At 33.5% G+C, this 72,089-nt stretch overlaps 3 protein-coding genes across 13 annotated transcripts; 1 reads left to right on the forward strand and 2 right to left on the reverse strand.

Moving 5' to 3' along the window:
- Positions 1–848: 848 nt before the first annotated feature.
- On the reverse strand, positions 849–22,446 carry LOC137810692 (uncharacterized). Of its 10 annotated transcripts, XM_068612089.1 has the most exons (19): positions 22,039–22,297; positions 21,925–21,967; positions 21,267–21,388; positions 18,542–18,849; positions 18,254–18,393; positions 16,992–17,099; positions 9,476–9,620; positions 9,302–9,393; positions 8,497–8,590; positions 7,452–7,935; positions 7,129–7,271; positions 6,632–6,960; positions 5,317–5,484; positions 4,371–4,661; positions 3,801–4,217; positions 3,655–3,699; positions 3,475–3,560; positions 2,203–2,284; positions 849–2,004 (listed from the first exon to the last, which is right to left on the reverse strand). In XM_068612089.1, the coding sequence occupies exons 6-19, from the start codon at positions 17,070–17,072 to the stop codon at positions 1,927–1,929; spliced, it is 2,535 nt and encodes an 844-aa protein (XP_068468190.1). In that variant the 5' UTR covers positions 17,073–17,099; positions 18,254–18,393; positions 18,542–18,849; positions 21,267–21,388; positions 21,925–21,967; positions 22,039–22,297; the 3' UTR covers positions 849–1,926. The 10 variants fall into 10 exon arrangements, 9 of the variants coding, with proteins under 9 accessions (XP_068468190.1, XP_068468189.1, XP_068468185.1 ...); XM_068612088.1 differs by lacking the exon at positions 18,542–18,849 and having other exon boundaries at positions 2,203–2,293; positions 22,039–22,446; XR_011080945.1 differs by lacking the exons at positions 18,254–18,393; positions 18,542–18,849 and having other exon boundaries at positions 2,203–2,290; positions 3,475–3,581; positions 22,039–22,427.
- Positions 22,447–39,501: 17,055 nt separating this feature from the next.
- Positions 39,502–41,885, forward strand: LOC137810693 (glycosyltransferase family 92 protein RCOM_0530710). The gene has a single exon (XM_068612092.1). The coding sequence runs from the start codon at positions 39,857–39,859 to the stop codon at positions 41,651–41,653; it is 1,797 nt and encodes a 598-aa protein (XP_068468193.1). The 5' UTR covers positions 39,502–39,856; the 3' UTR covers positions 41,654–41,885.
- A 322-nt stretch (positions 41,886–42,207) lies between these two features.
- LOC137810694 (protein COFACTOR ASSEMBLY OF COMPLEX C SUBUNIT B CCB4, chloroplastic) lies at positions 42,208–48,876 on the reverse strand. 2 transcript variants are annotated; one of them, XM_068612094.1, is made up of 7 exons: positions 48,476–48,876; positions 48,249–48,348; positions 48,101–48,174; positions 47,409–47,593; positions 47,215–47,285; positions 42,924–43,007; positions 42,208–42,666 (listed from the first exon to the last, which is right to left on the reverse strand). In XM_068612094.1, the coding sequence occupies exons 1-7, from the start codon at positions 48,790–48,792 to the stop codon at positions 42,583–42,585; spliced, it is 915 nt and encodes a 304-aa protein (XP_068468195.1). In that variant the 5' UTR covers positions 48,793–48,876; the 3' UTR covers positions 42,208–42,582. The 2 variants fall into 2 exon arrangements, with proteins under 2 accessions (XP_068468195.1, XP_068468194.1); XM_068612093.1 differs by having other exon boundaries at positions 42,473–43,007.
- Between the last annotated feature and the right edge of the window lie 23,213 nt (positions 48,877–72,089).

Here is a 72,089-nt window from a genome sequence, read left to right on the forward strand (position 1 = left end):
CCAGTTCCCTTTCTGAACTCTTTCCTATACAATGGTTTGAACTTGTCAAGGGGGTTAGCAAGTTCATACACTTTTGCAAAGGCAAAAACTCAACAAATCGTAAATGGTTGAAACATGAAAACCATCATCTGCACAATCTTCTTGAGATCAACAAAAAAATAACTCTACTCTAACAAATTTAATTTGGCAATAATTAAATCAAATCTTCGTGATAGTTACTTAAAAAAACTTTTTTGTGTCAACTGCATTACGTCTACCAAATGTCACCAAAACGCTTAACCAACAACATAGTATAATCACCCAAAGATATTGAAAATGAAGGAAAAAATTCACAAGAGTTCAAGTGTCATTGTAAAACATGACCCTCTAAACAATGATAAGTTTCACCTTAAAATCGTCAAGTATATTATCGATGAAGAAATAATTATAACATTGATATATTCCAGATTGATATTTTCCCACTAAATCAAAGAAAATCAATCTTAGTTCACTAAGTTCCATGAGCATAAGGGGAAAGACTGTGATGCTCATCTCATGAGTAGAATCGACATTCCAATCATGTTTACCATCCTCTAGTTGCTACCTCGACAATTATTGCATTGTTTCTTGTAAAGAGATGTTATTAACCTCTTATGAAGGGACCCTGCTAGCTCCATAAACCACGAATCCACGCACATCAAAAGATGTCCCTCAAGATCCTTCATTTCTTGAGCATTGAAAGTAGCATCCACCATCACCAAGAATTTAGAATGAATGGTACAAACTGATACCAATTATTATGATAAATTTTAGTTCTAAGAATTAACGTGAAATTCGAAAGCGCTAAGAGAGAGAATATGAAGAAAGGGTTCCGAAATACTTAATTTTATTCAAGAATCACTAAAGTAATTACAAGTTATGAACACTAAATATGCATCAATTAGTTAATTGGCTGCTTATAGCTGCTAACCAACCAACTAGCCGTAACCCACCCCTGGCCATACATTTCATTTCATATCAATCCCACGGTCACATTGTCTTGCTCATGTTGGAAGACATGCCAAGTCTCCGTTCCTACCCTTAGCCATGGTTTGGATATGAATCAAACATTACAGGTCAAACTACATTGCTAGCAATTAATGTGTTGATGACCAAACTTTTCAGACATAAAACGTGAATGATTAAGATAACTTCAATCACTTTGGATAATCCCTACGGAGGCGATTGGAAGTCTTAATTGAAAATTAGTTGTCATAAAAATTCGTAGGTTCACATCCCCCTCTATCCTTGGTACATAACACCGACTCTTGACGAGAAGCTATTAATTGCATGTTGGGGTTAACTTTTGGCATTCTTTAATCCACGTCCACTTTGATGCAATTAAGTGCTGCTTTGTGTCTTGTTACAATTCTGTGGCGTAAATAAGTAGAGGGGCGCATCAGGAATGCTGAAGGAAACAAACATGAAGTAACTGTCTCGCCAGAAATGTCACGTGACTTCAGATTCTTGAAAAGCACTTTGCTTATCCGATCAGAACAGACATTACTCATTTACACAACCTAACACATTTAAACCCTTTTCTACCAGTAAACCCACTTTACTGGGAGAAAATCAGGCAGATTGGTACTAGACATGATTCTATAGCTAGATAATTTTTTCTTCTAGGATGAATTTGATAAAAATAATTTTTTCTTCAAGGATGAATTTGATAAAAATTATCAGAACACCTTTGTCATTTTCGTTATAATTTTCCAACCTAATTCAGTTGACTTAAGGGTGTTATTTCTCAATCAAACTCAACATGTTTAGACACGAAGGTACAGACATAATTGATTGACCTATATACTATGCTGCTGCCTATGTTCCCTTCATTAGCTAACCAAGGTTGAGTTTTTTTCTTTTATCTTTTGTTTTTGAAATCAGGACAAGCCAGATTCTTGTTCCTATTCACTGCGTGCCACTTCGAGTTCGGATTATATCTATAAGCCTTTGCCTTCCTGATAAATCTTCTTCATAACTAACAACCTGCATTATGACAAGTAAATGACATTCACCAAGAACACACAAATAGTCATTAGTCACTAATTCTTGTTCCAGGGAGAGACTGGTAAGTAACAATAAGTGTTAAAACAAAAAAAAAAAAACAAAAAAAGTCACAAAAACAAGACAAAGTACTTTAAAAAAATGAACAGTAAAAGCAGTAGCCAGTGTCCAAAATATAACCTGAGATTCTGTCTGTGTTTCACTAAATCCATCGTATATTCCTGCTCGTCTGTCTTGAGAAACCTCCCCATTATCATCTTTTCTGCCACTTCTAACACAATATATGCTCAGTACTGATTCAGAGAGAGTAGAAAAATGATATGCATTCTGGTATAATTTACATTGTTATCAAAATAGACAAAAGTTTGAACTTTATTATCATGTTTTTTACACAAAAAACATATTATCCAAAAATAATAGTTGTGCAAATGGCACCTTGAAGATTTCATAGTTATGCTCCAACCAAATGCACAAGTTATTGCACATTACCACAGAATCGGTCTTTCTACTTCAATTTTAACCATCAAAGGGCTTATCCAGGTTATTCCAAAAGGCAGAACAAAAAATTCTACGGAGACACGGGGCAAAGTAACAACGGATGAAACGCCAATTCTAAGCAGGCGCCACCCATGGTATATTAAATGAAATAGCCTTATGCAACTAGTTGGGTGTTGTTAAATATTCAGAGAAAATATATTGCGGGACTTTTGTCCTTGGCCAATTCTAGGATCTACATAATTATGGTAATCAAGAAACTAAGATATCTGAATTATTCTTTTATTTATTACCAATACTTTATAATCATCCTTATTTAGCTTAACATCATATCTCCATATGATGGAGTACTATATGATATTTGCACGAAAATATTAAGACAAGAATTGCTAGGAACAAACTGTAATAAACTCTTCCAAACACTCTTTTATTGGTTTGAAGTTATAGGAAATCATAAAATTGTGTGAATCCTATTCTTACTTAATCAGAAGAAACAGAGACCCGTATGCCCACTTATTTATGGTAATTAAAAACTAATTATTATGATAAGATTAATTAAAAAATCTATCTAAAAATTATATAAAACTTATAAAAAATTGTGTACATAAAAATAAAATATGTATAAAATATTTTTTTCATTTTTATTAATTGTTATAATTATATACTTTCAATCTTTATGGGTAGATCATAGATAATGGAAACTAAAAAAATTAGTTAATGAATATAAGGATACAAAGGGTAAAAAAAGTGTATATCAAAAAATAGTTACGAACTTACGAGATTCAATCTCCACTAATAATTCCTATAGATAAACATGGTGTTCAATAAATTATAATCAATAAAGTGATCAAATAGGTCTTTTAAAGGCCGTGGACATAAAACAATCTAATTCTGACAGATTATGTGGCGACATGAGAACAATATGATACTTTTTAAACAGGGAACTACAGAGCTAACCTGTTTGACCAGTGTTTAGATAACCCAAAGACGGTATGAGGATTGGAATTATCTTCACCAAGGACTGAAAGATCAGATGGGTAAATCTATTCTACCATCAAGGATAGCTACTCCCAAAAATAAATTAAGGAAATTAAAAAATAAAATAACATATATGAAATTGATCACACTTAAGGATACACCTCTCTGACACCCTGTCTGTGCTGGGGACCTCTGACCATGCATCTTTGTAAGAAAACGAACAAGTTGAGCAGGAATACTTTGGCCATAAGTGCAGTAAAACAAATTTAATGAAATATTAACATAAAAAAAAGCAGCTGTTGTACCTTACTAGTCTGCTCTAACAAGTCCTCAATTGCAGCAGCAACATCAGGAACAGTAAGGCACACCTCCCCAGCATCAATTATCATATTGTCTTCAGAAAAATTCTTTTCATAGGCATGAATACCTGAATTTGATGCCGAAGTCATCGTATTAGACAGGCAAGGTTCTTCCACAAGTCTTGCCTTTTTGCTATAAACACTTGGTTTCTTGAAATTGGCCTCATGATTATCAACTCCACAACCCACATTTTTATTTCTGATGCCTCTCAAAATTTGTGATTGACTTGACAACTGCGAGGGCATGTCACTTATCATTTGAGCAGCCTGGGTAGGAAATTGACTCCCAGTGCAAATTCCTGCCTCTCGATCTTGAGCTGTTACTTCTTTTGGTAAAAATCGATCAGTGGCAACTACTCCATTCTGGAAAAAATTAGTTGCATGTAGATAAGGACCTTTTTAGTAAATAACACATAACATAGAAAATGTAGACTTTCGTGAAAAACAAAATGCCAATGCTTCAACGTATATTGAAGTTCTCACTGCCCTGTACACGGTCACCATAAATAATATTACCTGTTTGATGCATTCAAATATCCATTCAGATGAAACTGATTGAATCCCCCATTTAAGAGCACCATCATACTTGGGTCCATTGGTGAATTTACACAACAAATGCGTAACCTTCTTAGTCAACTTCTCCCCAAATTTAGCTCCTAGAACAAAACACAAGTTTCTTAGCAGATTCCTGTCTTTCTCCTCATACTGTGAAACACAAAACCGGAATCTTTCAAATCCAGGCAAGGGAACGTGGCAGGGAAGTGGAGAATAAAGGATGTGGGTGTCAACATCCAGCAAGGATCCAGCCTTCAAGAAAAATAATCAAAGTACAAGTATGTAAACCAACATCTATTCTCAATGTATCCAGCTTTCAACAGAAAAAGGAATCATCATACACAATGGTAATAGAGGTATATACACCGCTATGGAGCCTTTACAAATATCTAGTTTCACACTCGAGATATCTTGTCCTAGCATGAGGGAGTGTGTTTGAGATCCCATATTGATTATATGACTAAAGTATAGTGTATAAGTACGTATAAACTTCATCTTACAAACTAATTTTGTAGGGTTGAGTTACCGTTCACTTTTTAAGATTCTTTCATTTGTGATAATAAATTATGCTAGAGATAAGAAAAGGAAAGGTGAAACCACAATTTCAACATTTAAATTCAGAAAAATATAAGGAAAAGAATACATGCATGCATCACATGTGATTGAAGTGTTGAATTTTTGCAGCTATATAAAAATGGATACAACTTTCCATCATTATTTTGATATATAATAACTTGGGACACATGGACCAAGACTAGTTTGGGTTTTCGCCTTCAATCTGTCCTAATTATTCAACATATAAATCACGAATTTTAGCCCAACAAGCACCTGAAAAATGCAGAAGATAAAAAGCATCTTGAGATAGAGCTGAAAAGGGAAATCTACATTTGTGGCTAATAAGGCTTACCTCCAAACAAGATCGTATCCAGTGACTGGAAATGTACAAACTCGTGGAATCATCAGTCAACATGGGTGTTACACCATGACACTCAACTGTGTAGTGGACAATCTGTTTTGTTTTCCCACTCATTACCTCTCCTCCACCTTGACTTATCCATTGAACAATCTCACCTCTCTGAAAAGTGATCAAAACTAAAATTAAACAATATCCATAAACATATATATCTGCATATCTTTGGTGAAACATAACATTTATGATTACTCATAGAAACTTTAATTTTAGAAACCAGAAAAAAGAAAACATATTGTTATAATTATAAAAGTAAGAAGAAGATTCTATATAATCAAGAATATCTCAATTATATAGGTATTATTAGAAACGATTATATTTATTCCTGCATCATTTCTTTATTCTTAGAGGATGTCAAATGTCTTCTACTTATTGTATTATTCTTCTCAACATAAATACAGCATCCGTGTTGTCTTGGAACCCCCCATTTCAGCTCAATGTCTCTCTCCTTTTTTTTACAGTTTAACACATACAAAACAGGGTGTGTTCCTTGTTGCCCCATTTTTCTAAAGCAAAAGGTTAAGGTAGGGTATGTTTGTGCATCCACATTTACAAGACCAAGGGACTCATGTGAGGTAGCATGTTTAATGTAAAAGCAGTCAAGTTCCTTCACCAATCAACTTACTTTTTTGGATAATTGGTTCCTGTCTCTATGCTTCCAAATTAACCATTAACAAATACCGGTACACCATTAAGCTCAATTTGATAACTAACTACTTGACACAACCTTATGTAACCTCAACGAATGCCTGAGGCATGTGGAAAAATAAACTTCCTTTGGAATGATATATATATAACAGAAGGATTTATTTGGTTAATTGAAATGTTGCATTTGTTTTGTAATTGTCATGAACCAACTATCCAAAAGCTTAAGTTGTTAAGTGAAGGAATCTAACATGTCTTTAAAGCATAAACCCAATACACAGGCCCACCTACCTTTTGCTTCAACTTTTATTAGAAGAATAGGGATAGCAAGGATTGAGCTCAACTATTTTGGTCATAAATCCTTTGACAATTGATATCATGTCATGAAATAACTATCCCAAAAGCTTAAATTGTGATGTGAACACGTTTTTATACTAAATCTAATACTGATAAAGTTCCAGGTTCTACTAGAATAATGCTGTGGCCCTTTTTTGTTTACAAAAAAACTTGAATATAGCTTGTCCATGAAGTATGCCCGGGGTGATTTCAAATAACCAAATAGACTATTCAGGAAGAGTTTATGCCTAATAAGATCATAATGACTTACCTTTTCTTCAGGAAACAAATTTGAGAAACAAAATAATTTCCCTCTGAAAACATTTGCAGATTTTTCATATGAAACACTGAAGTCAGGCTGGCTCATCCTTTGTGTGCTCAATTTACTATCAGGAAGTTGATTTTGCAACATAGTTCTACAATTTGCTTTACAGAATGAGTGACCATTTATATCCATATCTTGTATCTCTTCTTTTCTTTTCTCCAAAGATTCTGGCTGCACAATTTTGAAGTCCACCTGATGCGAGCTTTGATGACAACTGGAGCTTTTACTGTGATCCATAGGTGTGCTTCCTGTTACACTTCCTTTTACCAAGCTTGCTGAGTTTAAGAAATTAGAAAACAAATAAAGCATGAATTCAATAAAATCAACTTGATAAATTATTTAAGAAATATCTAATAAAGTAACTAAAAAGTGTTCTCCAGCTTTTACATGGTGAAGAGATAATAGACAGACTACAAAAGCGAATGTGCATCACAATACCAGACCTTTTGGATGAAGTAGATCATATGCAATGTGTCTCCTAAGAACAGGGACTTCTATCTTTTTATGGTCGCAATCTTCAAGCCATGTGGTTTTAACAACATAAATTACACCTAAAGCAGCAAGACTCCTCACATCCTTCTTTTCCCTTGAAAAACACAATGCATGTAAAGGCAGATAGCAAAAGAGAAGGAAAAAAGAAATAATGTTGCCAAACATTTAAGATTGATACTTGTAACAGTCTAAAATATATATTCAAGAAACTATCGAGTAAAATAAACATGAAATGCACCCATACAGATTCTTCATAATATCACAGTTGACTTACATTTCAGTAGGATTCCCAACTACTATGTGTGTCAATTTGTCATTAAAAGACAAATACCGGGAGCCTCCACCTTTATGCACAATATTAATTAGTTTCCGCATTTCTAGAGCTTCAAAACCAACTAGAAATATTCTGCACTCTGATAAGTACAAGTCATTATCATCAGATTCAGAATAATCAGCAACAACACCGTCAAAGTTCAAGTCACCACTGGCCTGCAATGGAAGTTCAGCATCTGCCTCCTTAGCAAATCTACGAGTTTGTGAAACCGAGGACATATATTCTGATGGCATAGCTTCTTGATCTCTTTCCATAAACTCAGCACAAGAAACTTGCACATTTGAATCTGTAGCACCTGAGGATGCCGCAGATTGCAATTTCCCAATATCCTTTTCTTGGCTGTGTTGCATTGGTAAGTCCCTGCTTACTTTATGTGAAGATACAGATCCATGCTGAACAGGGAAGAACTCCTCATTCAGACATGCTATCCATGAAAAGAAATACAAATAAATAAATGATGAAAATCAAATACGATTAGTAGCATTGAAATTTTAGAGATGAGATGGGAGGTAGAAAAGGAAAAAAGATAATTAATATGGCTCTGAATAATTGTATTATACCGACACAAACACTAACTTCAAATTCCTACCGGCTGAGTAAATATTCATTTGGTCCTCCTAAGATATTGATGAAATCACATTGGCCTCCATGTATAAATAGATCAAATTGCTCCTCCAAAAATATGCATTTTTGTACCCCAAATTAGATCACATGTAGAAGTCCAGTATAAACTCAAACTCAAGATGTCTAAACCTTATAGTAAGGAAGTGTTGAAAATCTCACATTGACCAGTGACATGGCCAAAATAGTGTATATATGGGAGAGGGGTAGCCCCCACATACATCATTTTGAAGTTGATTGGCCTAAACAAAAATTCTGAGACTGCTATATTATAATAACATTGTATTTTAACATATGGCCTTCTACTATTCAGTTTCGAACCTGAAAGGTAGTGCAACGTACATCATTAAAGCATAGAAGTTACCTCTTCGAGCAATTGATTGAGCAAACCATTTACTTATCACAATATGAATGTGGCCCCATCGTTTTGCTACCTTATACTTGTCACCTTCAGGAGCGTAAGAACAGTCAAGAACACAAATATCCACCAAGTTTAAACAATTATAACATATCCTTGAGCTCATGTACTCAATTACTCCGGCATAGAGGATCTCACAGAAAAAGACAAAAACAACCTTCCTTACTTTTACACAACTAGCCAGTAAAGTAGAGCATCTAAGCCTAGAATAAGTTAATGCAATAGCAGACATCGAAACAAGCAAAATGCAGAATAGCATGCCAAAAAGTATTTCACATACATGTACTTGTGTTATCACTAATGCAGGTGAAACAAAATTTCACCAAGCCAGCTGTTGTTGAAAACAGAAATCTGACAATTATCACGGATTGTTAGAAAATAAAAATAAATAAATGTCATACATTCAAACAATGTGTGCTCTTCAATAGGTACTCTTTTCCAAGACATTGAACACCAACTTTGATATCAATTAGTAAGAACCCAAGCACTTAGAAAACTCGTCCTTAAAAACTAGCAATAAAGGGGAGAGAACCAAACACTTAAATATTTCACTGAGTATCCCATAATACTGGACGTGGAAATTAAGTACCCCATAATATCCAAGTCCCTATTAGAAACACATACGTTGTTGCCATTTTGGCAGAAGAACTACTGAAAAATAATGTAAGATATGTTCTCGACACAAATAATAAATGAATATTTGCATGACCAAAATATACACAATCTTTTACAACAACCATGAGAAGGATATCTCAGAAATCAAATGTGTGCAATTCTTTGTCAATTCCGCGGAGTATTTTCCACCATTTTGTAAAATAAGCTTCTCCATCTCTTTACGAACATCTGAACAAAATATCAAACTCATTAGCATCCAAGAAAGAAGCATTCTATTATGACCAATACTAGCAGATAGCTAAGTTACAACCTGATGGAATTCCAGTAACACAAATCTTTAACCCAGAGAAAGGAAGGACCTTGTATGACTCTTGAGGAACAACACGATGCTCCTCCGAGCATTGCTTTAACCATTCATACGTGACTATTGGTTTCTTCAATTCATTCAAAGCCCACTGCCAAACATAAAGAAATGTATTAGATAGTAAAGCATGAACAAAATTTCAATATGACAATTAAAACCTCCACAAAGATTGAATAAGACAGTGTAACTGATTTTTTGAATTATCACACACTTAAAATACAAGTTGTATATTCAGAAAAGGCAGGTGGATTTTTAGTATCGGCACATTTGCATAATCAAATGGCCATCTAGATGCATTGTAGGGAAATAGCCAAACCAACTCAAAAGATAGGCCGAGAAACAGAACATATGAGCTCTATTAAGAACCATTGTGCACAAAACAAGTGCCAAACATTAATTTATATTGTACTCCAGACCAAATAGATATATTAAATTTCCTTAAAGACTGAGCCATGACCACGGAAAAGACCACTAGTTGAATTTGTTGAAAACTAGAACAATATATTTTGTATTTATTGCAATAGTAGTGGTTTATAGGAATATCTCTGGTTTAGAGGAAGCAAAATATCCTCAATTTAGGTACAGTTAATGTAATAAGCCTATATAAATTTACATTTTGTGTAATAAACATACAATTTCAGTCTAATTAAGTCTATGTTTTTCTCTCTCTTTTAACAAATCTATTTTGCTTTTATGGGTTGGATTGGACGATCTCTGGGCCTCCATGATCCATGACTCGGTCCAAAAAAAAACTGAAAACCCAAACCCAAATAAAACCAAAAACCCTAATTTGAATACCCATAACCCTAATATGAAAACCCATAACCCTAATATGAAAACCCATAACCCTAATTTCAAAACCTCTGCAACTCGTGACTCCGTTCTCGCCGCCGCTCGTGCCTCTGTTCGCGCCGCCGCACCACAACTCGCACACGCGTTTCTCCACTGCTCATGCACGCATTTTGCCGCCACTCACACCACTACGCACACTGCTCGCACCACCACGCGATTCATGTACTTGGACCATTTTATGAATTATGAATCTATGTTTAATTAAGTTAAGTTATGTATTTGGACCATTTCATGAATTATGAATCTATTTTTAATTATGTTATGTATAGTAGCAACTCGAATAGTAACTCTTCAGAGTCGAGTTACGATCCTCGGGTTACAAATTTTCATACCCTTTCCAATCCACTTCCGAGTTACGAGTTTAACAACATTGGTTATTAGGTCTATAGGACCACCCATTATTGGGTTATCATCGAACTAGTTGCAGATGCCCAATGTTGCAAACTTCATGCTCAAGATGTCTAATAAACATGAGGAGGATGTCAACAATTTCGGATCAATTAGTGATATAGCCAAATTAATGATTACAAGTGGGTGACAACACTCACTTTACAAATTGTGTTCCGTCCGGTTGACTGGGACGTCTTCGTGCGCGACCTCAATCTTCAGCTAGGGACTCCTTCCCACTGGTTACCTGTGGATTCCTGCAAAAAGAGGACAAAAAGGGCGCCCTAGCGGCCGTTTGCACTCCGACGCTCAAGTCAGCCAGCAAGAAACACCAAAAACTGTGCACCTCCGTCTCTGAGCACCGCGTTTGGCACTCTGAAGGTCTTGAAAATGGACTGTGTATTGTGTGTATATTCTCCTTCTGACAAACAATCTTTCCCTAGTCCCTTGTCCGTCACCTCAAGGCTCGAGCAAGCAACTAGAGTGTCTCTGGAAAATTTGCCAAAAGTCTGAACCCCGTTCCCAACATTCAAGGCGCTATTTAAGCTCTTCCCGTATTCAAAGCGCCTTAAAGCGCATTTAATTATAAAACGCTCAGCGCATTTAAGACGTTCGAAACGTGCGAGAGCATTTACAGTACCTTAAACGTTCGAAACGGAAAATGTGTTAAATAACCTTAATTACCTCACACCTGGCAACGTGGCGTTTCCATCCTGACTTGGCTGTTGTACACGTGGAGGGCCTCACAGCACCATTACCCTATCTGAGGGTGTTTCCTCGCGTGAGTCCTCTTACCTGGGAGTGCAACTGCGCAAGGGGTGACTTTTTTGGTGCCAACTCGCGCCCCCAAGCCTCTAGTCACTCACTGTGAGAGCGTATCTACCTTCCTCTCGTGCCCTGTGCCTGGCTGCCCCCGGGCGTGACCCCTCTCCTGGGTCGTATCTATCCCAAGGACGTTTCTGGACGGCAGGGGCACTTCATGAGGCAGGTTGCTCTATACTGGCGCTATTTCTATGGCCTTGAAGCCACATTTCTCTTCTCTTTATTACTGTTCCCTGGTTATCCAGGGTTTGGGGCCTTCCCACGGCGTCACCTTGCCCTTGAGTCATTCCATCTTGGCGACACCCAGTTGGGCGGCGCCCTATCCTGGCGACGTCCTGCTAGGCGACGCCTTCTCTTGGCGAGGCCTGTATTTGGCGTCACCTCCACCTAGGCGACGCCTTACGTTGACTTTGACCTTGACTTTGTCAACGCCTGGGTACGGGACGGTACACAAGCTCCCCAGTCTTAAGCTGATGACTGGTCTTCAGCGAAAAGACTAAGGCTTCGCCCACGCCATCCACGTGGCACCCGGTGACGTGTCATTCTTGATGACGTAGCAACCTTGAAAACATTGACATGACACTCTCCGAACCCTAGGGGTGCTCTTAATGGCTGATTGGACATCCTCTGAAGCGGGGAAATCAACGCTTTTTGGGGCCATGCTTAATCTCGTGCCACGTGGCTCATCACGCGGTCATCCTTGAGAACCTCTTGCGCTCCCCTTGAGCGCCCCATCCTTTGACACGTGGCACCATCGCACGGTCCCCAATTAACGCTCCTTGAGTTGCAAGTGTAACGTTTAAGTTACCCAAACCCCGCGCTTGGAACCACTGTTACATCCACTTTCTCTGCCTTTCCTCACTGTTCATCTTCTTCGAATCCCTTCTCTCGCGACCCCTGCCCTTTCGTGCTTCTGCTCTCCACGCCCTTCAACCCCCAAAGGTACGGTTTTTCCTCTCCTTGATGATTCTCTTTACTGCATGAACTGCCTGGGACTGTCCATGTTACTGCATTTCTTTAGATATCGTTCTTGTGCTTCTTCGTTCCTCTCGTTCCTCTTTTCTCTCGTGTGGGTAGGGTTCTCCTAGGATTCCTCCATTTTTTCTCCTTTTCTTCTCCAAACCCCTTTTTCTCTAAACCCTTTCTTTCCTCTTTTGTTCTTCAGCTCTTGCATCAATGGCGAAAACTAAGACCGCCGCGCCTCTTCCGCTCCCTAAGTCTTACTATAAAGGTGAGTATGACTGGGCCCCCGACGATCTCCTCGACGAATGCTCCACCCTAAACTCTGTTGAGGACGTGGAGGCCCGCAGGGGGGACCCCGCGCTTTACAATTTCAACGCCTTCCATAAAACTCACAACTCCCACGTCCTGGTATGCCGGGTGAGACCTGGGATACCCGTTTGTGTGGACGCAAGGGACACTGGGGGAAGCCCCTTCTTCTTCCTTTACCAAATGGTGTTCAAGAGAGTGGGCCTGCGTGATGGAGGAGGGCCCAAGCTCACCACACGATGAAAGCCAAGCCTCCAAGACTAGACGGTCTAGCCTATAATGAGGAGCGTCTAGACTCAAAAAGGAGCGTCTAGCCCATGAAGAGGAGCGTCTAGGCCATGATGAGGATTCCTTCTAGACCGTCTAGCTTCACATACACATGGGTCAAAGCTACGGTTTTGGGAAGAGAAGACCTTTGTAATTGTTACATAAAGGCCCATTAGGGGTGCTTAGTAATTAGAGTAGTGTAGAAAGCATATTTGTGTGAAACATTCTAGAAAGACCATGGAGGGGGTGAGCATAAAAACTAGACACACCCCTCCCCATGTGCACCCATGTGCCATGTGCACCCATGTGCTTCACATTTACATTTCATTTGGCTAGCATTAGGGTTGCATTATGGTCCTCCTTAGCCTATAAAAGGAGGAGCCTACACCTTGTATTTTCAAGTTTAATGGAGTAAGGTTATGCTGCCATTTTTGTGCACAAGCTTTACTTCTCCTAGAAATCTAGGCTCTAAACTTCAATCCTTTCACCTTCTCCCTTGAGCTGGCCGAACCACTCAAACACCATACTCATCATGCACCTACAAGGCCAACACAACTCCTAGGAGGGTCTTGATCATCTCACCCATTGCTTCCGCACCTTATTTTCTACTTTGATTCAAGAAGAACACATGAAAATGCCATCACTGCGTCTGCCTCTTACTTCCTTCGAGAGGGAACTGCTCACAGAGATAAACACCGCCCCAGCCCAGCTCCACCCCAACAGCTGGGCCTTCGTAAGGGGGTTTCAGATCCTCTGCGGATATCTGGGTGTCCCCTCTTCCGTGGACGTTTTTCTTCATTTTTTCGAGGTAAAGAAACAGGGGAAGAGCCTATGGATGAGCTTTTCTGGCGTCGCCGGGCGCATCATCCTTACGCTCTTCCAAAATTCGTTCAAAGGATGGAAAGGGAAGTTCTTCAAAGTGCGTGCGACCAAGCGCGATCCTACCGCCCTAGAAGGCTTCCCCCTATACTGGACGGATAAGCCCATAACCATGAAGGCTCTGGCTTTGGATCAGCTCGCCTCCGCTGATCGGGACGTGTCCAAAGCCTTGGCGGGGCTTGGGGTAGTCTTCGATACTGCCAAGCTCATCACAAATGAATTCAACGCCCACGGGCTCTCTACCTACTTTGGTATCTGCCCTTGATTAATACTGCATTAGCTGTTGTGGTTATCTGCGCGTGTCTGGCTATAAAATTCCCCTTCTGTTTTATCTGAATTAATCTTTGCTCTGCTATTCTTCGCTGCTGCAGGTTCAGTGATGACTTCCAAGCAGTTCATGCAGTAAAGGGAATCATCAAGGAGAGGAAAAACCGTACCTTTGGGGGTTGAAGGGCGTGGAGAGCAGAAGCACGAAAGGGCAGGGGTCGCGAGAGAAGGGATTCGAAGAAGATGAACAGTGAGGAAAGGCAGAGAAAGTGGATGTAACAGTGGTTCCAAGCGCGGGGTTTGGGTAACTTAAACGTTACACTTGCAACTCAAGGAGCGTTAATTGGGGACCGTGCGATGGTGCCACGTGTCAAAGGATGGGGCGCTCAAGGGGAGCGCAAGAGGTTCTCAAGGATGACCGCGTGATGAGCCACGTGGCACGAGATTAAGCATGGCCCCAAAAAGCGTTGATTTCCCCGCTTCAGAGGATGTCCAATCAGCCATTAAGAGCACCCCTAGGGTTCGGAGAGTGTCATGTCAATGTTTTCAAGGTTGCTACGTCATCAAGAATGACACGTCACCGGGTGCCACGTGGATGGCGTGGGCGAAGCCTTAGTCTTTTCGCTGAAGACCAGTCATCAGCTTAAGACTGGGGGGCTTGTGTACCGTCCCGTACCCAGGCGTTGACAAAGTCAAGGTCAAAGTCAACGTAAGGCGTCGCCTAGGTGGAGGTGACGCCAAATACAGGCCTCGCCAAGAGAAGGCGTCGCCTAGCAGAACGTCGCCAGGATAGGGCGCCGCCCAACTGGGTGTCGCCAAGATGGAATGACTCAAGGGCAAGGTGACGCCGTGGGAAGGCCCCAAACCCTGGATAACCAGGGAACAGTAATAAAGAGAAGAGAAATGTGGCTTCAAGGCCATAGAAATAGTGCCAGTATAGAGCAACCTGCCTCATGAAGTGCCCCTGCCGTCCAGAAACGTCCTTGGGATAGATACGACCCAGGAGAGGGGTCACGCCCGGGGGCAGCCAGGCACAGGGCACGAGAGGAAGGTAGATACGCTCTCACAGTGAGTGACTAGAGGCTTGGGGGCGCGAGTTGGCACCAAAAAAGTCACCCCTTGCGCAGTTGCACTCCCAGGTAAGAGGACTCACGCGAGGAAACACCCTCAGATAGGGTAATGGTGTTGTGAGGCCCTCCACGTGTACAGCAGCCAAGTCAGGATGGAAACGCCACGTTGCCAGGTGTGAGGTAATTAAGGTTATTTAACACATTTTCCGTTTCGAACGTTTAAGGTACTGTAAATGCTCCCGCACGTTTCGAACGTCTTAAATGCGCTGAGCGTTTTATAATTAAATGCGCTTTAAGGCGCTTTGAATACGGGAAGAGCTTAAATAGCGCCTTGAATGTTGGGAACGGGGTTCAGACTTTTGGCAAATTTTCCAGAGACACTCTAGTTGCTTGCTCGAGCCTTGAGGTGACGGACAAGGGACTAGGGAAAGATTGTTTGTCAGAAGGAGAATATACACACAATACACAGTCCATTTTCAAGACCTTCAGAGTGCCAAACGCGGTGCTCAGAGACGGAGGTGCACAGTTTTTGGTGTTTCTTGCTGGCTGACTTGAGCGTCGGAGTGCAAACGGCCGCTAGGGCGCCCTTTTTGTCCTCTTTTTGCAGGAATCCACAGGTAACCAGTGGGAAGGAGTCCCTAGCTGAAGATTGAGGTCGCGCACGAAGACGTCCCAGTCAACCGGACGGAACAAATTGGTTTTGTAGAGTTAAGTTAAACCTGAACCATATTACAAGTTGGTGTAAGATTTTCTATCTGATTTTAATATTACTCTCTCCATTGGCCAAAATGGCTTCAGTACGACTACTAGTGGTCACTTGTCATTGGCCTCTTTTCCAACTTTAAATTAAGAATGTTTTCGAATGTTAAACTTTGGGAATGAAAGAAACATTGAGCTGAAATAGTGCGTTTCTGAGATAGCACTAGTGCTTTATTTATATTTAGAAAAAGGAATCAATATAATAAATAGAGGAGATTTGATACCTTCTAATAACAAAGATATGATATGAAAATAAATAAAAATGTTCCTAATTATACATATATAATCTTTTCTTGTAGAAAACAAATATATGATACAAACAAGGTTGTCAAACTCAAGAGTCTACATAGACTCGTGGGAGCTCCGTAAACTTGACTCATAGACTTGTAAGAGTTTATTTCGTATGAAAAAAATATTTCAATAATATAATTAATCAAAGTAGGTAAAACAAATAAATCCACAGCACTAAAATAACTACATTTCTAAGGCAAGGTGAGCAAGGTGAGCAACTACGAAGACAATGAACAACGAAAAAGCTTCAACAAAACATGCAAACGGACTCGCCAACTCGGATGCAAACTCGCGAGTTCAATCGAGTTTACAGCAAGTCCACCGAGTTTACTCCAAAAACGAGTTTGTTACCGATTTCACTCGTTCAGGGTGAGTGAGAATGTAAACTCGGACGAGTTAACTCACGAGTTTGATAACCATGGATACAAAAGTAAATAAAAATGTTCCATGTAGACTTCTTCATCAAGATCAGCATGCATAAATGTATTTTTTATGACAAGTTCAAATAGAGCCCAATGATGAATAGTTGCAATGGAAAAGTGAAATCAAATAGATGTCATTAATTGAAGAGAAAGTATCAATATAAACTTGTACCAGACCTTGTACTTTGCAGCTAAAACATTTTTCACAATGACAAAGTTCAAATCCAACGATGTCTTAGTGTGTAGCACTCCCCCCATTTCAGCCACTAACTCTTCTATCTTAACCTGCAAGATAACATACATTAAACATTGCCAATTGAGATTAAGAAAAGATGAGTAAGAAGTATAGGAGAAGACAAACAACAAAAAATCTTATCCAACTAGGTGAGGCCAGCTACGTGGATCACACGATGCCATCAAGCTCAACTAAAGAACAAAGTCACAGGAATTTTATTCACCGTGAGATCCCTCTTCACAATTTTCTTCTATGACATTGGTTACCCTCTCCCTTTTTTCACAAGGGTAAAAACTATACAATCTACTCTCCCACTCGGGCTTCTAGTAACCTTCTTTGCACATGTCCAAACCACTTTAAAGAATTTTGCCATCTTTTCCTTAATTGGTATCATACCAATATCTTGTCATGTATTATCATTTCATATCATGCATCTTCTAATTCTTATTTCTAGAACTCCCACTTTTTTTCTCATCCCTTCGAAACATAATATTCACTACCATAGAATATAACTAAACATATGGTAGGACAACAATACTTTCCTTTAAATTTGGTTGGTACCTCATGATCAGGAATAATCCTTGATGTCTTTTGCATTTTCAATTGTCAAAATTGTGTTGCTCATTATGTAATTTAGAAAGTTTTTTTATTTTATCCTTGCTATAATTTTATTATTTATTACAAGTGTATCTTGCCATTAATACTAGGATTATGTATTTAAAAACAACACTATGATTACAGGGATTTGATTCCTTAGAATTAGCTCTCTTTGTTTCCTAAAATAACCAACAACAAGCTCATGTATTTATAGGTCCAAAGACCTCTTTATTGAAACATAGAAAAAATATATTATTCTTTCTAAATCTGAGATTAACCATCTAGTTTGTATCACATGTGTTTCATCTTTGTTATTTTCCCATCATTTTCATAATTTTGATCCCATTTAATTTAGTATTAGAGATATGATTTGATTATGTTAGTGATATGATTTGATTATGTTAGAGATATGATTTTATTTAGGGAGATATGATATAATATGATAAGGAAATATCTTACAAAATATTTCCCATTAGAAGGTATTGATTTTGTTCCTTATTATTGTATCTCTTCTTCATTATATATAAGAGTACTCATGCATGTTCAAATCACATAATTACAAGCACTCCTCTCTACATGTTCCCCTTGTTCTGTGTGAAAAACTCACTGGAACAGCCAATGCACCAATTGGGTTGTTGTTGTTCACTTAACCACCAAAATTACAAACATTATTGCCACCAATAAAAATGTTGGAAACAGATTGATGCCTCTCTATGCAATGTTCTTTGGTTTTCCCTTGCTCCCAACCTACAAGCATAGTTCCAGGTTAATACCTACCTGTGTTGATGTGTAGACAAAGGCTAAAAAATTGTATTCTAATGATGTTCATTGTTGCTACAATGTCCTCGATAGATTAATGAATATTAAATTGGAAAACATGGACATGTAGACATACCTTAGAATAAACTTGATCACTTCAATGCAAAATATTCTACTCTTACACCCTTTGCTAATGGTGCAGAGATATTTCACAACCAACAAAGACAATTCTTTACAGTTGTTTCTTTCGCTGGACTACCACCTAATCTCGTTGTAGTTCAAAATCAGATTTTATTGGGTGGTGTCTCTCTACTCCATATACTTTCGGATCCTCTTCCACATCTACTAGGGATTCTTTTGCCCTTGTCTCACAATCATCTTGTTGCAGAGGATGTGGTAGTTGTGAATGCAGTCTTTATTGCGACTATTATATGAATTGGGGACCTGTTGAAGTAGAGTGTTGAACAAAAGTTAGGGAGCAGTCTTAATCGGTCAATGTGGCCCAAGCCACCACTACAGCCTTAGATATTACTATCTTTACTGCTGAATATAACGAGCTTCCCCAGCTTAGTGCAACCCATGAAGCTCCCTCACTTGTTACTATTGTGGTGCAATCAAGTAATATTATAGCTTTCATTTCCAAGTTCCCCTCTTTGGACCTTGAATTGTTACTATTGTGGTGCAATCAAGTAATACTATAGCTTTCATTTCCAAGTTCCCCTCTTTGGACCTTGAATCCTTGATTTTTGGTGCCTCTGATCATATGATTGGGAAGGTAACCAATCTCTTTTCTCTTCCTTGACGATACCTTGCCTTATATTACTCTCATAGATGGCCCCCAAATTAAAGTTCCAGGTATCAGAAAAACTCATCCTCTTCCTAACCTTTCCTTACATTTTGTCTTATTTGTTCCTGGTTGTCCATCTAATTTAATCTCTATTAGTAAACTCACCAGCACTCTTGGTACCCTGTTCGAAAATAACTTTGTTCTTGTATAGGATCAATGAAGTGGACACATGATTGGAGGAGGACATGAGTCTACGGATTATATCAGCTCATTCTCCAATTTCCTATGTCTCCTCTACCTCTATTACTCTTGAACATCAATGTCTTGGCCACCTGAAGTGTGGAGAAATTGTGCTTACTTTGTCCTAGTTTTTCCAATGTTAAGCCTTTTAAGTGAGTTGTGTCAATAGGAAAACACACTTGTACCAGTTATGGTCCTCCTGTCAATAAATATGTTGTGTCACCTTTTGCTTTAGCTCACTTAGATATTTAGGGCCCCATTCAAGTATGTTAACAATAAGATGTTTCATTTCATTACATAAGTTGTACTTGAGCTTTTCTAATGAGAAGTCGTTTTGATGTGTTGTCTATTTTTCATAGTTTCTTTTACCTAAATTCAAAATCAGTTTGGTTTGTTAATTAAAATTTTATGAATTGACAATGCAAAAGAATACTTGCCCTCCTAATCTCACTATTTTCTAAATTCATAAGGGATTCTTCTTTAGACATTATGCACCCATAGACCACAACAAAACGGAGTTGTTGAGCACAACGTCACTTGGTGGAAACACTTTTGTACCATTCTTCTTTATTGTGATGCCCCACAACGTTTTGGGGGGATGTCATTCTTACACCTATCATCTAATTAACTGCACTTAACAATCAGATCCTTATTTTATCTTGAATCTTAAGTAGAACCTACTTTAGTTTTTTTTTAATCAGCAGTAGAACCTACTTTAGTTGATACAAATATCCTGTTTTCCATTATTTATTTTTGGCAACATCATACTTTCTCCATTCTTTGTTCCAATATCCTGTTAAAACTCTTCAAAAAAATTGGATTGTGTCTCACTCACAGCTTTCTTTGTTTCCTTTCTAGTATTTCAATACCTTGTCTAATCCTTAACATTTTAGCATGATTATAAGGCTTTAAGCACTCCTTTTTGTTTCTTACATTGCCTTTAACATTTTCATTCCACCATCAAGATTGCTTATCTCACAACTCAAAACCTTTTGATTTACAAGACTACAGTAGCAACCAACCAAATTCTCTTAGACATCTCGTCTAAAATGAAATTAGTACTACATTGTAAGTCCTATTATCCTCCTTCAATATTTTTTCTTAAAACTCAAATATTTATCTCCCTTGAGTTATCACCACTTGGTTCTTGGATTAGTTTTTGAGTTTCTGAGGTAACAACATTTTAACGAAACTAAGAAAGCCAAAAACAACAAAGAGAATGAAAACATCAAAATATGACAAGTTAAAATTAAATTAAAAGGGAGGGAAGGCCAGACAAAATATGAATTGAAATACATACTTAACTTCAAATAGTAACAATATTTAAATCAAAAGTTGCTTATATTAAATAAATCTTTCATAACTCAGATTCTTTTTATTTTCCTTTTTCTGTTGAAGAATGCTCAAGGAAAAAGAGAGACACATTGCAGTTCATGGCAATGCTGACAAAGAAAGTGAGCCAGAAAGGTTGTTGTCAAAAATGAATATATGATCACAACCCTCTGCCAATGATACAATTGAGTAAACCTCTTTGGTTGTTGAGATTATAAGTGTTCACTTTAGCCCCTCACTTTAGAAAACTTTCACTCTAGTCCCTGACTATATAAAATGCAGTAAAGTTTTATTCATCTTAACCCCTAATGGCAATGGGAAAAAAACCTAGTGAAGAAGAAAAGAGGACAAAATTTTGAAACTTTTCCCAAATTCAGGGATTGAATTGAATTGAGAAATTTTTAAAGACGGGGGTAAATAAATAGTCCTACAATCATAACAACCAAAATGAAGATTTACAATGAAAATAGGAACACACAAACGAGGACATCAACAAAAATACCTTCTCTTCCATATCAAAGCCAGATGCAAGTATTTTGACCCCGTCCATGGCAAGGCAACAAGTGAAGCCTTGTTTAGGCAGAGACCTTCCACCTTTGGCACACGAAAGAACACATCTAGGACCTGTTCAATATAATAAAGAAGAAACAAAGACTCACGAACAACACCAATTTCAATTTCAACTACATAAACCAACACAACGACACGCTTATAAAGAGTGTGTGGACTTATTATGTGGTTTTGAACAACACCATTTCAATTTCAACTACATAGACCAACACAAAGACACGCTTACAAAGAGTGTGTGGCCTTATTATGTGGTTTTGAACAACACCAATTTCAATTTCAACTACATAAACCAACACAAAGACACGCTTATAAAGAGTGTGTGGACTTATTATGTGGTTATGAACTACTGCATTGGTCCGAACTAATGTATATAACTTATTTAAATTTTAAAATTTACAAAAAAGAATTAATAACACTTGATTACGTGCTACGTGAAGATTGAGAAAGACTGTGGAAGAACTAGCATACCACCACTGAAACCTAGAACTAGCATTGTCCAACACAGACATTAGAATCCAGACTGGTTCAATAAACAATAGAGAAGGCAAATGCAAACACATAATCCAAGCAAAGTAGAAACGGAAAATTACCGAGCAACTTGCAGCCCTTGGATTTGAGATCATCGAACTTTTCCTGCGAAACAGAGAGAGGAATCAGAACAAAAAGAGGAGAAAATAAAGGAGAGCATGAGTGGAACTAATTACGTGTTTTCTGGAAGCAATGATGTGGTAATCGTTGAGACCGTTACGGGAGGGGTCGCAGCAGAGGTGGAGCTGAGCGCCGTTATCTTTAACCGCATCGTGCAGCGCGTCGAAGACTTCCGGCGGCACGAGGTTTCGCGACATGAACACGTCGGCGCCTTGGAATGCTTTCGTCTTCAACATCTTCGTTTTCTTCGGCGCACGGACCGTAACATTCTATGGTATTAATAAGAGGAGGTAGAGTGAAAGATTTGGCAGGTGTGAAATCTCATTGGATTCGAGGAGTCAAGGATTTGTTGGAAAATCCTGATGGAAGAAGAGAACACATCCAAATATGGTGCAGAAAAAAACCCGAATCTCTATGAATGGAAGTATTAGTGTTTACTGGGACTATTACTTTAATTCTTCCTTGATCATTACTTAATGGGACTATTACTTTAAATATTTGTTAATGAGTAATCAAGATGTTGAGTTTAACTTTCAAAATCATATATTTTTTGTTTTCAAGTCAATATTCATTATATATATATATATAAATTATTGAGATAGAAAATTTGAGATTATTTAAAATGATAAATTTGTTAAATTTACAATAATTATTATGAAATGTTTTTAACAATGTTCGTTTTTTTGGGTAATTATATTTAATATATGATTAAATATTAAATATGCATACTTTTCTTCACATAAAATAGAACATTGATTTAGTAAGTTGAGAAAGGGTAACTTCCTAAGTGAGATATAAGTCCTCTGAAGAAACCTTCCTTCCATCTAAATTTCAATTTATAATATTCCATAGTAAATTAAGTTATGTACAGTGAATTATATTAATGAATATAAATATTTAGAAGTGAATATTAATATTTGCAAATCTTTTTCTCAATTTAACATACATTTCTTTGATAATGTTAATGAATTTCTCTAAGAAAGTAATAAAAATAAAACAGATTTCAATAGTTATTGTAGAGTGAAAGGTACAGACTCGATACATATGGGATGGTCGTTATTTGAACTGACTTAACTAGATAATAATAGCCTCAGTAGCCTATGCTAGAGGTTGGGGAGCATGTAGAGTGATGGGCCTGAACTTGACGCATAATATAAGAATCAGAATCTTATCCTTAATAGGAAACTTGTGTCATCATTTATTCATTAGACTTAATTACCCTTAATGGCTCAATAAAAGCATAATAAGACTACGTTACATAGGATATGGTCAATGGTCAATATATATGAGAGGTTCTATAGCTAGGTTACAATTCGGTCTACAAAAAGGATCATTTCATATCATCTAATACACAACACAAAGAGTACTCTTAACTCATATTCTATCTTATACTCATTATAATTTTGTGCTCTTATTGACTTGAGCGTCGAAGTGTCATCTCGCAGGAGAAGCTCCTCGTTTCCCAAAAGTTGAATCATTAAAGCTTGAAGGGAGACCATTATTAAGAGCTCATCCAGATTTCGACCTATCTCAAATTGGCTAGAACATATTTTTCTACCTCCACAAAATATATATATATATATATAAATTTTCTTATTTCACACAAAGTAACCATAGTAAATATATGAATAAATTGAATAAAGTAAAATGGTCATATAATGTTATTATGCGGTTAACGTTATATGTTGTTTTAATAAAACTTTTTGAAATATATGAGATGCTTTGAACTTTAAAAAAAAATCCCAAGAACAAGTTTTTTAAGAACGTATTAAATGCATTTTGAAATGAACTTTTTGAATACAATTTTCATAGCAAACTTCTAACTAAATGCATAGTTGTACTTTTTTTTTCTCTCTCTCTTCTTTTTCTTCTTCTTCCTATAAAGAATCAGTGTGTGATGGTGGCAAAAATGATGGTAGTCACGGTGGTGATGACAACAACAACGGTGGTGGAATGAGGGAGAGTATTTAATCCTTTTGCTTCTCAAAATTATTGCATTAGTAGTTTCCTCCATCTTGGATATTGGATTAGGACCATTTCTTCCGTTCTTCTACTACTCCCATATATAATTGGATTAGGACCATTTCTTCCGTTCTTCTGCTACTCCCATATATAATGTGAAAATATTTTTTTAACCTTCTTGTGTCACCCCTATATAGTAGTTTCCGAATTATATAATCCGGACACACATTTGAAAAAAGACTTCCGGATTATGTAATCTGGAATATTACTGAGGGGTATTTTTGGAGGTGCAGAAAGAAATAGCCTTGGACTAGGCGTGGGATCAAGGCCCATACCAACTAAATGGATAAGTGATAATGAGTGTGCCCATTTGGAACCCACAAAATACAAGAAATAAATTGCATCCTACACACACAAAAATACCACTAATCATATTCTCTCTCTTTAAAAAAATGTAAAAAGTTACTTCTTATCTTTGTAAAATGAGCATTCCTCTATTAGTTAACATCATTTATCCAATTTCTAAATTATTAAGTTTTAGAAAGGAGAATCCACTTTTAAATTCCATTATGAATAAGTTTTAAATTTCATACTTGTGTTTTTTTTCTCTATTTTGTATCTAAGAACATTCTTCATAAACATATCCAATCGTTTTATTCAGAATAAAGCAAAAGGGTTGACACCAAAAAGAGTTACTAAAAACGAAAAGAATGAAGAAAGCAAGGGAGATAGTGTTGTTAGACGTAGGACTTGGAAAAAAGCTCACAAAAAAACAAAGTTCATATGCTATTCTAACTCGTAAGGTTGAAGCAAGAAAGCATATTCCTATATGTTGTTCTCTATCATTTTCATTTTATCTTGTCCTAGTTCTAGATTCAACACATTGACGTATTTGATTTGAAAGGGGACTCAATGGCCACCTTTCACTTTGCAAATTGCAATTGATTTGTAGTGAGAAAGATGTTTGGGCAATTCCACTTTGATTTTCATCACCTTCCCCAGTTGGAGGATGAACAACACAAATCTATTTTGCCTCAAGTAGTTCATTCATTCTAGTAGGTACATGCTTACAACTTGGACCAAGAGGAGCTGAAATATAGAAGTGAAAGGGTTCCACGTTTTCCCTTGTTTGTAGTGTTTGAAAACTTTAGAAATGGTTAGTCTTTAGGTTCATTCTTATTGTTTTGAATTATACAATAAAAGATTTTGAGTTTGTGGTTTCCCCCAATAATTTCCCATTCCAAATATGTAAAAGACAAAAAGAAAAAAAAAATATGATCCATTCCTTCATTTTAAGGTACTAAAATTAGTTCAAAATTTATTTTTAGTAAAATAAATAATTAAAATTATTTGGAGATCTTCCGACAAGAGGTTAATATATATATATATAAACTCATTTTATAAATTAGTTTTATATTTTTGAGTTAAATTTAAAGTTCATTCTTTAATATAGTGTCAAAATCATTTGGAGGAGTTTGTTGGACTTATTAAGTCATCCGAATTGTTATTAAATCACTCATAAATATATAGTCTCACATACGAATTGACAATCTCAGTAGGAAGGATGTGTTAAAGATCTCACATCAATTATATTAAGACATTCCATAATACAAATCTCATCTTATAAACTGATTTGATAAGGTTTTAAAGTATACTTTTTAATAAAAATATTTATTCATCAATGATTAATTTCCATCAAATTCTAGCCAATGAAATATTTTGAGTAAATCACCCTGCACTACTATATTAGTATATACAATAACAAGGAATTCATACAAAATAATTTTACTTGTACTTTTATGATTGGTAGAAAGAGAAAAAATATATAAAAATACAAAGACAAATAATTGAAAACAGTAGGAATCTTGTGCATAGAAACTTAATTGAATATTATTATTTGACTATGCTTACTGGTGAGTCAAATGAGAATTGGTCAGTTTTGGTAAGAAGGAATACGTATCAAAATTGAATACTTTTAGTTTCGACTAAATTGTAAAGATGCACAACTTGATGGTGGATAAATACAAATTTATTAAAGAAAGGATAAGAAACAGTTCGTTTCATTATAAAAGCCAACATCTCCAAAAAAAGAAAATTATCAAACCCTAAAAATATTGAACTTGTGAACCTATGAGAAGTCAGAAGAATCATTATTCATCACAAAAAAGAAGATACATCTAACAAGTTAGTTCTATGTGGTAGTCAAAAAAGCATTTGAGATACTAAAAGTGAGTGATATATAATATACTATTCATTCCACCATGCATGTTAATTATATATATTTACAAATTCTCTTATTAACTCTTTCATTTCAATTTGAACATTGAGTTGTGGATAAAAAAAAATCAGAGTAAATTATAATCATTTTTTTGTGTTATTTAAATATTGTGGTCATGGTTGGAGATTTAAAATCAAAGATCTAATTACTCTATTTTAGAGTTTGCAGGTTTGCTTGTTTTGGTGTCTCTTAAACTTTTTTTTATTATTTTTGTTTTTAAAGTTTAGGATTGAAAATCTTAATTTGATTGAAAACTTGTAATTGGATTTTCTAATACATTATTAAAATATTGAAATGGGGATTTTTAAAAAGTTACCTTTTTATGCTTTTTTTTTTTAAAAAAAAAGTAGTAACACTTACAAATTACCCTAACAAAACACACACAAAAATGGATCACCATCAACACAAGGTTTAAAAAACAGAGAAACACTTCAAATGCAACAAAGTAACTATAATGAAAAAAAAAATTAATAAAGAAGCACTTCACCTATACACTTAACAACCCTTAGTTAATTAAACAAACAAAACTAATAACAAATCTGACAGTAAGACTAATAACTATTCCATGGTAGAAAATTTTAATAATGAATTAAAATTTCAAATATATTTCTTTCAATATAACAATTTGTTTTTCAAATCATTTTCAGCTCCCAATTTTTACTGATATTTTTAGAAAGATTTGTTATCATATCTTTGGAGATAATCATGCACAAACATTAGTAATCTACAACTATGAGACGTTATAAGAAAACAATTTATTATCATTTTGTCAATCTTCCACAAGGAAAAATGGTATAATATCAATTTAAAAATAGTTATTAAGAATATTTTTAATTATGTGTTATTCCTTCAAAAGATATATAAGTAATAACACTCCTACACTTTATTCTTAAAACAGTATATATTTATTTATAGAAAATGTATTTTATACTTATAATTTAATTTTACCCCACAGTGGACCCATCAATCTTCCACCAAATATAATATTAGTTGCTATGCCAAATAAAAAGCCAAACACGTTTATCAATTTCGTTTTTAAGGTAATTGTTCATATTCTTATTACTGTTATACTTGTCTTCATTCTCTCTTTGATTATGACTCTTTGGAATTGATATTTGTCATCTTCCTTATACACCCTTTTAGTGAATACACACAAATAATTTTTATTTTATTGATTTTTTTTTATCAAATATAATAACATTTCATAATATATATATAAAAGAAAGTAAATATAAATCTTATTTATAGATAATTTTTTAAGATTAAGTTAGATTTAAAATTTATTTTTTAAATAATATTAAAATTATTATTAGTAAAAGTTTTTTAAAATTATCATTATCAAATTAATTGCTACAAAATCACTTATAAATATATAATTTTATTATATAAATGTATATAAATATCTAGCAATCTTATAAAATTGAGTTAAAATTCACTTTTTACTATTTTCTCTTTTATTATGAATATTATATCTATGAAAATTAAGAATAATTCTTTTTGTTAGTTACAAACTATGGCATGCAGCTATCTCCTTTTCAAACACTCAAAATATTTGGTTGCTGAAACCAAAAAAGTAAAAAGGAAAGGCTATCTAACTCAACAAAACAAAAGCAAAAGTTGAATTAAAGTGGATCACTCTCAATATTTGCTGCAACCAAACGCATTGCTTCCACTTTCTTCCTTCTCTTTCACCACAATCATCAAAGTATTTCGGTCAAAAACAATTTTATAAATATTTTTAAAGAAAAAAAATAATAAACATTTTTTTCATTTAGTTTATGTAAAAAGAATTCATATAATTTCTCTAATTTTTTTAAGACTTATACATAATTTAATTTTAATTTTTAAACTTTTCAAACATACTCAAGATATTTATCCTCGTTAATTAGAACTTTTAACTGTTGAATACTACCAAAATTATCAAATAGAAACTAATTTTAAAGATAAAAATAATTAGTTATTATTTTTTTTTAATTTTTATTATTGTTAAATAGTTTTTAAATTGGTATCTAATTAACTATCAATGTTTTAACTACCAATTATTTATATTCTAAAATTGGTAACAAAAACTTTGATCCCTAATTATATACAAATTTAAAACTATTTAACAATAATATAAACTAATTTATAATTTTTTTAATTTCTAAAATAATCATAAATTTAATCAATATAATAACTAATTATTTTTTTAAAAAAATAATTTCTATTTAATTATTTGTAGTGTATCATTTAAATTTTAAATATCATATGTTGTTAAAGACTAACCTCCTTTCTACGATGCATATTTTATATCTCTCGTTTTGCTTTTGAAAAATAATATAAAAAATGTTCCTTGTTGCCTCTACCCCTAAAACTACTGTCATGCCAGCATTTTAGTAATAAGGTAAGCGTAATTAAATTATTTGAATGATATTTATCCTTACAATCAAATTAATTTGTAAAAAAGGTTCTTTAAATATTTTGTTTTAATATCTATTATTTTCTCATATGAAGAAAAATATTCTTAAACTCTTGAGAGCTTATATACGTGTCGACCATACATATAGTTAAATTTAGAAGTTAGTTAATGATATTTTTTAAAAAGTGATATATATGGAAAAAATTACATATATAGTTTTGGTATTGTTGTTCAATATTTAGAAATTTATTTAGAATTCTCTAATTGCATTAACCTCTAGGCATTTTAAATTTGAAGTTACGTGACAAAGGTTTCTTGGTGACAGAAAGGTATATATGTACCAAGGGAGGCACTACACAATATTATATATATAATACATCTTTATATAAAATTAAACAATAAATACAGGCATAGCACATGGCTGCAACATGCATCACATTCCCCATTTTTTTTATATATATAATTTCCCTATTCAAAAGAAGAAGTTTGAATAAGTAATTAACTAAAATAACCATTTTTTATTGCTCATAATTATGCTATTAATACTAATTAATGATAGAATCTATTGCAGCACAACTCATTTATCTGGACATTCCATGTTTCTACAAGATAAGATGAGATAAGCAGACATACATCCAATTATTTCAATTACTATATTTCTTGTTTGTTAACAAAGGGAAAGGGATTTGGACCAATTTGGACAAAAAGTATTAAAAATCATTATTTTTTCATGCCATAATGATGGCAGGGCATTAACACACTCAAAGGTTTGAAGCATGATGAAATGAAAATATTAGTGAGAAAAGAATATTAGTAATTTTTAAAATTTTTAAAATTTAGAAAAGATTTATTGTTCTCAACTAAATTATATTTTCAATTCTAATGAATTATATAATAAAGTCTTGTATAAAAATATTAAAATGTAACATTCTCGAAATACACATTTCTCTCTCTTATATTATTTTATTTTTATTTTTTCTCTTCATATTTTATTTATTTTAGAGTATAATCGCATCTTACAGTAGTTGAGTAACCCGAGACAAAAATATTCATATTCGATCAGATTTTTAAACAGAGTAAGTTCATAATAACTCTAAAGATATTGTTTTTTGTTCTTTTTTTTATAATTTTATCATCAATCTTGTGGAATCGGTTAAAAAAATGATTCTTTTAAATTATATTATTATATACTGAAATGCTAATAAGTTTGGATACCTTACTCTACGTCCCTAGATCATGGAATAATCTTATTGTTTGGCTTTGGAAATTTCTTTGAAGATAAGCCTTTTAACTAAGGGAAACTACTTATGTTTTTTTTTATATAGAATCTAATATGAAGATAATCTATTAATTGAATTATGCATGTTAGATTGAGTTTTGATTTTGGTTTGATGAATATATGAGTTTGATTGATTATTGAAGTGATTGAAGGATAATGTTTGAACAAATCATAATTTGGATTAATCATCTTGAACTATTTAGAAGTTGTATTATTGAAATGTTTTTTAAAAGATCTTTGAAAAGGTATTTGATTATGCTATTGAGATTGATTTTCTAATATTTTTGCTGAAGCGAAAATAACATTGCACTCAAACTTGCTATCAGTCCCGTTTTCGCTCAAGTGAGAAAAATTCTCAAGCGAAAAATAACATTATTATTTTGCTTGGAGTTAAAAAAAATAACATTGAAAATTAACCCTATCAATCGTGTTTTTGTTCAAGCGAAACAATTTTCGCTCAAGCTTAAAAAAACTATTTTCTTTCATTTTCTTTATGTCTTTCCAATGAATTGGATTATGTACAAATGCTTTATATATAAAGTGAATATTAGTTTGTATATTCAATTAATTTTGTGAAATATTTTATATTATATGTTTCGTATGAATATGGCTACTGAGGATGATGAAATTTATACAAAATTGAGGTCATACATTTAGGATGTACGAATCATTGTTTGGTTTGTTAACACCCATGTTGAAACAATTATCATCTAGTTTCACTAATGATTTAAGTCACATAAACTAAAATATTAGGTATTAGGTGGTGTGAAGTAGATAAGGAAGTTCTTACATATCGTGATCATATGTACATATCGTGATCATATCCATGAAGTGGTCGGTGAAGTTGTGTATCATTGTCGTATTCGAAGAACGGAAGATCAGGTACTGAAAATTACCGAGGTAGACACATCGCCGGGTTTGTGCTGGTTCGATAAAGATGTCTGTTAGCCTTATAAGAGCAATGAGATGGGGTTTTCCCGAGTGGATCCTCCCCGAGAGCAGGATTTATCTTGATTGGGTATTTTTTGGGTATGGTTTTCTCACTTTAAGGTTGTTTTGTTCCAACCATAAATGAAAGATATGTATATGGGTTGGGATACCCCTGAAGTATCCCCTTTAATTAATTTACTCATTGCTGATAAAAAAAAATTGTAGATAATGAGCTTGAGTTTTAATAGACATTTTAAAAAGAGTATAAAAAAGATCATAGACATTTTATTAGATTTTTTCTTAAAAATATATTGTATTTACATTTAAAATGTTAGAACATAACATTCAATGAAAAAACCTAAATAGTTTTCATGTAGATAAAGCGAAAAAGTAAAATAAAATTCAGAAACTCAATGTGAAAAGAAAAAAGAATCACGTTGGACACCATCACTTTCATGTGAAGAAGCATGACTGAAAATAAGCAAAAATGGAAGTTGGAAGAGAAAGTAAAAAGTTGAATTTACCAAAAAAAGATATATATGTAGATGAAGTTAAAAGTGAGGGAATACAGACATTATAACTAATGTCCAACTATTTGGTGTTCCAAAATTTACAGCAGCAAAAAAATGAGATTCTCTCATCTTAGAGGCAAAGCATTGGCATTACTTGAGAAGAAGGCAAAGAATTTTGCAAAGCTTTTTTATCCATTCATCACTCTTCTCTCATATCACTCTTCTCTCAATCGGTGATTCTTGGACAATGTACCAAGCAAATTATGTCCTTTCACTTTTGCTATGAGATCTTTTTTTTTTACACTGTTGAAGAAAATTCCAGAGATAAATATGTATCCACATTATTTACTAAAATAAATTTATTTATTATTCTGGTTAAGAATTTAATTTTTTAGTGCATAAATTTAGTATTGATGTTAGAAAAATAGTTCAAATTTGATTTTTGGAGAGCTGAATTCTTAACCCTTAATAGTATTATGATAGACAAAAACTCATTTAAGATTTTCTGATGTTATTTATGTTGCGAATTTAATTTTTCAAAAAAAGTGATATTTAAATTAAATTTAATGATTTTTTAATCTTAAGTTTATCAAAATAATATTACTAGACTCAAATATTATATTTAAAGTACTGTCTACTTTAAACTTTGAAGCTTTATTATATAGCTTTTTAATTATTATTTTTTTGAAAATTTTAAAAAAAGTATATTTAAATTATCTTTTATATAACTCTTAGATTATCTGATATTATTGAGCATATAGAAACAAACTATGTAGTCAATATCTAAAAATATAAAAATATATTTTTAGAACTCTTCTTCCACACTGATGTTTCAGTGAATTATCAACAGATTTATTTTGATAGATATTTTTTTTTTGTAAAAAATATTTAAAATAAATTTATTGCAAAAAACAAACCTTATGAAGACGAAAATGTTTAAAGGTGGTGGAGGAAGAAAGAAAAAGAGAATATAAAGGTATTATATAAATATTGGTGCCACCATGTAATAATTTGGCTGGAAACGACATAAGCCACCTATTTTTGGGTATTCGATAGAACAAGTTGCCCATTTTCTGAACCATAAAATTCTAAATGCTCTATTAAATTGGTATAGAAATTTTATATTGGATTAAAATAATAAGGTGGGTAATATATAGTCTAAAAAATATATATCATCATACAGAAAATTATGAAATAAAATTAATTTTAATAAAAAATAAAAAATTATTATATTAACTAAATTAAAGATTATTTTAAAGATTAATTTTTTTTTAATTTATATTATTGTTAAATAGTTTCTAAATTAATATTTAATTAGTTACCAAAGTTTTTCTAATTTAGAATTTAAATAATTGGTAGTTAAAACATTATTTAAAACCTATTTAACAATAATAAAAATTAATTTAAAAACTAATTTTTTATTTTAATTTTTAAAATGTTTAATTTAATCACTACGACAATTAATTAATTTTATTTAAAAATTAGTTTATATTTAATGATTTTTTAAGTATATATTAACACATAACATTTTTTTTTTTGAATATATCAATGTTGAACACTTTGAATTTTATAACAAATATAATACGTTAATAGATGCGAAAGTAATAAAACTAACACAATTAACATAAATAAAAGAAATTAATTTATTAAATGTTTATATTGAATATTTAAAACAGAAAAAGTTATATCTTAAGATCTAAAAAAGATTTTAGTCTTAAAAAAAATATTTTAAAATTTTAAGATTTTTTTAATTGTGATGTCAAATTTATTTGTTGAAGTTCCACTGATAAAACATTTTGTAATGTTTCTCTGCATTTTATTTAAATCAGTGTTCATCTTGAGTTATATTTTTATAAAAATATCATGTGTGACTTTTAAATATTAAGCAAAATTTAAAATAAAAGTCATAAAGATTACGTAGTAGAAAAGAAAACTAACAAAACCAGTTGGCAATTTCCATTTTCAAAGATGACTTTGAATCTCCCATGGATTACTCGTAAGCCAACGCATTTATTGTATCAAAATCCACAAAACAGGTATGCAATTTTTTAATGGAATCTCTTTCCTTAAATTACAAGTCTTAGAAGAATAAAATTATTCTTTGCCTTTACATTTTTTTTATATAATTTGCTACAAATATTCATGATAATCTTATTAGAAGTTAATAGAAATTTCACATCAAGAATATTTTATAATATATAAATATGTGTAAATTTTATTTTGTAAAAAATAAATTAGGTTTAAAATTTATTTATAATATATTATTAAAATAAAATCTATATATACTTAATTTATCAGATCACATATAATTTTTTATTAGACATTGCATAATGCATTACAGTGTTTGAACAAGAAATATAAATGACTAAAAGTGCAATTGAATTTTCATAAAAGTGTAAGAAAAAATGTATATTTAAATTTTATTGGCAGATAAAAACGATATTAATGTTTATTTGGGTATAATGTGTTTCACATACAAGGAATATAACGCGTAACAGAAAAAGACATATAGCACTAATATGATGAGGTTGGCAATTGATATTTATTAAAACTTAAGTTATTTTCTTACATAAAGTACTCCTATAGGATGTATTTTATTGAAATTTGTATCTGCTATATATTTTAAGATTATATATTAAAAATATTATACAAAATAAGAATTTAATTTAAATTTAAATTAAATTAAAATCAAATTATATTAATAAACTTTAAATAACTTTAATATTATATTAATTTTTAATTTAATTTAATTTTATAAAATCAATTCATAACTCATAAAATAAAGTTTACATTCTCTAATAATAAATATAAAATCTTCAACAACACTTGACTCGTGTCAAAACTAATATAAACCAGTTTTTAAAAATTAAACTAAACTTTACATGTTTTAAAAATAATAGTTTAATATTAATGATTCCACATCAGAGAATGTTTAAAATAATATCTTTTTATTTACTTTGTACAAGTGGCTTGTGCCAAAGAACTATTATTATCTTTTTAAACTTGGTCAATCATTTTATCTTTTATTATTGTTTTTTAATATTTAGTTTATACAATAATTTATTAGTCGTAACGACCTATCATTGTCATTACCGAGATGAATATAACAATAATGTAACTCTTGTGTAGAATATATATATATATATATATATATATATATATATATATATATATATATATTACAAATAAATAGAATAAGCCATGGTATAAGGTTTGTGATTATATCTTTCACTTTTCTCTCAATTTTTATCTCCTTCTCTCCTTACTTACAATCTTACGTTTTTCATTAATCTTATCCTCTAAATAATAGTACAATAAAGAATACTTCTATTTTGATTAGATTCTCAAAATTGAATAAGTTTATTTTATTTTATAATGTTTTATTATAAAATTAAATAATTAATATTTTCTCAATTTTAATAGATGAGAATTTTGATATCAGAAACAATGTCATTTTCAATTTGTGTTTTGATATTTTTTTTGAAGTGATTTAGTTTCTTTAGATTCCTTTTACTTTAATTTTAAGTTTTTTTTTTTAGATCTTAAAGTTTGATTTTTTTTATTAAATAGTTTCTCTTGTCGAATTAGATTTTACTCATGTTACGAGTTAATTAGATTCAAGGAAGTTATTTTTTCTTTCTAATTTTAACTTGGTTGGTAGGGTTAGGGTCTTTCTCGCTGGATGAAGGCATCCATTTGATTATAAAGTCTTTTCCTAAACCTTCCTGCCTTTGTTTGAAAATTAAAATAACATTTTCACCATTTACATCATTTTGAGATTATGAAAAATATAGATCGGTGTGTAATTGGTTTTTCATTGAAAATAAAGTAGATTAGATGCAAATGATTAATTATGTGTTGATAAATGATGTTTGAAGTTTATTAAGGGTGTAAAATTGATATTTGATATGTATACCAATTATTTAGATTCTAAATTTGGTAGCAAAATTTTTGGTAACTAATTAGATACTAATTTAGAAACTATTTATCAATAATAGAAACTAATTTAGAAATCAATAATTTTTTTAGTCTTTAAAATGATATCTAATTTAGTCACAATAGAAACTAATTATTTTTTGTCTCTAAAATTAGTTTCTATTTAATAATTTTATTGTAGTGTTTGTTAAACAACAATTAAAGTAAAAAACATTTTAAAATTTTATATTAATATGTTCATGTTTGGAAGAAAAGTCTCTGAATTTGTATTAATACATAACATTTGGTTGAAAGAAGATAACGAATTCTTTTGTTTGTACCTAATTCTTTGGTTAATTTTTATAAAATGTACCTAACTAATTAATAAAAACTAGATTTTTATTTTTTTTATATTTTTTTATCAACAAAGAATAAATAAAATAAAATGAGACAATGTGTCCCAACTCTTATATAAAAATCCCAAATCAAGCTTCTTAGCACCCAACCAGCTGGGCATCTAACAAACATTACAACACCTCAGCCATATTAACATACTAGATCAAGATACAAGAGCAAAACAAAATACAATTACATCAACCCTTCAAATGAATCACATTCTCAAAACAAGACACAACAGTCCAACAACTAAACAATATCTTTTCCAACAAATGCCAAACATCCAAGTGCCAAAATCATCAAACCGATCCTACGAGGAGGATACAAAAGCCAAAAAAACATGCACAAAACACATCATGACTTCCAAATCTGGACAAATCGTTAAGCATGAATCACCAAACATCAATCTCTCAAATCCCATACAACATAAAGGTTTCAACACCAATCCAAGTAAGATAAATCAGTGAATCTTTCATTTACCATAACCCAAGGCCAAAATCATCAAATCAACCTTGCCAGGAAGGAACAAAAGTTAAGAAAATATGCACAAAACACACCATAACTTCCAAACATGAACAAAATGTTAAACATGAATCACCAAACATCAATCTCTCAAATATCTCATACAACATAGAGGTTTCAAACATCAGTCCGAGTAAAATAAATCAGCAAATCTTTCATTATCGTAACCCAAGACCAAGTATTACTTTGTACCACAATAAAAACCTCAACTAGATCAACTCGCCCATTCTTAAAAACAACCCTATTCCTATGATTCCAAATTTCACCTATAATACCTACCCAAATCCCCCCAACACCTAACAATAACATGTTTCAAACTTATAGGTTTAAACATCTTAAAGTGCATTTGTGCGTCACAATGCAATACCAAAGAAATCCCCAACCACTCAAGCACAATCCCCAAAATTCTCTAAGAGATCCTACACTAAAAAAAAGAGATGACTTACCGTCTCTTCTTCCACACCACATAAGGGACATCGATCACACACCAGACAAATATCACGTCTAAAGAGATTGTCCTTAGTGACAATCGCATTAGATAACACCCTACAAGCCATAAATTGTGTCGAGGATAACACCTTTCTATTTTGTATATCTAATATTCTTGTTTAAAAATAATCACATTTTAATGAATACATTTTCTGCTTCTCGAAAAAGTATTTTTTTAAATGATATTTTAATAATTATTACTTTTTTAAAATATTTATTGTAAGTATAAACAAACTAGAGTAATAGAAGGTGTGTCTAAAAAAAAAAATATCGATAAATAAAAGAAAAAAAATAGTAAATTATTTTATATTTTATAGGACATGTGTCTGATTTATTTTAATTAACATATATATATATTTTAAAACTTCACTAAATAGGTAAAAGAAAATAACATATATAGATAGATTAACGTCTTTAAATTTAGGTTCACTTCCATACTCTGTAATTTAAACCTTGATATATTATTATTGTATTTACTTAGAAGGCCTAACTTTTAAGCTAAAAACATTTTTAACAATAAACACTTAATATTTTTAACAAATAAATATTAAAAAGTCTTAACTTTATTTTAAAATAAAAGTATACCTTTTAAGAATAAAAAAATTGTTTGGAGAGGTGTTTGTTCTTTTCTACCCCTGTTAAAGAATTGAGAATAAATGAACAAGTGCGAAGTATATATTTATTATTTTAAGGGTTAAATATGTATTTATTATTTTAAGAATTAAATATGTTTTTTGGTTTATGTATTGTATTACGAAATTGATTTTTTTTTTTAAACTTTAGACGGTGCTTGTAACATAAAAATAATTGAAATTGATAGATTTTGAAAAAAAACTAATAATTTTTGAAAAAATCATCAACCATTTTTAAATGAAATCATTCTAATCATTTTCATATACTGAAGGAAAAAAATATTTAACTTTTATTTTAATATTATCTTGAATACTAAACTTACAAAGAAATAATTTAAAAAATAAAAGGATAATTAAACTAGTTTAATAAATATATTATTTTAGTAATACTAATTAATATATATATATATATATTTATATATATTTTATATATATATATACATATATATATATATATAAATCAATAAATCTAATTCTATTTTAAAAACGACGTGAAATTCAAGTTAAAGTAATTTAGTAAATTCTTTGAACATCGTAAGAAAATTCTTTCATTTATTATGATTTATTTATTTTCTCAATAAAAACCTTTTTTTTTTATCACATTCACTAACGAAATTTTATCTACCGCCTTCAGTTACAATGAATATCTCATTATTTAAAAAACTCATTTAATGAATTAAACCATTATTAAAACCGTTAAAATTATCATTATATTTATTTTGAAAATAAAATATATCATACGATAATTTTAGATATCAAAATTATTTTTTCAATCTATTTATGTGTTTTCATTTATTGGTTTATTTATTTTAATATTTTTCTATAAAATTATATTCAATCTTGGAAGCACCTATAAAGCAAATTTTAGTAAAACATTTTACTTTTCCAGATAAGGGAAAGTAGATTCGATTATTTTTTTATATACTCTGACCATTTTATAAATATGATTCTATGGAAGTTTTGAAACAAAATCAATTTATACACCCAAAATTTCGTTATTTAAAATAAATTAAAGAAAAATTGTACATAAATTGAAAAGGAAAATTGTTGAATGCAGTTTTATTAAACTTAACGCATATTTTATTTTATAAAAATATAACGGTGGTTAATTTCTATGTATAATAAATAAAAATATATTTTAGAATACAATTTTCAATTTTGTTATTTTTGTTTAAACTAATTTCATAAGATAAATGAATATACCATTAGTTTTTTAGTTATTATTATAAATTTTAATTAAAAAGAAAATTAATGTTAATATTTAATTAAGCTTAAAGGAAAGCCACTAAAAAATTTAAATGTATAAAGTAATGTTAATTTTTTTAATAAACAGACATTGCTCAATTATCTCAATATTTATAAAATTCAAACAAATATAATAAAATTAAAAATTAAAAATTACTTTTTTTATTATACTGAAATATACCAATACTTTTTTATAAGACACTATTTTACCCAAATAACATACTCTTTTCTTATGATTTTTATAATTTCTAATTAAAAATATTATTAAAAGAACATAAAAAATGTTTTACTAATTGGAGCCATTTACGTATTTGGTAGAACTATTAGTTAAAATAATTTATAAATGTAAATAATAAAGTTAGAGTTTCATATACATTTTAATTTTTAATTATTTTAATTTTATAAACAAATTTATTTGAATATATTTTTTTATATAGTGTTTATTATTAATCTTATACTCCATCCAATATAAATAATTTTAAAATAATGTATTTTTAAATAGATATAAAACATTTAAAATAAAATAAATTACACAATATAATACAAAAGAATATTTAAAATAATAAAAAATATCTTTTAAGTATACATAATGATAATAATAATAAACTTATTTTCTATCATTGCCCATTTTTTATTTAGTTAATGACTAATTTTTTTCTATCTTATATAAAAATTAAAATAATAAAATAATGTCTTATGAGTAAAGAAAAAGTAAAATAATAAATAATATCTTATATAAAAAAATGAAGAAATGTTGGAAAGAGAATATGAATAAATATAAGAAGTTAGAAAGTAATGATTTAAAAAGTGGTAAATAAAAAAAAAAAACTATTCATGGAATTGTAATAATACTAATATTGATCTTATGTGTGTTAAGAAGGAAGCAAAAAGTAAAAGCGGAAAGTGCAGCATTGGCTTCAGGCGCTATAATGTGCGTAATTAATTATAGTAAAATACAGCACTACTAAACACACCTAAAAATCGTGCAATGCAATGCAATCCAATTTATTCTCATTCTCACCTCAGACCGCGCTCAGAATCTCACCACTCCAGTATCTTTGCACCTTTAACTTCCTCTATTTACATTATCACATTCCAGAGAGAGAGAGAGAACACCTTCTTGGTTCTTTCTTTTCTTTTCCTTTCTTTTCTTTTCCGCTCTTCTCTCCTTCCCTGCTGCCAGTTTCTAAATCCATCCTCCCCAAACGCGTTTCTCTCCTTTCTTCGTATTCAAACAACGCCTACCACTTTATTCGTCGTCTTCTTATACTTGTTTCACCCACCCATTCAAGCCAAAAAACGGAGAAAGAAAAAAGATGGAGCCAGAACAAAGGCGGAAGAGGAAGCGCGCGGTGGGAAGACACCTTCACATCTCATCAAGATCACTTTTTCTTTGCTTCTCCTTCTTAATCTTCCTCCTCTTCTTGTCCTCCCACCATCGTATCTTCTTTTTCACTCCCTCCACCTTCAGACCCTCTCTCACAGCCTCCACTTTATCTCTCCTCTACTCTTCCTCAAGCAACTCCATTCTTGACCCTCTTCATCCCACCGCACCCTCCTACACCCTCCAACACCGTATAATCTTCCCCGACCACCATCTCCTCATCCTCACCACCCCTCAACACCAACAACACCAACTAGAGTGCGTCTACTATACGCTCCACCCCAACGCCAACGCTTCCTCTCCCGCTCCACCCCTTCAACTTCAGGTTCGACCGGTCCTCTCTACGGACTGCTATGATGAATCTCGATCCATCGTTAGGTGCCCATTTCCCCAGACGAACTACACCGCCGCCGGCTCCCAAACCGTCGAATTGCGGCGGCGCGGTGAGGTGGGTCGCCGGAATTTGGGTTTTTTGTTGAACCAAACGGTTCAATCCTGGGACAGGGTGGCGTACGAGGCGATCCTTGACGGAGACACCGTTGTGGTGTTCGTGAAAGGGCTGAATCTCCGCCCCCACAAGATCTCGGATCCGACCAGGATTCGGTGCCATTTCGGGCTAAAGGGTTTTCACCAGGACAATGCATTTTTGCTTACCACCAGGGCGATTTCTGTGGCTCAAGAAGTTGTGAGGTGTATGTTGCCACAGAGCATAAAGAACAACCCGGATAAAGCTCGAGGGATTCGGGTCACAGTGAGTTATTTGGGTGGCAATGTGAGGCACCCGGTTCGTGCCCTTGTGCCTTCTGTGGCTAGAGTCAGTACACCTGGCAGTAGTATAGTTCAGAAGAGGAAGAGAGGGAAGTATGAGTTGTGTGCGTGTACTATGGTGTGGAACCAAGCTTCTGCGCTCAGAGAGTGGGTTATGTACCATGCTTGGCTTGGAGTGGAGCGTTGGTTTATCTATGATAACAACAGTGATGATGATATTGAAAAGGTTGTTCAGGAACTTGATCTTCAAGGATTTAATGTTAGTAGAAAGTCCTGGCCTTGGATTAAGACTCAGGAGGCAGGGTTTTCCCACTGTGCCTTGAGAGCTAGAGAGGAATGCAAGTGGGTAGGGTTCTTTGATGTTGATGAGTTCTTCTACTTCCCCAGTGAATTTCGTCTAAACCTGAGGGAAGGTGTTCCTGGTGAGAATTCTCTGAGATCGGTGGTTGCCAATTTCTCATCTTCGAAATCCATTGCGGAGATAAGAACAGCTTGTCATAGCTTCGGGCCTTCTGGGTTGCACTCGCCCCCTAAACAAGGGGTTACACTAGGGTACACTTGCAGGCTTCAGAGCCCTGAGCGGCACAAATCCATTGTGCGGCCGGATTTGCTTGACATCAGTCTTCTGAATGTGGTGCACCATTTTCAGCTCAGGCAGGGGTTTAGGTACCACAACATGCCTGAAGGTACTGCTATTGTAAACCACTACAAGTACCAGGTATGGGAAACTTTCAAAGCCAAGTTTTTCAGAAGGGTTGCTACCTATGTGGTGGACTGGCAGGAGGACCAGAACAAAGGATCAAAGGATAGAGCACCAGGACTAGGAACAGAAGCCATTGAACCACCTAACTGGCGGCTTCAGTTTTGTGAGGTCTGGGATACTGGTCTGAAGGACTTCCTTCTGTCTAATTTTGCTGATCCTGCAACAGGGTTGATGCCCTGGGAAAGGTCTTCTTTATAATCGATACCAATGAGGGTGCTAACATATTGGTAGCTGGTACCCATGTAAAGCACGACTATCACAATTGTCAAGCATTCATTCTATTCATTGTTTTTTAGGGGAGGGGGAGCTTTTCTGTTGCAGAAATTTTGTTTTTCTTATTTTTTAAATGATTTTATAGATTAGAAACAGACGCATACAGATGTATATTTGCAGCAATGTGAATGAATTCTCTATCATTTTTTCTAGTTAAGTATATATGTGAAGTATATAACATCTAGTAAGACTGTTATATTCGTGGTAAGTGAAGATGTATTAAATTTAGAATGCCTGTACAGTACATTGGATTTGCTCCCTTCGCGCCCTTTTGATGAATTTCACTTTCCTCTATGAAAATGTGGGGCCCCCTTTATTGTACATCAAGCTTCATTGCAATAATTTTTGCCCTCTATTTTACTAGCCGTCAGTCGTAACCATTCAAACTTGTCCCAACAGAAGTTTCAGTAGTGATAAACTGTAACTCAATATTAAATTTTTTATTCTCTCCCACTGTAAGCTATAAATAGAAAATCAGCTAACAAAATAGAAAAGGTCTTGTACTTAATTGTAGGAAAGGCACAACAGAATTAATTATATATCTGCAGGAAGGACTTGGGAGACTGTGGCTCTAATCCTAAGTAACATCCATAAATTGGGATGCTTTTTTTCCTCTCGAGGTGGGGGCGGGGGGTACAAATGAAAATCTCAGAAATGCGTTTGTATACATAAAATTAACAACTTTGAATTAGTCTGACTAATAATCTTTGAGCACTCCCTTGAAAAATGGATAACATATACATGTGATCAATATGAGCCTCTTATCCTATAAACTCGGCAAAAAATGGAGGATTTATTTCCATTAAAATTGAGTAAAAACATGCACGAGAGGCCACCTCGCAAATCTCTGAAACTTAATCTTGAGATGTCAGAGGATGATGTTTCACATATTTTGCAAGGGTAGAATCCAGCTTCTCTCCAATATAAGTGATCCATGCCTGTAATCATTTGAATATTATGCCACTAACCTACATACGTGCATCTCACTGAGTTTAAAGAATAGGAAACAATATGCAGGACCTACAAATGTACTTGTACTACTGTCTGGTGTCATGTCTGGACTGAATTTTGACATCTTAAATAGGGTTGAAATTATGTTTCGGGAAACAGAGGATACCAACCTATTTTTCACATGCCGTAGGATCCAATGATTTCGATAAATTTGGGCATCACATAAAAAATGGTTGAAATGTACCTGATCAGAAGCAGTGTAACCTCGTATCGTGTCACCACCAATAATTGCAATCCCTTTATCACCAAGTGGCTGTAAAATTACTGCCTAACAAAATAATAATAATCGTACGAGCAACTTTTGTAATTAGATAGTAGATATTTTTGAAATCATCAAAAAGTCATTGATCACAAAGGAGGTCAGTGGTGTAGCCCCAAGAGATTCAGTCTCCCCCATGGAAAAACAGGGCAAGGCTTATCAAGGTTTGAGGAAAGGGGATCATATATTTCACCTTAAACTGATATGAACTTAGATACATAAACATAATATGATCTTTCACATGTATGTCAGTCAGAATTTGGGCTGCGAAAAAAGTATACTACTAGAACACCTATGGATAAAGCAATCAAATATATGCTAAACATAAAAAGGACACAGATTATACCATACACAGATAAAAGTCTCTTACAAGGGTATCCTTTGTCTACAAACTGCATATAGGAATACCCTCTCCCCTAGTTACACCTTAATATCATATATACCCAAATACATAGCTTGCATCAGTTGTATTCTATGGATAACATATCAAGGCAGTTTCTAATTCTAATATAGAACAATGAATGCAATGAGTTATTTTCTGTATCTAGGGATATATTACTGCTCCTAACATCTACCGGTATGAGTTTTTATCACACATGTATCCTAAATACATGACTCTTTGGAAACTCTATTCTAATCACGAAAATTAAGTCCATCCGTCCTAATTTTTTAGGAAAACAATAATGTCAAGTTAACATAATTGGAAGACAAAAAAAATAAAAAAAATAAAAGACTGGAGTAAATTTGTGAACTTTTAAAACCTAAAAGGCCTCAATAATTGGAGGCCCTATATAGAGGGTTGACTTGTATAGGCCGTTCTACAGCCCTGAAGACTGATAGTTGGGAAAAGCCTTCTCATTATCATCTTCATGAACTTCAATAATCATTGTTTCAGCATCATCATGTAATGCTTCATCATAAGTTAAAATCACCAATCTTAATTGTTCCTCTTCACATTGGTGCAATGCATATGCATATGTTGCTTTTGAATTGAGATAAAATACATTGAAGACACAAGTAGTGGAGAACCGACGTGAATATTTGTCTATTTGGGAGATGTTGAAGCATGTATTTCATCGAGTATTGTTGGGCACGTGCCATGGATGATGTCAAAGCAGTTTTAAGTTAGTTTGAATAAGTCAATTAGTAAATGATGTCAAAGCAATTTTAATTTGTACTCGTTGTATGAAGTCCAAGTGCAAGAGCTCATTATTCTTAAAAAGTTTTGGAGTAGACATACATCCTAGGCAGGTGGTGTCTTATGTTCTTGTTTTTTGGTTTCCTCCTACTTCTCATTGGTTTAAATGCAATACAGATGGGGCGACTAAAGGTTCTCCTAGTATATCTGGTTGTAGGGGTATTTTTAGACATCATCATACGTCCATTATGGGTTGTTTCTTTTAATATCTTGGTGTCATAAGGTGATGAGTGTGATTCTGGCTATAGAGGTTGCAACCTCCAAAGGGTGGACAAGTCTTTGGATTGAGTGTCTCTTAACTTATTATTCAAGCTCGATCCAATACTTTTATTTCTCCTTGGGATCTTAGTAGAAGTTATTAGAATTGATAAAGTTTAATGGGGTATGAGAGGGGAGTAGAAGATTCATTCAAAATTATTAGTATTGGAGAACCAACATTACTCTGTTTTAAAAAGGGAAACCTTAGAAGTAAAATTCTCACCTTTTCTCAATTTTCCATTCAGTTCATTGTGTAAAGGCACTCTTCGAATTTCTCTCTTTTATATTTTCTCAGCTCGCTTTTTGAAATCTCCGATTCTATTCTTGGTTTACAAATAGAACAGAATTGTAAGGAAATTACAAAAGATTAAGTTGATTCCTGCTGCTATATCACCAAACAGAACAGAATATTATGTCATTCCATTTCACCCTTTTCCATTAATACAAAAAAATCAGAGACTATATTTAATGTTTTAACCTCGATATACCTGGTCCAAAACATTTTTTTCTATGCTAATGCCATTTGTATAGTGCAAATTGGATAAATTGTTTGATTTAATGATTTAGCCACAAAGAACTTGTTTTTTTTACAGAGTAAGTTATAGTTATATTTGCTAGAATAGTTTAACTTGTAAGAATAGGTTAACATGTTTTTTGTCCAACTCTAGGAAGCTACAAAACTGTTTTATGTGGTACCTATCTGTCACCTACATTTAGGTATTTTATATCTTCCCTTTGTATCTCTAATGTAAGAGCTCATACACACACGAATCAGCTGAGAGATAATTAACTCTTCAGCATCCTTTCTCAAATTTTCATTCTCATCATGTTCATTTTTCGCTACTGTAAAACTTTAATTTTGATGCAAATATGTGTGAACATTGGTACTGTAGCATGTGAAGACTGACTCAAGTAAAATCTTGTTTAAAAGCTTCCTAGACCGTCTAACTACACTAGAATGTGCAGTCTTTGCTATGCAGCTTCTATCATATGTGGTGAGTAGTCTCAGTAGATTATCTAGTCTTACAGAAATAGGACCTTTGTATCATTAGTTGGGTTTAATGTTTGAGTTGTGTTTGACAGAGTTTGCTATGAGAGAAACTACTAGTTGTAATCTTTGAGTATAATAAATTTTGTCATTAACATTACAATTGAACAATGTTATTTCTGTGTGTAATTCTTTCTTGTTCTTCCTATTACGTTTACCTTCTACCTACTAACTTTGCAAGTTTCTCTATTATTGTTCTCTGTTTGTGTGGTAAACGCATGTGTAGTGGATTTGTCTGAACTAATTCCTTGCATAGCATGTTTGGATTCTTCTCTTACAAGTTATAATTGGTACTTATGAAGTTTGGACATGGCTCTTCAATGTTGTGTCTCCGTATCTAACATGTGTACGATATGTGTCATGCACTTCACTAAACGGTTGAATTTAAAAAACATATTTTTGTGGCTCTTACACTCGTCAGACATGATGTAACACAATGTTCACGAGGACAGACACAATGGTTTTCTTAAGAAGTTGGAAAGTAAGAAACTTATTATGTAAGTTCCTATTTCTCCTTTAAACAAACAAACCGTCTACTTCACATTCATATTGTGTTTCCCCTTCTCTCTTTAAATTTATTTTTAGATGAATTGTTATATTTGACTATCTTTTTAGTAGATGATTTTGAATATAATCTTGATGGTCAATTTAAATAATTTATTATAATGTTCAATGTGCGTATATATATATATATATATATATATATATATATTGCCCTATCCTATATTTTGGAATTATAGGTGTCGCAGTGTTAGTGTACCCGTTGTGTCCGATGTCCGTGCTTCATACACTGGTACCTTATATGTGTTTTTACAATTTTATGCAGCCAATAAACTATAATGGCCTTTTTTGCATATACCATTTTATCAATTTTGACTGAATAATATTGCAGGAAGTATACGTATATGCTTAGGAGTTGGTTCCAAAGTGGTAGTCAACATTAATGAAATTACTTAAACCTAAACAAGGAGACAATGTCTACTACGCATGTGATGAGTTTTTGGCCACAAATTCACACAAACATAATAAGAATCCTGAGCGCTTTGTTTTCTACTGTACATTATGTGGACACAAAAATAAGAAATAAATAACAAAGTCAGAAATAAAGCCAAAATACGTCATTATTTTTGGAAATAAAGTAGAGCAATGCCTTTGGTAGTTTGGTTCACCATAAAGATTGGAAGACCATTATTTTCAACGATTTGCTATATGAAATGTCATTAACGGAGTTAAATAAAACTAATGGAAAAGGACCAATTTGTTAGACATCTGAAAGATAGATGACCGAAGTAAAAAAAAAAGAAAGTTAAAGGAACAACCTGAAGAAAAAAAATTAAATTAAAGGACTAAATATACTGATTTTGCCAACTGTTATATGTTGAAATCAAAAGCACTATATTCAGATTAAAATGTGCAGCTTCTATTCAGAGATCTTGCTCCAAAAACTCGAGTACACCAGTTGCCAAGAACTGTTAAAAGTTATTCAAGCTATCGACTCCAAGGATTAATTGGACATACAGTAAGGATTCTCTAACTTATCCCCATTATACTAACACACCCCATGTTTCGCTCTTTCTAAACAAAGGCTTGTGCATCAACATGATTTTTGAAAGACAGACCAGGGCAACCAGTTAGAGCACACAGTAATATTGAATAACATAGACACGTCGCATTAGTTAACTGGACAAGTTTAATACATAGAAACACAATACCTGAGTGTTTAAAGGTAGAAATGGCAGCTCAGATTTCCCAGGATAAAGAGATAGATTTGCCAAGTAACTCTCTGAACATGCGCAAAAAAAATCAAGTTTCAATAAATACCAGGGTACATCTTCACTTCAAGAAAAGTACTGTATTTGAGTAAAGCAACAATTGTGATAGATAACACATATAGTTCGAAACTTACGAGCACCAGATTTCATAACTCCCTGGTATACTGATCCTTGCATCAATTTATTGACATCCACACTTACAGCCTCACCATCCCCAGGAGAAGAATCGGCAGCAAAACCTATTTGGAGTACACAACTGCTCTCATAAACAACAACAAGCGAACGACAACAAGTGGCATCTGACAGAGATTCCCACACCCTGAGAACGGATAATTAAAGATACTATCAATATACAGGAAGTAAAACTATTTAAAGCAGAACCTTCCGTTATCACTGATCACAGGGCATGATGTTTTCTTCCATTAAATTAAAAAAAATGTCACAATGTATTAAAATCTATTTTACTAACAGCACCTGATCAAACCTAAGCCAAGGATCCGGATTCCCTGCAGTACTATTTTACACATTCACAAAGTTAACCAATTGGAACCATTGGATAAAAATTGCACTGCTAATATGCTACCTCAGTAAACCGGACTTAAAACACACATTTCATATTTGAACTGTCTAATCCTAACGGTCCCGATTCAGAGTGCGGGAGGGAATGCATTACATTCACTTAGTACTAAGAGGGTGTAACTCCGTTGGTTAAACAGTGTATGAGTTGTGTAGACTTATAGAAAACCTCGGGATATATGTGTTGGATTCTTATGAATTAAAAAAAATAAAATTACATGACCTAATTAAGCAACTCGAATGCACCTACCAAAGCAACTCATTAAGCGCAACTTCAGGAAGTGTAGTGCAAAATCTCTTGCATTCAACTCCTCGAGGATTTACCTAGACAAAAAATCCAGTCAACTAAAACACGTTCGGAATGAAAAAATGGATGGAAAGAGGAGAATGAAGCTCACCACGGTTATAGACTTAGGTCTTATTGAAAGCCAAACGAGGCCAGTCAAAATATTGGTAACGGCCAATCCCAAAGTCAATAGGTCAGCTCTGGACTGCGAACTGCAAATGCAATCACTCATTACAAGCAAACTGATTTTGAAAACAACAAACAAATAAGGCCTAATAATAACAAGCCTCAATCCAGGAGTTCTAATTAATAATCTAAGAATATAAAGAAGAGAGGTACCTGCCGGCGTTGGCGACGGGGGCGATGCCGGAGAGGGCGCGGTTGATGAGGACGGCGAAGAGGGAGGCGGAGCCGACATAGATTGGGAGGGTGCGGACAACGTCGTCGTTTCGAGAAACCCAATCGGCGAGGAAATCGCGTTTTGGTGTGGGGCCTCTGTAACTGAAAGCGGAAAAGGAAGAAGATAAAGGAGAAGGAGAATGAGAAGAAAGAGTGAAGCGCGGTTGAAATAAGATATTTGAATTGGCAGTGTTGAAGGGAACGCGAGTGTGCAATCGAGGAGTGAGAGTGAGAGTGAGAGCAGTTCCCGCTTCCATCAAAGTTTGTTATCAATGGATGACGTGGATTTTTTCAAGATGAGGAAGACGAGGAACTGGGATAGATTTTTAGATGCTGTGATGTCATGCTACTCTGCTCTTTTGAAGGTAATATAAACATTCTTTTTTATCATAAGTTGTTAAAAAATTTACATGATTGTCAAAATAATACTACATCATTTAATAATCAGATATACTAGATTTTAATTATATTATGTTAAAGTAGAACAAATCCTTCAGACTTATTAGTCAAAGTAAATAGAAAATTATAATTAATTTAAATTTTACAAAGAAAATAACAAACGGAAAACAAAACATTGATTTTAAAATATAAGTAGTCAAGAATTTACGACAAAAAGGAAATTAATTAAATTCCATTTGCGAATACTTAAAGTATTAATATAAAGGTTTGAATTTGGGGGGGGGGGGGGGAAACATCAAATGAAAATTTAAATATATATAATAATTTAAATTTGTTAAAAAATATGGAAGAAGTTTAAATAATTATCAAAGTATGTGAAAAAATTATAATAAAAATGTCTTATATCTATGGGTTGAATTTCTGCAAGTTAATTGGGTTGTGGACTTCGGGTTGTAACATGTAAGGCTGATTCTCCCTCTTTGTGCACCCCATTATCTCTTCACGCACCCTTATACTTTCAAAAATATTAAATTATTTATTTTGGATTATATAATTTGAAATAAAAATTTATATTTTAAATTGTATAATAAAAAATAAAATTATACAATTCAAAATATAATACGAATTTTAAAATATAAAAAATCACAAATTTTAATTTTTGAAAGTCTCTAGATTCAACATTCCAGAATTATAAAAAAGTTAAATAAAAAATATTAAAAGATAATTTTAATATTTTTGGAAGTATCCAATACAGGGATAAACTTATGGAAGTGCAGGAAGAATTTTTCTCTTCCTTTGAAAACTGCTGAATCCAAAAGAAAAGTGGGTTTTCTTTTCTCCTTAAAAGCTTCATTTTTGGAGCAACCAATAGGAGGTAGAGAGCTCAGTTTCAACATTCACTCAAACATAACAAAATGAGATAAGTTCTAATCACTATTTTATTATTTGTTTGTGGTGATTTTAATTATTGGAGAATAGGAGATGTCACTAACCTGCATAGTCTCACTTTTTAATTATTTCCATCTCACTTCAACCATCGATTCCTTTTCTAGGCTCAATTATTGACTTGTCTATGTTATATTATCTTATGTTTGTTCTATTTTTTTTTTAAATTGCCTTTTCAATTCTCTATTAAGGAATATCATGCTGGGTCGATATATTCGAAAAAAAAATTGTTACCAATAATTATGCAAACTCATAAAAAATCATATCTCCATTTTTAATATAATAGAATTACGATTTTTTCTCTAATATTTTGTTCATTCTTATTTAATGTGACAAATCTAATTTACATTGGATTTCAACTTCTTATCCGTTGAATATATATTAATCTTCTTAGTTATCATGAATACATACTAATGGTTTAATTTCTTTAAGAAAAAGCTTCATTAATCATTTTTCATAAATTTTTATCTTTGAATAATGTTTTTATCTATAAATTGCATATAAAACACGTTTAATGAAACCTAACTGAATTACACTTAAATCAACATAATACTCATATGTTTATTTATTTGATTTGATACAAAAAAATATTTATTTGTTTTGCGAACTACGACATGAAACAATTTTTATATTTTTGGCTGGAATTGTGAATCCCATTGGGTGTGCGTGAGTTGGATTGATTTAGGTTAAAGGAATACAAGTGTTTTAAGTCTCTACCTAATACATTGCTTTGATTAAAAGACTGAGTAAAATAGCACCCAATAAGCATCTACGAAATATATAAAAGAAGAAGAAGAAGCAAAACAACACCTTAAAAACTAACGACTTCAACTCATGTTTCGCACCATTCTTCAATAGTTTTTTTATAATCTTTACATCAAGTGTGTTCTTAGAGTGCTGACTCACAAATGACATGTTACTTATTTTAGACTGTAGCAGTTCACGACATCAAATTATTTATTAAAATGGGGATAATGAGTTTGTTAAAAAAAAGAAGATAAAAGGTTCAACTGCCCCTCAAGCAATTTGAAGGATAAAGTATGAAAATGGGCTAATTTAAAATATTTATTATTCATTTGGACATTTTTTTTTTACCAAATTGGATTAAGTTTTAAGGGAGGAAACTGATTTTAATGAGAACTCGTGACTATGACAAACAAATTTGTTGATAAAGACGAAGTTGTAGGTATGATACACAATTTTTTGTGCGGCCTATGTTGAAATTGTATGGCATTTGCACAACTTTGTTTAATTATGTTAATTAATTGATATTGTGCATGAGTGACAACTTCAGCACAAAATAATCAATTGAAGTTGTGCCACCCGTCTTAGTTGCAAGTGAGAATATTAGCAAATTGCGATGACATAAGGACAAGGAAGGCGATGAGCTTGAAACTTTCATCATTCATTTAATCTGACTGTGAATGACATAAGTTAGCGTCGAATGTCTGAAGTCGATATTTTCCGAACATCAAATTTTGAACCTGTGCTTCCACGACGACCACAAACGTAGAGAAGGAGACCACCACGAGGCACCTCTTCCCATAGATAGACCCTTTTCATTTATGTATTCAAACACACACTAGTGCAAAAAGATTAAAAGAATACTCCTTATTAAGTGCGGGTTTGCGCTTAAACGCATTTGTAAAAAACGTGGTGGCATTTTTGAAATTAATTTGATTTACAAGTGCGGTTTTTCATATAACCGCACTTGTAAATCAATGCCCAATGATTTACAAATGCGGTTATATGAAAAAACGCACTTGTAAATCAATGCCCAATGATTTACAAGTGCGCTTTTACTTTACAACTGCACTTGTAAATGCTTTTTACCCTAAAAATTTGAAGCGCGCCACTCCAGTTTCACACTTTCACTTTCTTCTCCGCTCTGGCCTTCGTTTTCACTGTTCTTGCGCTCGCGTCTTCCCTGCATCTTCGTTCCTTTTTGCCATTGTAAGTTTCGCGAATCTCTTCATTGGCATTGGCATTTTCGTTCCTTACTAGTTTTCGTTGGCGCATTGGCATTTTAGGTTACTGTTCTATTGGAATTGCTCCTTCATATTTGCTATTTGCTGGTCTGTCGCTGCTCCGCCACCGCTTCTGCCGCCGCCGTTGTCGCGTGCCTCTGCCACTCTGATCACCAACAACCTTGGTTCACGGAAAGGTTGGTGTTCTCTTTAAAATTTTTTGAATTTTTATTTAATATTTTGAATTTATATTTTTGTGTATTATAATTTATATATTATTATATATAAATTTGTATTATATAATTTGTATTTTCTTAAATTTATATTATATATTTAGTTAGTTGTTAATTACGTTTTAATAAAAGTTTTATGTTATGTTAGTTGTTACTTTTAGAATAGAATTATCGTGTTTGGATTGAGTCCGGGGGTGTTCGACCCTCGGCAAATGTGTGAGATAGAATACTAATTATTAAAAAATCCTAACTATTCCAGAATATATAATGGATCGAGGTTGGATTAATGCTGTTCATATAAGTGATGAGTACGAAAGGGGAGTAGAAGAATTTATACAATTTGCGCAGCGTAACACGATTATTAGTGGTCATGATGGAGCAAAGATCAGGTGTCCGTGCGTTAACTATTTGAATGGAAGGATACTGGATGTGAATATCATGAGGGAACACCTGCTATGTGATGGGTTTCTTTGATCTTATACAACTTGGACATGGCATGGTGAATTATTAAATTTACCACGTGTTTCCGTAACTGAAGAATATGTGGGTTCTACCATGGATGAAGTAGTACATGATGATGGAGATGATGATCGATTGGAGGACATGATTCGTGATGTGGGAGCTGAGTGTTTTGCAAAAGCGCATGGATATAGAAGTATGTCAAGAGATGCAGAGACTCCTTTGTATCATGGATCAACTAACTTCACACGGTTGTCGGCGGTGTTAAGATTGATGAATTTGAAGGCAATAAATGGATGGACTGATAAAAGCTTCACGGAATTGCTTCAGCTATTGAAGGATATGCTTCCAGAGGGAAATACTCTACCTAATCGTAATTACGAGGCCAAAAAGATTCTTTGTCCAATGGATATGAAGTACAAAAAGATACATGCATGTCCTAATGATTGTATATTATACCGGAAAGATTTTGAATTGTTGAAAAGTTGTCCGAGGTGTGGGTTATCACGTTATAAGTTGAAACAAAAAAATGATGATTCTATTGATGAGATGGAAAAGCATGGACCCCCAATGAAGGTTATGTGGTATCTTCTCATCATTCCAAGGATGAAGCGTTTGTTTGCAAACCTAGACGATGCTAAGAATCTTAGATGGCATGCAGATGAAAGGAAATGCGATGGCATGTACCGACATCCAGCTGATTCTATTCAGTGGAAGAAATTTGATGATGACTTTCCAGAGTTTGGTAAAGAATCAAGAAATATCCGACTTGGTTTAGCGAATCCGTTTGGTAATATGAGTACAAATCACAGTTCATGGTCTGTATTACTAGTTATTTACAACTTACCTCCTGGATTGTGCATGAAGCGAAAATACATGATGTTGTCTATGATGATATCCGATCCGAAACAGCCAGAGAATGAAATTGATGTTTATCTAAGTCCCCTAATTGAAGATTTGAAGTTAATGTGGGACCAGGGTGTTGAAGTATTTGATGAATTTGCTAATCAAACTTTCAAGCTTCATGCCATGTTATTTTGCACCATCAATGACTTTCCAGTATATGGTAACTTATCAGGTTATAGTGTTAAGGGTCATAAAGCGTGTCCAATATGCGAAGAAGACACTGCTTCTCAACAATTGAAACATGGAAGGAAAACATTATATCTTTGGCATCGGAGGTTTCTTAGAAGTCATCATCCTTACCGGAGGTTGAAAAAAGCCTTTAATGGACACCAAGAGGGTAGTGGTCCACCAACTCCATTAACCGGTGTTGAGGTTTACGAAAAGGTAAATAACATAGACCACACCTTCGGTAAGTAAAAAAAAAAGTCATCTGTGACAAATATTTGGAAGAAGAAATCAATCTTCTTTGATCTTCCGTACTGGTCGAGGTTAGAAGTCAGACGTTGTATAGATGTAATGCATGTTGAGAAGAATGTGTGTGATAGCTTAATTGGTACACTTCTTAACATTAACGGGAAGATGAAGGATGGTCTAAATGCTCGTTTAGATTTGATTGAGATGAACATACGCGGCGAGTTGGCACCCATAGAAATGGGTAAGCGTACATATTTGCTCCCAGCCTGTTACACAATGTCAAAAGATGAAAAAATTAGTTTTTGTCAATGTCTAAAAGGTGTGAAAGTGCCAGAAGGACATTCCTCAAATGTGAAAAGCCTAGTGTCAATGCAAGATTTGAAGTTAATTGGGTTGAAGTCTCATGATTGTCACATCTTGATGCAACAGTTGTTGTCAGTAGCTATCCGTGGGATCTTACCAAAAAATGTTAGACATACCATAACCCGTTTGTGCTAATTCTTCTCTTCCATCTGTTGTAAAGTCATTGATCCCTCAAAACTAGATGAACTTCAAAATGAAATTGTTGTTATCTTGTGTGAATTGGAGATGTTTTTTCCTCTGTCTTATTTTGACATCATGGTTCATCTAGTGGTGCATCTGGTAAGAGAGGTTAGATTGTGTGGACCAATGTACTTAAGATGGATGTATCCTGTTGAGCGGTATATGAAAATTTTGTAAGGTTATGTGAAAAATCATTATCGTCCATAGGCTTCAATGATTGAAAGGTACATAGCTGAAGAAAGTATTGAATTTTGTTCAGAGTACATGACAAAAGCAAATCCAATAGGTGTTCCAGCTAATTCATGGCACCACAGGCGTTCTACAAGTAAATGTTTACGTGGTGTGAATATTGTAAGCAAATCTTGATCAGAAGTCTTGCAAGCACATTTGTATATATTGAATAACACAGATGAAGTTGTACCTTACATAGAAGCTCATAAAGCCATTGTGAAGGCAAATAACCCAAGACAAGCAGAGAAATGGGTCTTGATGGAACATAATAGAACTTTCATGCTTTGGTTTAAAGACGAGGTGTTCAAGGATTCAACGGCATCAAAGACCTTGACCTGGTTGGCTGTTGGATTGAAGTTTGATGTCATCTCATGTACAACGTACGAAGTGAATAATTGTATATTTTACACGAAGTCCATGGATGAAAAGAGTACAATTCAAAATTCTGGTGTTACTCTTGAAGCCGAGTCAATGCAGTTTTCGACTTCGAAAGATACAAATCCAGTACTTGGATCAATGACATACTATGGGTTTATAGAAGAGATATGGGAGATTGACTACACTAAGTTTTCCGTTCCAGTTTTCAAGTGTAAATGGGTTGACAATAAAAGTGGGGTTAAAATTGATGATTCAGGATTCACACTAGTGGACTTTCGAAAGATAGGGTATCGAGATGAGCCATTTATAATGGTTCAACAAGCATCTCAAGTTTTCTACGTGAAAGATCCTACGTCAGAACATTGGTATGTCGTTTTACATGGCAAAAAACAAGGGGAGACCATAGATGATATTGAAAATGGTGACCCCTGTTCATTCACATCAAAGATAATTAATAAAGATGATGATGTAGTTGATGATGTACATGCAACCCGTAAAGACCACAATGAAGGAATTTACATATGAACTTTCAACCCCCATGCAACTTGTAAATAAGCATTTTAGATTTAGATTTTTATGTATTATTTTTATAAGATTTTAATTCGATGTAGATTAACTAATGTTTGTTACCTAATTTTTTTAACAGAGACATGAATGACGATCAGAACCCACTAAAACCTCGATCCGGACAAGGCAGCAAAGGACCTACTAGATTGAAGCGTCTCGCATTGATACGTGCTACTGGTGAGAAGACACGTGTTGACATTGACGTCAACACTGGAGTGGCTTTTGGTCCTAAGGCAGATGAGTTTATGAGCTATCTTGGAGTTATTTCTAGTGAGAGGCTCTCCATTCTGATTAATTCATGGGATGAGGTGTCAGAGGTCGACTGGAACATGATCTGGGAGGATGTTCTGGTAAGCTTTACATTTTGATATAATGCTTTTTAATATTCATTGATTAATTTTAATTTGCTGATGTTATTTTGCAGGCAAACTTTGAAATTCCTGATGTGGAACCGCTTCGATCAAAGATTATATCCAATATCGGACTCAAATTTCGTACCTTTAAGTCAAGACTGACTTCGAGATACATTTTTGGCGACCTTAAAGACGAAAATCCATGTTTAAAGTATAAACATATTGATGAAGAGACATGGCGTCTTTTTAAAGAAAGCCATCAAAATGAGGCTTGGATGGTAAGTGAAGTAACTTAACTTTTTTTTTTTTATATAACATTAATAAGTTTATCTTATTTACTTCAGTTTGTTTATTTCAATTATGACAGGATCGTCGGTAGAAAGCTCAAGAGACAGCTTTGAAGAATCTTACCCCGCACGTTATGTCTTGTTCGGGGTATCGAAAACTTAAGCAAACACTGATTGTGGAAAAGGAGAAATCTAAACAAGGGACGTTGTCTGAGAATGTGGAAACAGGGGTCACTTCTCCTCCATCACCACCTTTTCGCCATGTAAAATGGAAGACGGCCCGAATTAAAAAGTCGGGTGCACCAAGTTCTGAGCAATCCGGGGTTATCATCGAAAAAATTGTAAGTTATTTTTGTTATTTTCATTTATTTTAAAGCATTAATTATATTAATGCTTGAAAATATGATTTTTGTGTACTCTTGCAGGATTCCTTGGAATCAGACGGTAAATTTGTTGCTGAAGGTCGTCACGATATCCTGGTTGAAGCAATTGGACGACCTGAGCACTCTGGTCGTGTTCGTGCAGCTGGACAAGGGGTCGGAATTAAACTATATTTTGGAGTTTCAGAACGACAGTGATCCTCCTCCTCCAAAGAGAACGAAACTCAAATGAAGACTAAGATACGTGAAGAATTAATGGAGGAGATGAGAAAGGAGACTGATTTGATGTGGCTAGAGATGAAAAAGGAGAATGATCGAATGCGACAAGAGTTTCTATCGCAACAAGTTTGTGCTGAGCCGATTGAACCCCTTGTTAGTCCCACTCCCAAGAGCACAAAGGGGAGTTATGTGGCTCCTCCAACATCAGGGGATGATATCAATGGGCAGACGAAGGATTGTGAGCTACTGGTAGTGGGCGGCAAACTTCCTCGGGTGGTGGCCCTTGGAAAAGTCTATCAAGACGCCACCACCTTACATAACGTTCCTCTCTCCCCTGATGTGGCGAAGGTAACAGTTGAAAAAGTACGATTTATTGATGCTCGTGTTCCACTACCTTCAGATGAGGTAACCACTGTGGCCGATGCATTTCAGACATTCGTTGCCTGGCCCAGAGAGCTTATTCGATTTATGCCTGAACCTCATGTAATAATTTCATTTCATTATATTATTTTTTATTTATATTTATATATTACATATAATTTAATACAAATGTTGTTTATCTTGTAGAAACCTTTTCGGCCACCAAGTCCGGGAAAGAAGCGTGAGGTTCCAGTTGACGATCCTATAGCTTCCTTACGTCTCATTGCTAGTCAGATTGGCAATGAACCTTTTCCAGTTCCGTGGGATGATACATTTTTTAAAATAAACACTGAACTGCCACTGTTGATGTACAACACAGATTTATCAGAATTTATATCTGGGAATTAGGAGCTCAATATAAGTATAATTCAATTTTTTATGATGTAAGTATCTTTACCTATTATTCAATTTACTTTATGTTAAATTATTATTGATTATGCTTTAACTAAAAACTTGAAGGTTTTCGCATAGAGTCTGTATCACTGAGGGGAAGGAAAATATGTATGGATTCTTAGATCCTGCATATACTAATCCCGTTGGACCAAACTCATATGAGACTCAAGCATACATCACTAACACCCTGGAAAAAGAGGGAAAACAAATTTATTTATGCCCTTATATTAACGAGTAAGTTTAATTATATGTCATCAAATATTTCATCTTTTAAATATTTACTAACTCTTTTCATGGATGATATAGGCATCATTGACAGTTACTTGTCTTATCAATGGTTGATAAGACTGCTGTGTGGTTCTGTTCCCTACACAAGAAGATTCCCACAAAATTTAAGGATATCATTGATACGTAAGTACATTATAAACTTAACTTTGTATATGTTACTAATTAACCATCTACTAACGAGGTTTTTTGTATTAACCAGTTCATGGCGTGGATATAACATCCTAAAAGGTCGATCCAGTTCAAATAATTTGAACTGGATAAGAATAAAGGTTTGTAATTTTTTTCTTTCTCTATTATCATTGTTTATCAATATACTAACATATTACTTTTTTATTGAATTATAGTGTAATAAACAACCAGGAAGCTATGAGTGTGGCTATTACATTATGCAATGGATGATTACCATTATAAGACTAGGTGTTAAAACTGGTTGGAAAGAGGTACTATATGTTAAATCATTTTTATAATTCTTGAACACACACACACACACACACACACACACACACACACACACACACACACACATATATATATATATATATATATATATATATCTAAAAACTAATTTATGCCAACTATATTTTGCAATGCAGTTATTCACAGAAGAAACACCAATGAATTCGGAAGGCATTTCATATGTTTGAGAATCTTGGTCCACATATTTCATAAATTTTTATAACTCTAGCAGAGGTCATCAATAGTGGTTTTATTATATGTAATTTGATTACTTGTAAATGTACATTTTGATGCTCTCAATTTATATCTATATTTCTGTATTTGTTTGGCTGGGTTTGATCATTATGCAGGTTAATTTATATGGTTTAGGGACAATACAAATTGTACTTTAAAAAAAAAACACTATTTACAAATGCGGTTATTTACCAATGCCGCATTTGTAAATAAAAAAAATAAGATTTACAAATACGGCTATTACCAAAGCCGTATTTGTAAATGTGATTTACGAATGCGGTTATTACCAGAGCCGCATTCGTAAATGTGATTTACGAATGCGATTATTACCAGAGCCGCATTCGTAAATCTTAAACCCCTAAATCCTAAACCCTCATTCAAAAGAAGATACAAATGCGGTTATTTTAAATAACCGCATTTGTAAATCTAATTTACAAATGCGGCTCTATGACCGCATTTGTATCTCTCTGATTTACGAATGCGTGCTGAATATCAATTTTTATTGTTTTTTATTAAAAAGTAAACTTTAACCTTAACTCAATATTATAAAACTAATTTATAAGGTAAAATTTGTAATACAAATTTTTTAATAAATTTTATACATGTGTTTTTCACTATTTTCACCCTCATATCAAATTGGTCCTTGAGGTCATGTCACAAGGCTTAAGAAGTTTTATTTACAAATTCTAATGGTCAAGCACGTACTCTATTCAAACAATTAAACTACTATTTTAGTTTTTAGAATTAAGAACATTACATTATAAATTCAATTTAATTCTATAAAAAATACAATAAACTATTGTAAATGAATTATCAAATTTGAGTGACAGTGAAACGCTTAATATTATATTATGTTATAAAATGAAGGTCGTGGTGATTCTAAAGTCTTTGTTAGGTCTTATTGGCTTTGTTTTTTGATGTCACAGTAAAGAAAATAAAATAATAATGAAAGCGAGTGGAGCTTTTTGATAACATTGATAGCCACCCATGTAGACCATGCTGGTGAACCATAAAAACATTATTCGGCGACCACAGGTTTGTACGGTGGTGTTGAAACAGCTTAATAAATATAGTTCAATGATGATACTTCTGTATCATGTGAACTGTGTTTTCCCCGTTTAATTTGTAGTTCTTACCATCACATGTCTACGATGTTACTTACTATAGCAATAAGATTATTGTCATGATATCATTTTATTGTAAATAATATAATAATATTTTAAATTTAGTAAATAAAATTTTATTGTAAATATATTTGGTAGGTGTGTTTTTAGTGGTATGTTGGAGGTTATATGTCTGTTAGAGGAAGATTAAAGATTATTTTTTTTTATAAAGGTTGAAACATACATTTATTTATTATTTTTTGTTGATAATTTTTTTATTATAAATAAATACAATTTATCTATATGTATAAAATTGTATATATATATTACTATCTTCTTTTAATATATATTATAATGTCATTTGTAAGAAATAGGAACAATAATAATTTTTTTATGATGTTTGTTTTAGAAATGGTGTGATAATATTTTTATAATAAACATAAAATTTATTATATCAGTTGAGAATAGAACTAAGATAAAGTACCTATTATATTTGTTCAGTATAAAACAATTTCAACTTATTATTTGTTTACTATAAAACAATTTCAACTCGTAACTTTATTTTCCAACAACAAAAATTTCAGCTTCTTTATTCCCAAACTCTATTCTCCAACATCAAAATCTTTCAACCCTAATCTTGCTTGTCAGTTTGAAATTTGTTTTTCATCATTCTCCCCATTCTCCTTATCAGTTCGTGCTTCGTCTCATACCTTCTTTTCACTAGTTTGTGATTCGTGGTTTGTGCTCTTACTTAGTCGAGGTTTGTGCTCCCATTAATTAGGACTTTCATTGTTTCAATATTATATTGGAAGTTGATTTTGCTATATTTGAAGTTGGAACCACCGTAAGTTTATAATTTAGCCTGTTGTTTAGTAAATAAAACTGTTTGATATTTGAATTCAAAGATGATTTATTTATATTCATTTACTTTGCTTAAGGACAAGAAAGATTCTAGGTTGGAGGAGTTGATAAGTGCCATAATTCAATAATATTACATATAAAAGGATAAATACTATGGATTTTAATTGATAGAATAATTATAATTCAACCCATAATTTAGGAACTTGAACCATTTTTACATATTTTTAATTATAAAATGAACATGAACGATTTATTTCCAAAGGAAAATGATTTTTCAACACTCGTTCCCTCTTTGCTCCAGATTACACCTTGCTAAGGTGGCTGTGAAGCTGACATGGCAAGGGGCATTTTTGTCAAATGAAATAGCATGGGATTTTGTTTTGAAAAAACCCTATTGAGAGGTGCAGTGGGAAAAAAGAAGAAGCTTGAGAGGTGCAGCGCAAAAACGTTGAACCCTAAGAAGGCGAGGACGGTGCGACGGAGTGTGGTAGAGTCTGAAAAGGTTTCATTGGAAGTGCAAAGAGGTTGCAGGTGATTACTTGAGCCTAGAGTTTTCGTTTGGCGAAATCGCTCAACCCTAATGGAGTGCGGGTGAATTTCGTTTCAGAAACCGCTGAACCCTAGTGGAGTTTGGGTGCTGCTCAAACGCAAGTAGAACGTTGCGGAAGGAATGCGAAGCGGTTGCAGACGAAGTGCGAAGAGGTTGCAAACGGTTGCGAAGAGGTCAGTGGGTTTTCTTTTTGTGGTCGTTTTTTGAAGCATTAGGTTTGTGGGCGTTTTTTGGTTTTCGAATGCATTGTGAGTTTATACAGAGCCTGGTCTTTACGACGTTAGTGACTAGTTTAATTTACCTCAGGGTTGCTGAATAAAATGCAACAGTAAATTTATTAGATATCTATTACTGTCAAAGAGAATGAAATTTCCACAGTGAAATTGAGTGAAAGGGGAAAATGACTCATATATGTTTCAAGACTAGGAGTAGGAAACTTGAAGAATTGGAAGAAGAGGGAATTCCAAAGAATGGATGGATTCAGAATATATTGAATTAGGAGAAAAATATAAGGAATTACAAATTGAGTCTGTTCTGAAAAACAACCTTACAACATCCTTTTTATAGCTAACTACACTGTTGAGCTCTACCAACAGAAAAACAGAGAATAAAAAACACACCTCCTTTATAACCTTCCTCCTAACATGCTTGTGATATTGGGGCTTGTGGAACAGGTGATCTGCTAATGCTCTAAACTGTCCAGTAATATTTTGCAGATTATATTAGACACAATGTTATAATAGGAAAGGAACATATAACAAAGTATCAAATGACATGGAAACTGTTAGTTGGCATATAATTTATTTTTTCCATAAGAGAAAAAAACCTGACAATTCCCATCACCTTCCATCTGTAGTTATGCCAATCACCTTCCATCTGTAGTTCTGCCAAACTATATGTAAGTAACCTACAAATGGAGCATGATTCTTAAGGGAAAAAAATACCTTATGCATATGAGATACAAAACAAATAATTTGGTCCAAACAAACTAGGCTCTGTCCCACGCTTCTAAACCATTATAATTGACACCTAATATGCACAAACTTGTCAATCAAGATATAACTTGAATTCAACTTGCGCTTCCTTTTTCAAAAAAATGAGAAAACAAATACAAAAGGCTCATGGAAGTTGAAAAATAGAACTGTGATAGAATTCCCAAAGAGCATATCATCTATCCCCCTTCTCATTATGACAGTAACAATGTTGAGAAGATTGAACATGTTTGCTTTTGTAAACATAAGAACCTGATTAATTTTAATTTCAACACAAAGTATAAGGAGTCCTGGAAGTGGAACTGAATGTTGTGTGTAACTGACACATAGTTGGATGGTATGAATGTTAATTGGGTGGATTTTAGCATGATGTGGTGGTCATTGGAACCCTTATAGTGTAAGTGGGGACTCATGTGTTAATAAGTGGGGACCCATGAATAACTTTCTGCATGGTCATTGTCTTCAATTTTGTTTTTGGATTCCTGGAAGTGGAATTGAATGTTGTGTATAAGTGACACATAGTTGGAGTGTATGAATGTTAATTGGGTGGGTTTTAGCATGATCTGGTGGATTGGAACCCTTATAATGTAAGTGAGGACCCATGTGTTAATAAGTGGGGACCCATGAATAACTTTCTGCATGATCATTGTCTTCAATTTTGTTTTGGATTCCTGTAAGTGGAACTGAATGTTGTGTGTAAGTGACACATAGTTGGAGTGTATTAATGTTAATTGGGTGGGTTATAACATGATGTGGTGGTCACTTGAACCCTTATAGTGTAAGTGCGAACCCATGTGTTAATAAGTGGGGACCCAAGAATAACTTTCTGCATGCTAATTGTTTCCAATTTTTTTTTGGATTCCTGGAACATAAATTGAATGTTGTGTGTAAGTGACACATTGGAGGGTATGACTGTTAATTGGGTGGGTTTTAGCATGATGTGGTGGTCATTGGAACCCTTATTGTGTAAGTGGGGACCCATGTGTTAATAAGTGGGGACCCGTGAATAACTTTCTGCATGGTTATGGCTTTCATGTTGCTTTTTGTGACTGGAACTGCATGCATGCAGGGGAGGGGATTAAAATAATTTTATGAGCAACCTAATTGTCATTCAATTCAATGAAATTGAATGCAACAAATTTTAAATGATTATATTTTGAACACATTATGCTTATCATTTTGTTCAATACCCAAGGTACAACCAAGTGGTGCAAGAATGGTTTTTATATAACCATTTATTCAAACAAAGAAGACATGAAATTCATTTGTAAGTTAAACTTGCAGCACAACAAATATATTCAATACATATAGGAATGTATCTCATGTACAATGTTAAAATAGTGAGGAGTTGTGATGCACCAAAAATCATAAAGGTTTTCTTCTATGTCATATAAAACACTTCCTTGTGTGCAAAAAGTTGTTTGCTTCCTTCATTACAACCTGCAACCAAAGAATGAATTTAACTTATATGAACAAATTTATATGTATACAATATTTCTTGGGTTTAAGGTCACAAACCTAAACAACTGCGATGCATTTGATTCTTGAATTATTGGTAAATTAGTGTCGACTGAGTTCAACAGTGAAAGAAAGCCAACAGACTCCGTACTTGACACCTACAATTTAATTCGTACTAATTGAACAAAACAAGAAGTTCTAAACATCGAAAATAGTGATGGAGTACAACAACAAATACAATAGACACGTACCCCTGGAATTGCATTAGTCATCTCATTCAGTGTATTCATGTTCCCTTCAGTTTCATCAGGCAACTTTGCTTGAACACCTCCGACATAACTTCCTTCCTCAATTCCCTAAGGCATTTAGTTGTGAATTAGATAGAATATTTACATTTCATATATCATAGTAAAGAAAATGACGAAAAGGTATTGAAATGAAATAGTTTTACTAACCGTAGTTGGATGACTAGGAAGTTGACGTCTAGTACATTCAGACCTGGATTTTTGTCGTGTTGATCGCGGCTGACCCTTTCTTTTCACAAGTATAGGGCTACGGATATCATCGTTGATGTTGATTGTTTTGGTAGGAGTACTTGGTGTTGGTTGTTTAGGACCTCCACAAATGTTATGTTTTGTTCTATCTTTATCATGTCTTCGTTGACCATATTCCAACACAAATTTGTTAAGATGTTTATGCAAGATTTCTGTTGTATTAATTTCCCTGTTGGCATGTTTAGCTATGTCATAAAACTTCTTGCACAATCCATCATACCCTTCAACTTGTGGATCCTTGTCTTTTGTGCCATAGGATGATCTTATGTACGTGTGCTTTCGTCTTATATTTTTACTCCACCTTCCCAATACATATTTTGCAAAAAGTGTACCTACAGCAAAAGTATACTTCCACCTGAAATGCTTTAAAAAGCCATAGTTGCTTTACTTTTTAGAAAGTCGTTCTGAATCTCACCTAGAAAAGATTTACAAATATTTTATCTTTGCATTTATCTTATCTTATTAATTAGACATGACATTCACTTTTTAACACAATGCACTCATAGTCCTTTTTCCTTCAAACATTACCTGTGCCCATCGTTGATACATATATCGCATGACATATTTGAATTTTATTCAGTAAACATCCATTCCAAATGGAGTCATGGGAAGAGCTTGATATCGACGACAACGACATTTATAGTTATGTACGCCGTTGCAATTCCACTACTAATGTCATTACGGAACCAACTGGTAATGTGTAAGCCGTGATTCCTAATCGGAACTCTGACCAGCCAGTAAACACTCAAGAATTTATAAACCGTATTGGTCAACAAACTTATGAGCGTGATTTTACATCCAACCCATGGAAATGGGCAGAAAATTTCCTTCAATTCCTAGGTAATATTCAATCACGTTTTTTAGAATGGAACCGCAAAATTTTATGTGTAATGATGTTTTAATTTTAATCTGAAGAACAAATTTATAGACGTGGTTGTGAACAGATATCATTCCTCGGAAGTCTGAAAGAGCTAGATGTTTTCCCAGTTCTAAGTTGTGTTATTAAATCATGCAAGCACACTGGTCTAGGAGATATGTTAATAACAATTAAGGTAACATACGTATTATGTACTCTTTCATACATTTTGGATAAGAAGTTTTGTATTAAACTTTTGGCTTTACAGGATCTGACGTGGACTGCAAGTGCAAGTGTTCAATGGAAGGTGTTAAAGGATGTAGAGAATCTTTTGACGTAGAATTTATGGAAAAGTTGGCTAAACCTATGAATGGATTGTCATGAAGAGAGAAACTAAGTTACAACAACAACCCTATTCATGTATATACATAAGGTACAACACCAACGTGCATCATAGGGGCACCATGAAGAGACAAAAATGTGGGTAAGAAAAGGAGAAATAAATTGAATGCACCATGGAATTGAATGCAAAAAAATAAGAACGGAACAAATAAATTGAGTGCAAGAGTACCTTCAGTACTTCAATGCAAAAGTACCTTCAATGCTTCTGTGCTAAGTTCAATGTGTAGTAAATGCAATGAAGAAAAATGATTGCTCTGAATGAATGAACCACGTTTACTTTTCAGTTTGAAAAAAAAATTGAATGGAACCGGACGATGCAGTATTTTGATGAAATGCACGTATTTTGTCTTTAATATGTGAAGGGAAATGAAAATTTGGTTATGTCAATTGCAACAATATAATATTATTTAAGTGGAAATTCAGCATTTATGAATGCAACCTACCGCCTGCAAAAATTGTACCTGCAACAAAAATATACTTCAACCTTAAATGCTTTAAAAAGCCATATTTTCTTTACTTTTTAGAAAGTCGTATTGCATCTCACCTAGAAAAGATTTAGAAATATTTTATCTTTACTTTATCTTATCTTAATTTATTAGACATCATATTCACTTTTTGACACAATGCACTCGTAGTCCCTCTTCCTTCAAACATTACCTGTGCGTTGATACATATAGCACATGACATATTTGATTTTTTAAGTAAACATCCATTTCAAATGGAGCCATGGGAAGGGCTTGATATCGACGACAACGACATTGGTAATTATGTACGCCGTTGCAACTCCACTACTAATGTCATTTCGGGACCAGAGGTTAATGTGCAAGCCATGATTCTTAATTGGAACTCTGACCAGCTAGTAAATACTCAGGAATTTATAAACCGTATAGGTCAACAAACTTATGAGCGTGATTTTACATCCAACCCATGGAAATGGGCAAAAAATTTCCTTCAATTCTAAGGTAATATTCAATCACGTTTTTTAGAATGGAACCGCAAAATTTTATGTTTAATGATGTTTTAATTTTATTTTGAAGGACAAATTGATGGACATGGTTGCGAACAAATATCATTTTTGGGAAGTTTGAAAGAGTTAGATGTTTTCCCACTTCTAAGTTGTGTTATCAAATCATGCAAGCACACTGGTCTAGGAGACATGTTAATAAAAATTAAGGTAGTCTTATTATGTAGTCTTTCATACATTTTGCATAAGAAGTTGTAAATTAAATTTTTGGCTTTACAAGATCCGACGGGGACTGCATGTGCAAGTGTTCATGGGAAGTTGTTAAAGAATGTAGAGAATCTTTTGAGATATAATTTATTTAGAAGTTGGCTAAACCTATGAATGGATTATCATGAAGAGAGAAACTAAGGTACAACAACAACCCTATTCATTTATATACATAAGGTACAACAACAACGTGCGTCATAGGGGCACCATGAAGAGACAAAAATGTGGGTAAGAAAGGAATAAATAAATTGAATGCCCCATGGAATTGATTGCAACAAATAAGAAAGGAACAAAAAAATTAAATTGAAGAGTACCTTCAATACTTCAATGCAACAGTACCTTCAATGTTTTTGTGCTAAGTTCAATGGGTAGTAAATGCAATGAAGAAGAAGGATTGCTATGAATGAATGAACCACGTTTACTTTTCAGTTTGAAAAAAAATTGAATGGAAACAGACGCTGTTGTAGTTTGATGAAGGGCACAAATTTTGTCTTTAATGTGTGAAGAGAAATAAAAATTTGGTTACGTGAAATGGAGCAATATAATATTATTTAAGTGGAAATTCAACATTTATGAATGCAACCTACCGCCTGCAAAAAGTGTACATGCAACAAAAGTATACTTCCACCTTAAATGCTTTAAAAAGCCATATTTGCTTTACTTTTTAAAAAGTCGTACTGCACCTCACTTAGAAAAGATGTACAAATATTTTATCTTTGCATTAATCTTATCTTAATTAATTAGACATGACATTCATTTTTTGACACAATGCACTCATAGTCCCTCTTCCTTCAAACATTACCTGTGCCCACCGTTGATACATATATCGCATGACATATTTGAATTTTTTTAAGGAAACATCCATTCCAAATGGAGTAATGGGAAGGGCTTGATATCGACGACAACGACATTGGTAGTTATGTACGCCGTTGCAACTCCACTACTAATGTCATTTCGAGACCAGGTGTTAATGTGCAAGCCATGATTCTTAATCGGAACTCTGACCAGCTAGTAAATACTCAAGAATTTATATACTGTACGGGTCAACAAACTTATGAGCGTGATTTTACATCCAACCCATGGAAATGGGCAAAAGATTTCCGTCAATTCCAAGGTAATATTCAATCACATTTTTTAGAATGGAACCACAAAATTTTATGTCTAATGATGTTTTAATTTTATTCTGAAAGACAAATTGATGGACGTGGTTGTGAACAAATATCATTTCTAGGAAGTTTGCAAGAGTTAGATGTTTTCGCACTCCTAAGCTGTATTATTAAATCTTGCAAGCACACTGGTCTAGGAGACATGTTAATAACAATTAAGGTAACATACGTATTATGTAGTGTTTCATACATTTTGCATAAGAAGTTGCATATTAAATTTTTGGCTTTACAGGATCCGACGGGGACTGCATGTGCAAGTATTCATGGGAAGCTGTTAAAGAATGTAGAGAATCTTTTGACATAGAATTTATTCAGAAGTTGGCTAAACCTATGGATGGATTGTCATGAAGAGAGAAACTAAGGTACAACAACAACTCTATTCATTTATATACATAAGGTACAACAACAACGTGCGTCATAGGGGCACCATGAAGAGACAAAAATGTGGGTAAGAAAGGAATAAATAAATTGAATGCACCATGGAATTGACTGCAACAAATAAGAAAGGAACAAATAAATTGAATGAAAGAGTACCTTCAATACTTCAATGCAACAGTACCTTCAATTCTTTTGTGCTAAGTTCAATGTGTAGTAAATGCGATGAAGAAGAAGGATTGCTATGAATGAATGATCCACGTTTACTTTTCAGTTTGAAAAAAATTTGAATGGAAACGGACTCTGCTGTAGTTTGATGAATGGCACGGATTTGTCTTTAATGTGTGAAGGAAAATGAAAGTTTGGTTACGTGAATTGCTGCAATATAATATTATTTATGTGGAAATTCAACATTTATGAATGCAACCTACCACCTGAAAAAAGTTTTCCTGCAACAAAAGTATACTTCCGCCATATTTGTTTTACTTTTTAGAAAGTCGTACTGCACCTCATCTAGAAAAGATGTGCAAATATTTTATCTTATCTTAATTAATTAGACATGACATTCACTTTTTGACACAATGCACTCATAGTCCCTCTTCCTTCAAACATTACATGTGCCCATCGTTGATACATATATCACATGACATATTTGAATTTTTTTAAGTAAACATCCATTCCAAATGGAGCCATGGGAAGGGCTTGATATCGACAACAACGACATTGGTAGTTATGTACACAATACTATTGTCATTCCGGGACCAGCTGGTAATGTGCAAGCCGTGATTCTTAATCGAAACTCTGACCAACCAGTAAACACCAAGAATTTATAAACCGTATAGGTCAACAAACTTATAAGTGTGATTTTACATGTAACCCATGAAAATGGGCAGAAAAATTCCTTCAATTCCAAGGTAATATTGAATCAGGTTTTTTAGAATGGAACCACAAAATTTTATGTCTAATGATGTTTTAATTTTATTCTGAAGGACAAATTGATGGACGTGGTTGTGAACAAATATCATTCCTAGGAAGTTTGAAAGGGTTAGATGTTTTCCCACTCCTAAGTTGTGTTATCAAATCATGCAAGCACACTGGTCTAGGAGACATGTTAATAACAATTAAGGTAACTTACGTATTATGTAGTCTTTTATACATTTTTCATACAATTGGGGACCTATGTTGAACTTTTTTCACAGTCATTTGGTCCTCCAAGTGAGTTATTAGTTTTGGGTTTTTTGGATGCAAAGATGGTCAGATGGGAGTCCAGGGACCTCATTGGAGGTTCAGGCCATTCAATGGTGAAAGACTACCTGAAATTCTTTTGTTTTAATGTAAGTGGGGACCCCTTTGATTTTAACTATGACCTATGTTGAACTTTTTGCACAGTCATTTGGTTCTGCAAGTGACAACTTGCTTTTGAGTTTTTTGGATGCAAAGAGGGTTGACAATATACTTGCCAACATTCAGTACAAAGTTCAATAATATAAACAATACTACAAAATTAATAAATAACAATACTATTAATGAATAACAAAATTAATCCACTAACACATTGAGAGTTTCCACAATAAATTACTTCTGAACAAAAATATTTGTGCAATACTACAAATTACAATGGTTTCAACAATGTCAATAAGGCATACATCCACTAACTTAAAAACAGAAAGCACCTAAAAACATATCTATTAATAAAGTAATTAAGCATCAATTTTTGGGTTTTTTGGCTTCCTCCTTGAATATGTGGTCCAAGGTGTTTTCAAAACAACACTCTTGAAACGTTTCCTCGGTTCATCGTTCATTTTAGGAAACATGTTCACTTCTTTATTTGGTTGGACTTCATCTACATGTAATTGTTTATCTTCATCTACTTCTTCATGACTGCTTTCTGCCTTTTTCAAGTATGTGTAATCTGTTAGAATATATGGCTTTAAACTAGAGGGGTGGGGGAGAGTGAATTGTTTAAAGAGGGTTTTCGCAAACTTTTAAGCCTTGAATGGAATTACTTCGAGAATACCTTGATTGAGAAATCAGTTTTTCAAAAAACAACGCTAAAAGCACAGCACCAGTAAAACAATCGGTTGTTTAGACCAGTAAACAAATATCAAAACTGAATTTAAAGAGTTAGGGATAGAGAGAATGCACACAGATGTTTATGCTGGTTCACTCTAAACCCAGAGCTACATCCAGTCTTCTCAGAAACCACTGAGGAATTCCACTAAGCAATCAAACCTAGATCACTTACAACACAACCAAGAAAGTGACCTTATCCCCTCAAGACACACACTTCTCTTGGCCAACACACCAACACTGATGGATATCCACTAGGAGAGGATTTTATTAATGAAGGAAGAGGATTTTCACCTACACATTTGAAGTTCTTCCTTCTAGTCTTCTCACAAATTAAAAGAAGTCAAAGAGAAGATCAAGCCTAAAGATAAAGAAGTCTACAAACTCTCAAATAATAGGCTTCATATTAAATATCTCTCTTTATAGTTTCTTTTAAATTGTAAATAATATAGAATAATGTTTAGAAAGGTGCTTAGAGGGAAACATGAGACACCTCTTTTGTAAAAGCATCTTTAGGCTTTAGCTTAGCAAATTCTAGAAGCTTGGGGAGTGAGCTTAGTAAGGGGGTGTGATCTTAGGAGTTTTTTGGGTAGCTTAGGGAATAAGCTATGTAAATGACCAGCCCTTACTCCTATAAAAGGAGGGCTTAGGTCCTTCACAATTCAGATTGGAATTTTATAGTAGAGAGACTATACTCAATTTTGGAGAGAATTTGTGAGTTTTGAGTCTTCCTCTTCTTTGCCTTATCTTGTGAGCTATGGTGAGCTTCAAGTGGTGGCACTCCATCACTTATCTTGGTTCAAGGTTCCAAGTGGCGTGAATGGCTTCTTCCAATTCTCAAAATCCAGCAAGCATCTTCTTCTATAAGTGTTCTTCTTCCTTTTCTTCAATTTCCATTTGGTAGCTTAATTTCCTAGTGTTTTCCTTCATTTTTCTACCGTTTACATTTCTGTTTTCAGCTTGGTTTCCATTTATTCTATTTGGTTCAGTAGCTAGCTTTTCAATTCTGTCCAGTTTTTAATTCTTGTTCTTCATTCCTTGTGTTTGATTCAATTTGACAATACATGGACTTCCATATGAGTCTTGGTTGGTGCTAAGTTTTGGTGAGTTCTTGAATTTAGAACATTGATCCAATTCTAAAGTAAAGTGCCTTTCAATCCAGCTCAAGTTGTTCCTAAGAATGTCAAGAATCATGTGTTCTTGTAGTTACATTCACATCATGTGGTATCTAGAGTCTAGGCTTGTTTTTGCTTAATTCTTGAGTTGTATTGCACTTCACTTTCAAGAGCTCTTTAATTCAAGTTGTTTACCATTCTGTTTTAGGATTTATTTTGAGTTTTCTTGCTGTTTTCTTTTGTTACACCATGTGTTTGTGAAAAGGACTTTAGCACTCATTGTTCATATGAGTATGGCTGCTCTTTTGGAATGGCATTCTCCTTCCTAGAGCTGACCTTAAGCTTCCTTTCACTTGTGGTTATATCTTGTTATATGTCTTTTAATTTTGTAATCATGTCAAGTTTTGTCTTAGTCATGTTATTCCATAATTGTCATTACTTCTAGTAGTACTTTTATTGCTTTAATTGTTTCTTGCTTTGGTTTACTTTCTGTTTTTTGAGTTTATTGCTTGATCCTTTGTGCATTTTCCTTTTTAGATTTGAGTTCATGCTTGTATTTTCATTCTATACAAGTTCCTTTACACAATTTCCATTATGTCTTTGCTAGTTCATCATACTGTTTTTCATTCCTAAATAGGCTCCTCTGTTTTCTTACAAACGTGCTACTGTTTTCAATTTACTGCAATTAATTGGCTCATAGGAAATTTCTGAAAATTTGGATTTACATACTTCAAAGTGTTACAAAAGCA

The sequence above is a fragment of the Phaseolus vulgaris genome, chromosome 2 (assembly GCF_000499845.2).
Source record: "Phaseolus vulgaris cultivar G19833 chromosome 2, P. vulgaris v2.0, whole genome shotgun sequence".
In the NCBI taxonomy this organism is placed as follows: domain Eukaryota; kingdom Viridiplantae; phylum Streptophyta; class Magnoliopsida; order Fabales; family Fabaceae; genus Phaseolus; species Phaseolus vulgaris.

What these genes read in the sequence shown, in the direction of transcription:
- LOC137810693 (XM_068612092.1), top strand. Translation starts at nt 39,857, where the DNA reads ATGGAGCCAGAACAAAGGCGGAAGAGGAAGCGCGCGGTGGGAAGACAC.
- LOC137810692 (XM_068612082.1), bottom strand. Translation starts at nt 22,218, where the DNA reads ATGTTGAAGACGAAAGCATTCCAAGGCGCCGACGTGTTCATGTCGCGA. An exon ending in TGATCTACTTCATCCAAAAG is followed by an intron (nt 6,961 to 7,128) that starts GTCTGGTATTGT and finishes TCTTAAACTCAG; the next exon opens with CAAGCTTGGTAAAAGGAAGT. An exon ending in TATTTGAATGCATCAAACAG is followed by an intron (nt 4,218 to 4,370) that starts GTAATATTATTT and finishes AATTTTTTCCAG; the next exon opens with AATGGAGTAGTTGCCACTGA.
- LOC137810694 (XM_068612093.1), bottom strand. Translation starts at nt 48,792, where the DNA reads ATGGAAGCGGGAACTGCTCTCACTCTCACTCTCACTCCTCGATTGCAC. An exon ending in CCCGTCGCCAACGCCGGCAG is followed by an intron (nt 48,349 to 48,475) that starts GTACCTCTCTTC and finishes TTGCATTTGCAG; the next exon opens with TTCGCAGTCCAGAGCTGACC. An exon ending in GACCTAAGTCTATAACCGTG is followed by an intron (nt 48,175 to 48,248) that starts GTGAGCTTCATT and finishes TTTTTTGTCTAG; the next exon opens with GTAAATCCTCGAGGAGTTGA.